This window comes from Panulirus ornatus, chromosome 19 (genome assembly GCF_036320965.1).
Source record: "Panulirus ornatus isolate Po-2019 chromosome 19, ASM3632096v1, whole genome shotgun sequence".
Taxonomy (NCBI): Eukaryota; Metazoa; Arthropoda; class Malacostraca; order Decapoda; family Palinuridae; genus Panulirus; species Panulirus ornatus.
Genome location: NC_092242.1, coordinates 2,109,547 through 2,181,635, shown reverse-complemented (window position 1 = coordinate 2,181,635; position 72,089 = coordinate 2,109,547). Strand labels below are relative to the sequence as shown.

The window sequence follows — 72,089 nt, the reverse complement described above, 5'->3', positions numbered from 1 at the left end:
CCCACTTCACATTTTCTATACCCCATCTAACTCATTCCAAAAACCTATCTAAGAAGAAAAATCTTTTTAAGTCAGTCATTACCTCCACCTCACTCCGTCTAGGTTCGCACCAGTCACGGCCATAACGTCTCCAAACTACGTCCGTCCGTCTCACATGAAAGATAATGATCTATTCATTACGTTACATAGACTTGTGATATTCGAGCGTTTGTTGTCAGTCAACATGGATTATGGTAATGTAGGAACAACTCAGCGAGTTGGAGAGAGAGAGAGAGAGAGAGAGAGAGAGAGAGAGAGAGAGAGAGAGAGAGAGAGAGAGAGAGAGAGAGAGAGAGAGAGAGAGAGAGAGAGCATCATTCGTGTGTAACTCCATCTCTCATGCTTGTATTTACGTATGTACAATGGCTTTACTCAATGGCATGTATGAACACAACAACGTACCCCAGCCTATGTCAGGTACCAGGTTTGTGTGTGTGTGTGTGTGTGTGTGTGTGTGTGTGTGTGTGTACGCGCATAAGTGTATAGATCCTAATGAAGTTTGCAAGAACTCGTTTCATTTTTTTTTGTTAGCAAGCTACGTAGATCTAGAACCTAATGTAATTCATGTCAAACTGTATGTTTTCTGTGCCTTCGTCCACAGCATCGATCCCTTCCTGTACATGTTCCTGGGAGGGCTGATGGAGCTGCCTTCCTACACCCTCATCATCCCCTTCGTCTCCAGGTACGGCAGGAAGGTTCCTCTCGTGTCCTTCTTCGTCCTGTGTGGCTTAGCCATCCTCGTCATCCTACTCGTACCGGACGGTGAGTTCTGCACTTCGGTAATAACTTTAGTCAGCAGGATGTGCCAGTAGTCAGCTGGATATGCCAGTCATGAAATTGCGAACAAGTGAAAAGGAATGTTTGCTGGTATCTATGCTCGCCAAAAGTTAGTTGTCAGTTTAATGTTTTTGTTTAAATGTTTTTGACCTGTTTGGTGTAACTTTACGGGATCCCAATTAAGCTTTGACGTATGTTACCAAATATCCATCAAAATTCATAATTTCTTGCGCAAACTTGTCACTAATGCTAATATATTTAAGGAAATGAATGTAACAATGTGCATTCATAGAACTCTGCTTTATGATCAGAAAACGTTTTATCTATCAACAGAAAATGTAGTTTTCATGAATATATTTTATACTTCAACAAACAGCTGTATTGTATTTGTAATTTGTTTAATTGAGCTTCGAATTGATTTTTTTATTACAATTAAATACACGAACACTGTTTATGATGGAACAAGTTTGTGAGAATACCATCCACATTGATCTTTCCGAGTGTGTGACAGTTTGTCATTTCTTTTTACAATCAAATAAATTACACAAGCCCATCTATTTCTATCTCTATAAAGGCTGTTCCTCTATCCTTCTATCCTCTCTTCACATGCTTTCGTCAGCTGGTAAAGACCTATGACCCAGTTCAGCTTTGCAGTTTGTAGAGCCAAAAAATTACTGCATTTACAGGACTTCAAAGCTGGCTAGGAAAACCTGGCAGGGGGAGAGCTTGGGTTTGAGGTAAGGTACATGAGGGTAAACAACTCGGAACTCTTTCATGCTCTTGGGAATAGGACCAAAAATCTAATTTTTGATCACAGTTTGGAATACATTTCATCCAAACGCTATTCTCGACACTCATTAATTATCATTTATGTCTGCATGGAGTTTGATGTCATCTAGGAGACAAACGGAATAATCATTGTAAGAAAGTTTGTGATGTAGGAATGACCAAGATGGTGATCGTTTGAGATCATCTTAGGAGGATCATGGTGGGTGGATGTAGGTGAACTCATACCTTCAACATAGCTCAAAACTCACGTGCATGTCGTGGAAGCCAGACATGGTGCATTAATGTCCTCAGGAGGGGACGAGAAGCGTCTTTACTCTGAGTCAGCCATGGATATTTCCTCTTAGTCTGTGGCAACCTTCTTTAGCTTAAGGCAATGGGAAGACATGTCAGTGAACAGAATAATGTCCCAGGCCTATGTATATATATATATATATATATATATATATATATATATATATATATATATATATATATATATATATATATATATATATATATATATATATATATTATCCCTGGGGATAGGGGAGAAAGAATACCTCCCACGTATTCCCTGCGTGTCGTAGAAGGCGACTAAAAGGGAAGGGAGCGGGTGGCTGGAAATCCTCCCCTCTCGTTTTTAGTTTTCCTAATGAAGGAACAGAGGAGGAGGCCACGTGAGGATATTCCCTCAAGGGCTCAGTCCTCTGTTCTTAACGCTACCTTGCTGACGCGGGAAATGGCGAATAGTATAAAAAAAAAAAAAAAATGAGTAAATGTGAATAAGGGCAAGGTAATTAGATACAATAGGGTTGAGGGTCAAGTCAATTGGGAGGTAAGTTTGAATGGAGCAAAACTGGAGGAAGTAAAGTGTTTTAGATATCTGGGAGTGGATCTGGCAGCGGATGGAACCATGGAAGCGGAAGTGGATCATAGGGTGGGGGAGGGGGCGAAAATCCTGGGAGCCTTGAAGAATGTGTGGAAGTCGAGAACATTATCTCGGAAAGCAAAAATGGGTATGTTTGAAGGAATAGTGGTTCCAACAATGTTGTATGGTTGCGAGGCGTGGGCTATGGATAGAGTTGTGCGCAGGAGGATGGATGTGCTGGAAATGAGATGTTTGAGGACAATGTGTGGTGTGAGGTGGTTTGATCGAGTAAGTAACGTAAGGGTAAGAGAGATGTGTGGAAATAAAAAGAGCGTGGTTGAGAGAGCAGAAGAGAGTGTTTTGAAATGGTTTGGGCACATGGAGAGAATGAGTGAGGAAAGATTGACCAAGAGGATATATGTGTCGGAGGTGGAGGGAACGAGGAGAAGTGGGAGACCAAATTGGAGGTGGAAAGATGGAGTGAAAAAGATTTTGTGTGATCGGGGCCTGAACATGCAGGAGGGTGAAAGGAGGGCAAGGAATAGAGTGAATTGGATCGATGTGGTATACCGGGGTTGACGTGCTGTCAGTGGATTGAATCAGGGCATGTGAAGCGTCTGGGGTAAACCATGGAAAGCTGTGTAGGTATGTATATTTGCGTGTGTGGGCGTATGTATATACATGTGTATGGGGGTGGGTTGGGCCATTTCTTTCGTCTGTTTCCTTGCGCTACCTCGAAAACGCGGGAGACAGCGACAAAGCAAAAAAAAAAAAAAAAAAATATATATATATATATATATATATATATATATATATATATATATATATATATATATATATATATATATATATATATATATATATATATGTGTGTGTGTGTGTGTGTGTGTGTGTGTGTGTGTGTTTTCATACGTATTTGCCATTTCCCGCCTTAACGAGGTATCATCAAGAACAGAGAACCGAGCCTTTGAGGGAATATCCTCACTTACGCCCCTTCTCTGTTCCTTCTTTTGGAAAAGTAAAATCTGTAGGTGCATCTGTACTTGTAAGTCTGTCGTTTGTTGTATACAAACTCATCTTTTTCTACAGTCACATTAAGTGTATTGCTCGTGCTGCTTGAGGTACAAGAAACTCCCACTGAACTTATCATGCTGAAGGTAAGACGGACATAACTTTACAAGTCTTTTTCACAGGTGGAACGTATATTGATATCTTGCAGTCTCTGTCTATCTCCCAGTACTTGTCTGTATCCCAGTACTTGCCTATCTCCCAGTACTTGTCTGTATCCCAGTACTTGTCTATCTCCCAGTACTTGTCTGTCTCCCAGTCCCTAGATATTTCCTGGTGCCTGTCTATTTCTCAGTTCTTGTCTGTCTCCCAGTACCTGTTTATCTACCAGCACTTGCCTATCTCAATGTATTTGTCTGTCCGTCGGTACTTTCCTCACAAAAATGAAAAATACAACTTCAACAACTTTTAAGATTTTCTTTTATTAATGCTAATGTTTGTCTCTAGTAAAGTCTGTCAGAATAAAGGAAGGCATATGTCTACATATAATTGCATGCTTCCAAACTCGTCTCTTTTTGCTTGTAACTTGTTTTCAACAGACCATTATATTTGTACTTCCCTCACTTGACTCTTATGACATATCTCTCCTTGAAATACGTCCTTGTTGATCTCGTCTGCCACAGGTGACCCGCTACAATAGCCCAGTCTTTAAGAGTTTCAGTCGAGGAACCTTCACCTTCCTGCAGCTCCTTCCTCAGAGTAGCTTGCTTGGTCTTCTCTCCCATCTCTTGAGCTGGAGTCAACCACATCCTCAGATTCTTTCCTTTCCTTTGACTGTTATTTACCCAGTTTTGTCTATCGCATCAGTGATTCTAATTAAGTTATCTTTTATTACCTTTATGCTTCTATTATAATTCTATTTTCCTTTATCGCATATCCTTCATATATCTATGTATTCTTAATGATTTTGATTACAATTACAATAACATCCTCTTATCCTTGACCTGTAGTTAGCTGCTATATTCATATTAATCTTAATCACAATACCATACACATTTCTCGTCTGAACTCTGTTTAACTAGTTAGTTTCTATTTACCATATCCTAAAATTGGTATTTGCCTTCCCCCTCGAGGAGAAGCACCGTGATATCCATATTGTTTGCATATCTGACCATTTCGACCTCAGTTCCTCCACCGTGAAATTGCTGGCGCTCCCTTTGTGGTCGTCTTGTTACCTTCCCTTCGTCCAGAGATTCACAGTTGATATATCCATCAACTGCTTTACTCTAGTGTCCTGTTCCTCCCATCTGTTAGCATGTAACAGCCAGTATTCTCGTCTGTTTATTCCTCAGGACATTCGCATCAGTCCCTACACAATAGCTAGTTCCTTTAGGTTTCATCCCTATTGTTGCCACTGTGTTTCTTTTCGCTCGAGCGTTATAGCTGGGGGAGGGAGGTTTTATTTGCACTCCTCGTTACTGTCCGGCAGACCGCAAGAGGTGGAAAATTATTATATTTACATTTCTCCTGGGATGATTTTGTTCCTATTCACCAAAGTGTCACAGCTGATGACTCCTGTCGTTTGCACTCGGCGGGTGAGTGACCTCCTGATTCCGATCTTGCAGAGAGACAGAGCTGGTGGTTCCTGACCCTGGTGTTGCTGGGGAAGTTCTGCATCACGTCAGCGTACCAGGTCATCTACCTCTACTGCAGTGAGTTGTACCCGACCTGCCTGAGGACCCGCGGCCTGGGCGTCACCTCCATGATGGGCAGGATAGGCGCTATCATATCTCCCTTTATCAACGACATACTGGTAGGTAATGCAGCAACGGGAGGGAGAGGAGAGAGGAGGGGATGGGGGGTAGGGAGAGAGAGAGAGAGAGAGAGAGAGAGAGAGAGAGAGAGAGAGAGAGAGAGAGAGAGAGAGAGAGAGAGAGAGAGAGAGACGAAAATTAAGAGGCAGGAAGAGAGACAGAGATGGACACGGAGACAGAAGAGAGACAAAAAAAGGTAGAGAAAGAGTTTTCACAATATTACTGTATGGAAACTTTCTCCTGACAGCAACACACGCTAGTCCACATCTCTGCTCCTCTCACCCCTTAGGTTAATCAGCCTCCCCGGTCTGTGGGCAGATGTGTCAGTGAACCTGGGAAACGGTGGGCGAGTGTTGGAGGGGAACAGTTGGCCTCACTTGTGCACGTGGTCAGGGAGTCAACAGCCACACACAGTACCTAAACCTGTAGATTGAAATTAGATTTTCACCTGTTGGAGTGTCCTGAATGAAGAAGGATTCCCTTGTTTTCATTTTCTGTGTCGAAATGTTAACTGTTAGCTTTTTCTGACATTTATCAGATTCGAGTCCTCTAGTGCGGGTGTAGTTCAATAATCTCATCTGTTTATTGGATATTAAATGTCCTGTGGTATTATATCGGTAGTGCTGGCACCTCCACACTCAACATCCTCTCCCTACAGCCGAGCAGAAAGAAGAAGTGAGACAGGGAAGGTGCAGACATACAGAAGGGAGCGAAGAGAGAACTTTTTTCTTTTACATATTCTTTTAAGATATTTAAAAAATGGTTAATGGTAAAACTTATGATCCACGTATATGAGAAATTGTTTTTTATATTGGTTTTGTTCTGTGGAAATCTATTGCCTAACATCTTTTCTTAATCCAAGTCTGCTTTCAGTTTTTCGAGACATTTTTAAGTGAAATGGTTATGACAGCTTACACTACAGTCATCAAAGTTGCTTATATTACGACATAAACTTAGTAAGTAGAATCTATGAGTCTTTGTTGTGATGACATACATACAATGACTTGAGCACATCAAGTTACACACACACACACACACACACACACACACACACACACACACACACACACACACACACACCATTTTCCTTTTTCCACACGATGCCCATCCACCATTTCCTTATCTACACCCGCCGCTCTCCCTGCGGAGTACCCTGCTTTACGGGGATCATCAGGTTAGGGAGCATTGAAAGTTAATACACGGTTAACAAGGGGGGCGCACGGCTGACGAGGACAAATTGTAGTTAACGAAGGAGAAAACACTTGGCTAACGAGAGGAACCTACGATAACAAGAGAGGAAACTTGTGTTTAAGACAGATGTTATGTGACTTACTAGGTAAGTTTCTGGTTAACGAAGGAGAGACATATTATCACAGAAAACCTAGAGTTATTCTTGAGCTCAACAGGAAAGGTTCTGATCAACGAGAGAAAAAGTTTTGCAATGGAATTTGTGTTTTGCAATGAATATCTTGTAGATAGCGTTGACTGCCAACGAGAGGATAATGCGTTCATCGAGAGTGTGAAGTAGTCAACGAAGGAAGCATGTGGTCAACGCAGTATCTCTGTAGTCAAAGCGGGAGACTTCTAGTAAACGAGAGAGAACAGCTGTTGATCAGGACACTTGTAGCTAACGAGCAAGAAAAGATTTATTAACAACAGATAATTTGAGAAACGAATAGACCATGTGGTTAATGTAAGGAACCTGTGACTGATCAAGGGGAACTTGTTCAACGAGAATGATTCAATAATAGATAACGAGCTCAGCTATTTGTAACGAAAAATCTGCGGTTAACGGGAAAAATGAGTTAACGAAACTAATATCTGAAAAACAGGGAGAAGTAATACCTACTCAGATCACAAACCACGCGGAAGAAATGTGTTTCAGTGATCTTTCAGATGAAAGTGATAACAGCTCAGTCACTTGGTGACGCACAAGGAGTCAAGAGAATACGGAGGAAAATCTATACTGAAGCGAGAAGGCAAGAAGGAATTTGATGAAAAATAAGTGGAACTGAATGATCTTGAGAAGGTCGAGGTGACCTGTGTAAAGAGGGTGTAAGATGGACTTGGGACGTGACGAGAGAAGATCATATGCTGGGTAAGGAGTGTTCCATCATGCCACATATCATAATAAGTAGAATCATTGTTGTTAACACTTATGTCAGACGCCCATCAAAGATCTTCCTGTGTGGCTCAATAATAGTGTTATCTTCACTTTGCTTGAATGTACTTTCCAGGGGCTTGGCTAACTCGGCTGATCCAGTTTCACTCAAGTGTAACATCAACGTTGGAACTGGAGGTAAAACATTTACATTGAGGGGTAGAGAGCGTAACCACGATCCACAGAATCAGACGCCTCGTTCCCCCATCTCATCTCGCGTGTGAGCCGGGCAACTGTATGCTTCAGTTTGTTCACTTAATCCTCCGAGCTCAGACCTCCACTCTCTCTCTCTCTCTCTCTCTCTCTCTCTCTCTCTCTCTCTCTCTCTCTCTCTCTCTCTCTCTCTCTCTCTCTCTCTCTCTCTCTCTCTCTCTCTCTCTCTCTCTCTCTCTCTCTCTCTCTCTCTCTCTCTCTCTCTCTCTCTCTCTCTCTCTAATCCATACTATCAGAAACAACTACAGTCGAAGACAGTTCTGACATTTTCAAACATCTCTGACGCGCAAGAAAGGATAGATAAAGATTTGGAGAATTTGAAACTTATGTGAATTCTTGCTCCATGTACAACAATATGAAAGGAAAAGGAGAGTGTTACTAGAACTAGAACTCATCCCACTTGGGGAGCGCGGAACTGTTGGTCATACAGGAAAGATGAGTCGCATGTGACATACCCCCTTACCTGGTGAACGAGGTCAGGTGTGTTACTGCACAGCTTTGAAGCATTCAAAGCTTAAGTCACACCTGAAAACAAAGCTTTGAAATAGCTGTAATCATTCTTGTTAGTTGCATCATTTGACTGTGTAAACTCCCACAAGATCTAACATCATCACAACCATGCAAACATGCAGCTTTAACCCAGGAGGAAATGTTGTCTGTTACTTTGATAGTCTTTTCTTTCTTTTCTCTGAATTGTGTTGTCGGGATCACCTCGCCTGACTCAGTGTCAGATGAAGATAACATGCCCACATGACTGAGTATGAATCATGATTCTTTTTAACTACAGTTTCTCGTGTTATTAAGTCATTAGCAGCGTCCATGATTCACGTTATTGAAGCTGTATGTTCCATACAGATGGTGAATTACTGTTATAGGAAATAAAAGTTAAACGAATTTATAATTGCCTTTGTGTGATTAATTAGGAATTACACTTTGCTGCAGTAATGACTTTTAATTAGTAGAAATGTCAGCTAGATTTGTTGAATGTTGTGGTCCAGAGGGCCGTACTGAGCGCGTCCAATCAGGAACGTGTCAAAGGTTATTTTGAGATTTTGCCTTAACGCGCAGACTGTCAACATTACATGTGAATCTGTTTTTGAAAACCAGACGGTTTCTGGCGAGTCTTTCAGGGTGTTTGATTAGTCGAATTATTTCTGTATACTTAGTAGAAGATCCGTCAAGGGTTGTCTGCTGGTATACCTCCTCCTTGAGAAACTGAAATGGCAAGTTGAAGACGGAATGTTAGGAAGTTGGAGAGGAGTTGGGTTTCACAGAAGTAGAGACGAGTTCTGAGACTTGAGCTAGAATGAGCTATATGAATCGAGAGCAACACCTGTTGTTGCTAAGTAACTTTGCCCATCAGTGAAGATATAATCATCATTTTCTTTTTCCAGTGAGGGGAAGAAATAGTCTCATACTGTGCTCTCTCTCTCTCTCTCTCTCTCTCTCTCTCTCTCTCTCTCTCTCTCTCTCTGTTTCCTCCAACAGTGCTACACTCGGACAGCAGCTCCCCTAATGATCCTCAAGTATCTGAGACCCCCATTCTCTTTCCCTTGTCATGTTTATTTGCATGGATCAGCTGAGGGTCAGGTTCCCGGCAGGGCTACGTACCACTGGGCCATCCCCAGCACAATCTTCGGCTTCCTGAGCGTGATGGCGGGGATTCTTACCTGCCTGCTCCCTGAGACCAACCATCAGCCCCTTCCAGACACTGTAGAGGATGTGGAGAAGTGGCGGCTGCCAGACCCCAGGTAAGGAGGAAAGGATGAGAGGAAGAGATTATTAATAAGGTGAAGGAAAGGAGTGAGATAGAAGAGAAAAGAGGGTAAAACTGGGAGAGAAATGAGTTAGTAGGGGAGCGAAGCGTTACAGAAAGAAGCAGGAAAGTATGCTTGATAGAAATGAAGAATACAAATAAAAGTGAGTCATGACAATTGGTACGAGAGAGTAGTGACGGTGAAGATAACGCCACAGGCTGAATATAAAGATGGAGGCAAAGTGGGATGATGCTGAGCAGTCGGAGTTGAGAACGTAATGGTATTTTTGGGAATTTCTGACAAAACTTTGTGAATCGTGAGGGTGATGATGTGAAATGTGTGGCTCTACATCAGGGTGATCGGGATGGGCCATGTATGTATGTATGTATGTATGTATGTATGTCATATTTCCAATCTTCGCAAATGCTTTTATTCCTCACATACAAACATCATCATGGACTGGAACTTTGAGACATATTTCTAAAATATCTTTGTGTGTGTCACATGATGTGTTCCTGTAAGCTGTTGCGGAGGGTACCATGACCAACTTTGTTTACGTAACTGTTCATTGCTGAGGAGAGAACTTAGCTAAAGGTTAGGAAACTTTTAATCATATTATGATTCTTTAGTATGACGTTAGACTTAGTGGAGGAATATTCCATAAAAGTTATCGTCTGACATCTAGTACACAAAAAACTGAGACTCTTAACTTCACTGAGTATCATTCAAATTTATAGTTTCTAATGTTTTTCGGACATATTCCTCAAACATTTTAGAGATTTCAAGATTGATCCCAGTTCAGCCTGTATACTCATGCCTCCGGTTCACCCAGTCTGTTGTCAGTTCATTTATATGCCTGTCTGTGGACAGACTCACATACAGACTGTACGAGCATACGTTCAGAAGGTACCATCCATCTATATACAGAAAACGTTAAAGTTTTCAAGAAGGAAAGTAAAATTTCTCCAACGTCGCTTATGTTTCCAAAAGGAAGGAAATGATGTTCATATGTGGCTGAATTCAGGTCATTTCCAGGAGAGAAGCGCTGTTGATCCAGTGGTGGGCTGGAAAGGCCGGTGTTGATCCAGTGGTGGGCTGGACAGGCCGGTGTTGATATATAGACCCCACCTATTCTACACTGAGATCTCTAATACCCTAGCTTACTCGGTTATCTCTACCACCCGCCCATCCAACTCTATTATCTCTAATTTCTGTCTATCTTAAGGTGTTATCTTTAACTTCTTTCTATCCTGTTCTTTTATTTTTAATCTCAGTCTATCCTTTTTTGTTATCTTCACCTGTTATCTACCCCAGCAAGTTATTATTAATTCGACTTTTATTTACATGAGGTGGATTAGGTGAATACAGCACCTCATCTTACTCATCCTCATATTAAGGTTATTGTTTTACCGTGAACAGAATCATCCTCCATCCTACTCAGTTCACCTCCAGTAAACCCGACTTATACTTAATTCCTTAGAAAAACTAACGTGAAATATTTGCAGATTTCAGCAGTTTATTCTTTGAATCTGTCTCACAGTGTACGTCCTCCCGCTCTGTATACAGTACCTTCAGCCATACTGGCATATAGCTTCACCAACCCATTTCCTATCACGCTTCCTACATATCCATGACATCTTAAGAAACCTTAATTCGTCCGCCTCTCTATTCACATCTTCACATCACATACCTCCCTAATTTGCATTCTTCTGTAAATATCATCATGTCATTAGCATTGCCCTCGATGAAATTCTACGGAAATTTGCTTTCCCTGTCCCAGTATACCATGGTGTGTTCTCATCTTCCGTTCATTATACAGTAATTCTGTGTCTCTCGTCTCCAGAGGGACTTATGCTCCCAAGAAAGTGGTGGTGGAGGGAGCTGACGGAGACCAGCTGGAGGACTCGTACCTGAACGCTTCCTCAACCACGTCAGTTTGAGACCAGCTCCCAACACCAGGAGATCCAAGGGGCCGTAGAGACCTTCAGTATTCCATGTGGTCTGGCCAACATGACTCACTTGGAAAACTATATTTTTCATTGCTTAAGTATCATGTAATTTCACGTGTGTGTGTTGAATGACCAGTTATTTATACGGATGGACAGCCTCATAATCCTTTTAATCAGCATTACATATGACTGTACTGGAAGTCAGTAAACGAAGATGTAATAAACGTTTTTATGTTATGATACTTCTGAAGCTAAAATGTTATATTGCCCCACTCTGTGCACAACGTAGGAGCTGATCCGGTGCAACTTGTATGATGAAATGATCCTCTAACTGTTCAGAAATACATACGTTAGACTGTGACATATGTGTTTCTGAACTGTCATCTCCCCAGCTGTTACCAAGTCATTTCTTCATCATAATTCATAAGAGCTTTGTTAACTATGATTAACTTCAAATATGCTATTTAAACGGTAATATCAAATGTTTAAAAGGTCAGTCCAAAAGTTAACACAGTGTAGTTTAAAGGACAGCATCCAACGCATTCCGTCCCACGTATATTTGTTTGTTCTACGCTAACATTAAGTTCGTTGGGTAAGTTAATGAATGAAGTTTGTCAGAGTAGTACTTCACCTAATGTTTTGGTATGCTTTTGCAGGACCTAATGGATATAAACCTAACCTTGTAACCATTACAATATTCTCAAGTTCCTCTAACATATGGAAAAGATGATTCGTTAAATCTGAAATTTTCAAACAACAAACACCAAGTATATTACAAACTATGTTACTCTGACGCATGCAATGAAACTAGTAAGACTGTCATAATGCCAGACTACGGAGGAATTTGAAAAGATTATATCCAATATAAATCATATCTTTGAAGGAACTGTATACGATAGAACTCTTGAAGGATATACAGTCGACCGGTAAAACCATAGATACTCAAAACTTTGAAGGAACCGTAACCTTTAAAATCGTTTTGAAATCCACAGCCCAGCACTCATATCGGCAGAACATTTCTAACGTAAGACAAATAAAAACTATTATAGCTGAGTAATATACAGATTCTAACTCCTTTCCAAAACTTTAGAGTTGATTCCTTTTATAAGTTTATTCATCCTCAAGCCTTACAAGTTCATCATAGTTGTTGTACTTGCAGGATCAAGAATATGCTACAGACTTTATAAACAGAAGTAGCGTTTTCGCGTTAGTTGTGAATGCCTCAGACTTCTACATACTTTATAGCTCATTCTCGATGTTGGAAGTCCTTGTTCGGAGGTTAAGACTGGAAGATGGGCATTGAAGGATGTACATATGTACTTGTTGGATCGAGTTAGTACTTGTATCACGGTAAAGTCTATTTAAAACAGACGTTTAGCTGTTTAGTGTGTTGGACTTGACTACCAACTGAGGCACCCTAGGATTATCAAGACCTATTTCTGTCATGAGCTATAAACGATAAGTCTCACAACGCATACGAACCATTCTGACTCAGGCAGACGCGATACACACCAAACAACCCTTAATGCAATTACGTCGGCTGGTAATGACTGTGTTGTATGTTAATCATACCTCAGTCCCCATGGAGTCATAATGAACCAAGCCGCCTCGTTATACTCCTACACACTTGACACACTTTGTTTATATCCTCACACAGCAAAGCATCGTTAACTCAAAAGAACTGTGTGACGCTAGGTGTCGATACTAAGGCTTACTGCTTCCACGTCTTATATCTGGAACATCTGGAAGGGACGGCAGAGTAGGTCAAGTTTCAGGATTAAAGTTGAGAAAATGGGCAAAAGTGTCACAGTCGTGTGATCTTATTTCCACTTATAAATCCTCTTTTCCCAGTTTGTTTGTAGTATGGTGACATGGGAAAGTATATCTCATACATTACTGTAACTTCCGTTAGTACTATATAGTATACTATCTACATCCATTATAGCAATGAAATATAAGTTAGTACTATATAGTATACTATCTACATCCATTATAGCAATGAAATATAAGTTAGTACTATATAGTATACTATCTACATCCATTATAGCAATGAAATATAAGTTAGTACTATATAGTATACTATCTACATCCATTATAGCAATGAAATATAAGTTGTGAGAAGTAGTTGATGGAAAAAGGTCACAGGTGATTGAGTACATAAAGTAAAATGGCAAAGATTCCACCAGTGTTTCCCACTATAGTTTTATCTTTTTTTGTAACACTACTCCTGCCTCTGACGGCTCGTCAGGATTTCGCATTTCTGCTTAAAGCAGCAGATCCAGTTTCAATAGTTACGTTACTGTCCTCTGTATGAGGTGGACACTATCAAGATAAAGAATCAGATTCTACAGTTATCAGTTGGGCTTTGATGCCATACGGATTCTTAACTATAAGTATCAAGATCTAGAGGAAAGCGAGGTCGATGATCCTTCAAGTGACTATAAACATATCGAATGGTGAATCAATGACATCTTAAGAACCAAGACAGAGCAGCCATTCCTCCTCTGGCTGTCAAGCTTGAAAAAACGCAGTCGAGCGTAAAACTCCAAGCTACAGGCAACATCATTAAGCCCAGCACGTCTGTCGCTTGGCGAGCCTGACGCCCTGCGGGAAACATTTGTCCCCGTGTAAATGACAAGATAACAAGCAAAAACCTTTTGTGTCAGAGTCCCTAGTGCTGCTTGGGGAAGAGCTTTGACGCACTGCACACCGCTCATGTATTAATGTTTTCATGTGCAAATGTTTGACATTTATGATATGATACTGAACTTATTCATATATAAATATATATATATATATATATATATATATATATATATATATATATATATATATATATATATATATATATATATATATATATTATCCCTGGGGATAGGGGATTAAGAATACTTCCCACGTATTCCCTGCGTGTCGTAGAAGGCGACTAAAAGGGGAGGGAGCGGGGGGCTGGAAATCCTCCCCTCTCGTTTTTTTTTTTTTAAATTTTCCAAAAGAAGGAACAGAGGGGGCCAGTTGAGGATATTCCAAAAAAGGCCCAGTCCTCTGTTCTTAGCGCTACCTCGCTAACGCGGGAAATGGCGAATAGTTTAAAAGAAAAAAGAAGAAAAAAAAAAAAATATATATATATATATATATATATATATATATATATATATATATATATATATATATATATAACAAGTAGTGGTGATGTGAGAAGGAGATGGAATGAGTATTTTGAAGGTTTGTTGAATGTGTCTGATGACAGAGTGGCAGATATAGGGTGTTTGGGTCGAGGTGGTGTGCAAAGTGAGAGGGTTAGGGAAAATGATTTGGTAAACAGAGAAGAGGTAGTAAAAGCTTTGCGGAAGATGAAAGCCGGCAAGGCAGCAGGTTTGGATGGTATTGCAGTGGAATTTATTAAAAAAGGGGGTGACTGTATTGTTGACTGGTTGGTAAGGTTATTTAATGTATGTATGACTCATGGTGAGGTGCCTGAGGATTGGCGGAATGCTTGCATAGTGCCGTTGTACAAAGGCAAAGGGGATAAGAGTGAGTGCTCAAATTACAGAGGTATAAGTTTGTTGAGTATTCCTGGTAAATTATATGGGAGGGTATTGATTGAGAGGGTGAAGGCATGTACAGAGCATCAGATTGGGGAAGAGCAGTGTGGTTTCAGAAGTGGTAGAGGATGTGTGGATCAGGTGTTTGCTTTGAAGAATGTATGTGAGAAATACTTAGAAAAGCAAATGGATTTGTATGTAGCATTTATGGATCTGGAGAAGGCATATGATAGAGTTGATAGAGATGCTCTGTGGAAGGTATTAAGAATATATGGTGTGGGAGGCAAGTTGTTAGAAGCAGTGAAAAGTTTTTATCGAGGATGTAAGGCATGTGTACGTGTAGGAAGAGAGGAAAGTGATTGGTTCTCAGTGAATGTAGGTTTGCGGCAGGGGTGTGTGATGTCTCCATGGTTGTTTAATTTGTTTATGGATGGGGTTGTTAGGGAGGTAAATGCAAGAGTTTTGGAAAGAGGGGCAAGTATGAAGTCTGTTGGGGATGAGAGAGCTTGGGAAGTGAGTCAGTTGTTGTTCGCTGATGATACAGCGCTGGTGGCGGATTCATGTGAGAAACTGCAGAAGCTGGTGACGGAGTTTGGTAAAGTGTGTGGAAGAAGAAAGTTAAGAGTAAATGTCAATAAGAGCAAGGTTATTAGGTACAGTAGGGTTGAGGGTCAAGTCAATTGGGAGGTGAGTTGGAATGGTGAGAGGCTGGAGGAAGTGAAGTGTTTTAGATATCTGGGAGTGGATCTGTCAGCGGATGGAACCATGGAAGCGGAAGTGGATCATAGGGTGGGGGAGGGGGCGAAAATTTTGGGAGCCTTGAAAAATGTGTGGAAGTCGAGAACATTATCCCGGAAAGCAAAAATGGGTATGTTTGAAGGAATAGTAGTTCCAACAATGTTGTATGGTTGCGAGGCGTGGGCTATGGATAGAGTTGTGCGCAGGAGGATGGATGTGCTGGAAATGAGATGTTTGAGGACAATGTGTGGTGTGAGGTGGTTTGATCGAGTAAGTAACGTAAGGGTAAGAGAGATGTGTGGAAATAAAAAGAGCGTGGTTGAGAGAGCAGAAGAGGGTGTTTTGAAATGGTTTGGGCACATGGAGAGAATGAGTGAGGAAAGATTGACCAAGAGGATATATGTGTCGGAGGTGGAGGGAACGAGGAGAAGAGGGAGACCAAATTGGAGGTGGAAAGATGGAGTGAAAAGGATTTTGTGTGATTCGGGGCCTGAACATGCAGGAGGGTGAAAGGAGGGCAAGGAATAGAGTGAATTGGAGCGATGTGGTATACAGGGGTTGACGTGCTGTCAGTGGATTGAATCAAGGCATGTGAAGCGTCTGGGGTAAACCATGGAAGGCTGTGTAGGTATGTATATTTGCGTGTGTGGACGTGTGTATGTACATGTGTATGGGGGGGGTTGGGCCATTTCTTTCGTCTGTTTCCTTGCGCTACCTCGCAAACGCGGGAGACAGCGACAAAGTATAAAAAAAAAAAAAAAAAAAAAAAAAAAAATATATATATATATATATATATATATATATATATATATATATATATATATATATATACATGTATATATATGATTAATACTTAGGTAGTTAAGACTGAGACATTGATAAAGGTTATCAAAGGTCAAGGAAGGGTTGGTAAACCATTCCTCAGCCCAGACCTATGTTCACGTGGGTGTGGAATTTAATGGTCACCTGGATGGCAAGTGTGACACCTTGTGATGCACTATGGTCAACTGAATGACCCCCTGGTGTTATTCTGGGGTCACCTGGATGATACGTATGACCCCCTGCTGGTGGACTACGGTCACCAGGGTGATATATATGAGCCTTGATAATGTGCAGCTGTTTCTGAAACACACATACACACCAACGCGCGTATACACAACCCTACATACAAACAAGTACGTACAAATACACAAACTGGGAACTATTACGACCAATCAAACAAATGAAGTGTCTTGCAAGGTTAATCTGTAAATCAAATATTATCACACGGGTCCAGTGATCACGGCATTCACATATATATCATCATTTGTAAGATATAATGATGCAGTCTACATCCGGTACATATATATGACTTATATCTCGCAACATCTATTTACATGGACGGTGAACCCTCGACAAAACTCCTGACATCTATGTTAAAGATTTATTGATTGCTTGTACACATGCCTTACACCCTTGAACAGAACTTCTCACTGCTTACCTTTCACTCCGTATATTCTTATAATTTTCCACAATGGATCTCCATCAACTATATGGTATACTTTTTTCATATCCACAAATGCCACATGCAAATCCACCTGTTTTACTAACTATTTTTCATACACATTCTTCAGAGCAAACACTTGATCCACACATCCTCTACCACTTCTGAAACCTTACTGCTCCTCCCCAGTCAGATTTTCTGTACATGCCTTCACCCTCTCAATCAATACCTCCTCCTCATACAACTTAACAGGTATACTCAAGAAATTCATACCGCTGTAGTTTGAACACTCATCTTTATCCCTTTACATTTATGCAATGATACTGTACGTGCATTTCGCCATTTCTCGGGGACTTCATCATGATCCATACATGCACTGAAAAGCCTAACTAACGAGTCAACAACTCAGCCACCCTCTTTGTTAACAAACTGCAATACCTTCTACTCCACGCACCATGAGACATTACATCTTGAGTAAGGCTTTCACACCGTCTCTTCATTATACTACTCTCCTGGCTCTCACGTCGCATACCACCTCGACCTGGTATACCACTCTGTCATCAGACACATTCAAGAGTCCTTCAGAAAGGTCACTCCATCTCCTCCTCGCTTTATTACTGCCTGTTACCACTTCCTCCTTTGCCCCCTTCACTGATGTACCTATTTGCTCTCGTTTTTCGCACATTATCAACTTTCTTCCTAAACGTCTTATTTTCCCTAAAGTTTACCGATACTCACTCACCCCAACTTTCATGTGCCCTCTTTTTCAACTACTGTACCTTCCTCTTGACCTTCTGCCACTTTCTCTTATGCACTTTTTTATTGTAAGTACCGCCGAAACGCCTCTTTCTTCTCTTTCGCTAGCAACTTTGTCTCACCATTCACTACCATCTCTAATCTGCCCACCTTTCGCATGCTACATACATCTCTCGCACATGCCAGCACTTCCCTAAAAATCTTCCATTCTTCACCCACTCCCCTTGCTTCATCTAACATCACCTTTTGCCATTCTACACTCCATGTTTCCCCATATTTCTTCACACAAGTCCTTTTACAAGCTATCTTACTCTCACCACTCTCTTCACACCGATATTGTTTCGTCTTTTCCAAGAAACCTCTACCAATCTTAACCCCCGTCTCCACAAGATAGTGATCCGACATCCTACCATTTGTCCTCTCAACATATTCTATGTTTTTCTGCAAATGTTTTTTGTGATGACATGGTTAACGCACTAAATTACAACGCTATAATTTTAAACAGCTTCTGAACAAAAACTTTTATTGTATCTGCTCAATTTTACTCGCCCTGTGGTTAACGAGGCAATTACATGTAAGCCCTACAATTTTCAGGTTTGGGGATTTCATTGACTAGTTAGGTACAAAATGTTGGAATCGAAAACACAGTTTTGTAGTTTCAGGGAGAAATCCTTGTGTGAGAGAAGAGGTTGTGTATAGATAGGTTCCTACAGGACCGTTTCTTCTTAATAAAATATTTATCAAATGGTTGTGTCTCCTACACCCTCTGAGTCTCCTACACCCTCCGAGTCTCCTACACCCTCCGAGTCTCCTACACAGACTCAAGGTCCAAACGAGGTGGTCTGACGTTCACATTAATTTTAAAAAATTGGTTCCCTTAAAAACTGTTGAAGAAAAGGATAGCAAAGCAGAGGCTCTCTGCCCACCCTCCACTCCCTCCGGCAACAACACGGCGGAAGTAAAACACGTAGAAGAAAAAGATTACCTTGCAGGATTAGATTGCCTGAAGGAGATTTCATTGGAAAGTCATAAGCTGGAAAGAAGATGAATATGTTATGCATTTCATCACCAGCGACACGCATCCCTTCACTTTTTGTTATAAAAACAATGATAAGGATGAACTTGATCTCCAGCCTCTCGACACTCCATGTCTATATTATTCCTAATGTTGAAGACTGAGAATGTTTTTCATAGACCCAAGACCGTGGTTATGAAAGCCATAATAGATTTTCATTTGGAAAGAAAGATGGAAGCAAAATATCTTCAAATCTTTTCATTAAGAATATATCTTACTTGGAATGAGGAGTGACTGTCAGTAAGAGTGTATGATAATGAGGAAGGAAATACCTTAAGTGGTATCTGTCTGACGCGTCCGGGATACTGGTGTCAACTTTTAAGGAGAATGGCATCTAAATTCATGTTGTAGAGAGAAACAAAGTTGAAAAAATCTTCAGTTACCAAAGTTATAAGCTCTTGAAAATCTTATATATTTTCTGTCTGTCTGTCTGTCTGTCTCTCTCTCTCTCTCTCTCTCTCTCTCTCTCTCTCTCTCTCTCTCTCTCTCTCTCTCTCTCTCTCTCTCTCTCTCTCTCTCTCTCTCTCTCTCTCTCTCTATCTATCTATCTATCTATCTTTATCTCTCTCTCTCTCTCTCTCTCTCTCTCCCTAAGTACACCATAAACTTCTGACTCTGTTTTCCTCAGTGGGACATACCCATCTGCAGACAAACTTCAAAGGCCAGTTTAATTTTCTCATTGATATTTATGACGTTGGCTTAGAGTGGAGGCTTCAGTAACTTAATTAAACTTTCTTGAGGCAGCAAAAAGCAATATGCAGATGGGAGCGCCAGACGTTTTGGAAAATTAATATGGAGAAAAATAACAGATAAAAGAGAGCAAAAATCATTCATGGGAAATATTTACTTTCTTATATCTATCACCCTATCTACCTGTCTATTCATCCATCTCCCTATCCCATTAACTATGTCCATCTCTATCCATCAATCTCTCACTTTATATATATATATATATATATATATATATATATATATATATATATATATATATATATATATATATATATATATATATATATATATATTTTTTTTTTTTTTTTTTCAAACTATTCGCCATTTCCCGCATTAGCGAGGTAGCGTTAAGAACAGATGACTGGGCCTTTGAGGGACTACCCTCACCTGGCCCAATTCTCTGTTCCTTCTTTTGGAAAAAAAAAAAAACAAAAAAAAAAAACGAGAGGGGAGGATTTCCAGCCCCCCGCTCCCTCCCCTTTTAGTCGCCTTCTACGACACGCAGGGAATACGTGGGAAGTATTCTTGCTCCCCTATCCCCAGGGATAATTTATATATATATATATATATATATATATATATATATATATATATATATATATATATATATATATATATATATATATATATATATATATATATATATATATCCTAGCCTGCGCCAGGCACCCTATTCATCGACCAGCCAGTTGGGGGATAAACAGCTGGGTTGACTGCGGAATGTCGGCCAGTATTTGATCCTATGTGTGCTCAATGCTCTGGAGTCCATAGATCCGGTGTCTATAGTAATTCCTGACCTCATGACTCTAAAGCCCATTGTTCTGGAGCTCTTGGTTCTAGAGGTAACAATTCCAGGATCTCACGGTCCAGGAGCTGATGGTCCAGGAGCTGATGGTCCAGGAGCTGATGGTCCAATAGCTGATGGTCCAGGATCTCACGGTCCAGGAGCTGATGGTCCAGGAGCTGATGGTCCAGGAGCTGATGGTTCTTGTATCTATAATTCACAACTAATTGTCTGAGAGTTCTGGTTTCATTAGCGCCTCCTGTATCATATCATTCATTCAATACATTCTTTTGACCTCGTCATGAAAGAGCAATTTTGACAGAGTATATTGTAAGTCACCGGTTCAGCTGCGGATCATACTGGAATTACTGTGGCTTTACATATCAATTAACTGCTGTTTGAGATATAATTGGCAAGCAACAAATTGTATCAAATATTAACCACTGAAAATAAGTTGGGGTAAGAAAATTTTCACGTGTTATATATAATATATATATATATATATATATATATATATATATATATATATATATATATATATATATATATATATATATATATATATCCCTGGGGATAGGGGATTAAGAATACTTCCCACGTATTCCCTGCGTGTCGTAGAAGGCGACTAAAAGGGGGGGGGGGGGGAGCGGGGGGCTGGAAATCCTCCCCTCTCGTTTTTTTTTAATTTTCCAAAAGAAGGAACAGAGGGGGCCAGGTGAGGATATTCCAAAAAAGGCCCAGTCCTCTGTTCTTAACGCTACCTCGCTAACGCGGGAAATGGCGAATAGTTTAAAAGAAAGAAAAATATATATATATATTACTGGCCTCTTTATCACATCCAGTGAGCACTGATTCAGATGCACATGGGAACAGCTTGCAATCTCTCCAGGACCAACCTGTTAACGATATACATGAGATGTGGAAAGACGTATTCCTCAGTGTGAGTGTGGTCCTTGATGTGTGTGGAGGTTGCAGGCGGGACACGTCCTCCGCCGTGTGCCAGGCGTCGCTGACTCAGGCCCACCTTAGTGTCAACAGTCTCCCTGCAGGAGGGGGAGACATTATTTCAAAATGGGATTAACTGATGAACACTAACTTTTACAGGAAGACTGAACGCTGATGAGATGATGAGGACCTACGTGCCTTGATATGGTAGGACGGAAGATGATGATTTCATCGTTTTCTTGATGTCTGGTAGGGTGTATCTAACCAGGTAACTTACACTTCCTGTTAGATGTTTTATGTTGTATAATAAAGAACTTCTGTGAGTCTGCCAAGAGGCAGGTCTAGCAGTACGATATAGCATCATGAAGAACAAGTCGTGTGGGTTACGTGATGTCAAGTCTCCATCCCACACTACAGCTTCCACATGACGGTAAACCTCGTTTTTATGGAAGATCGTTTCCTCCCATTGGTTGATGTGGTGTCATCACCGTCCAGCATTTCCGCTGTTCTTGGGTTTGGGGTCTTAGATATGAGGCGAAATCTACCTGTTATCTCTGTGGTATTTCTAAGGATCAGGTCTCAATGCTTTCTGCAAGCAGGCTAAGGACTTCAAGCCTGCAAGTCTCCAGTACCATGAATACTGAGATGACTACATAGAAAATCTTAAGTGCTTGATAGTACCCAAACTTTGTCTTATACCCTCCTCAGTGTTCCATCACTGCTTACAGTAATCTTCAAAACCCTTTAAAATTGTACTCCTTCCATACTACCCTATTCTATAACCCTATGAAGCATCTTTACAGTGTTTGAACTTACCGTAACAAGCACCGATGTGTGCCACTTCGAACAGTCATTAGTGGCAGCCTTGTTAGCCTGGTCATGAGTCTGTGTGGCTAATAAAGCGGGCACGTTATATGTAGATGAAGACGTTTAAATAAACCTATCACGGATTAAGAAAATGGGAAACTCATAGAAAACGTGTGTTGTGACTGATCTAACCAGGACAGACACAAACTTTTTTAGTTTAATAATTTTGGCGCAAATCAGTAGCAAAATATTTTCTATCATCATACAGATAATCGAATGAAATCTGTTCAGTTACAGAAATGTTTTGAAGACATGTCGAGAGCCAGCGAGCAAGGGTGCGGCATGACGCAAGATTAGATAAACAAGTAGGACGAAGAGCCAGATACTGTCATTATTGCAACACGTAACTGACAAATGGATTACCTTGATGACCAGTTGGCCACCTACACTAATAATCCAATCTTTATGTCACTGACGCAATCTGTTTATTACATGTAGTGGGAGATCAGATGAGAGCTCGTCGTGTTAAGCATGTTAAGACAAACGTATTATTGAGGAATGGCAACTCTTCCTATCCCCACTGGACCGTCGCTCTTCAGCCTTCAGTTGGCTAGTGTGTTGTGTGTGTGTGTGAATGTGTGACCAGCTTACGTCAGATAAACACGCAACATACTCCAGCTACTTGGTATGTTACAGAGAACAGTATACATATATTATATATATATATTGGTGTCATATTTGCAAGGCTGATTTGATAGTTTTAATGTTTTGCTCAGGCTCTGGCTACGGCCTGTGCAACAGTAGGAAAGATCCGCCACGTAGGGCGGCATCTGTCATGAGCTCTGGGAATATTCGGGATTTATTTGCACCGGTGTTTTGATAGTCAACACACGAGACATTCGACCAGGTCAGTGAACGTATGGAATTCCGTCGCTGTGGTGCAATCGTGAACTTGTGTGCGTCCTCAAGCAGTGAGCCCGCTGGTAAACAGATAGGGTATTTGCTTAGGTGCAGAACACTGCGGCACCTTGGATTATCACCCTGAAGCCTTAGTCGATGTACGTCACATGTTCGCTTATCTGACACTTCTGATGACACTGGGGAGAATGACTTGAGCCCCAGCCAAAGTTTCCATGTATCAGATGCAGTGTGTCCTGTCATGTGCCAGGATCGTTCTTTTAAGGTAGGCAGATTTTGTTGACTTCTGCCACTGCAGATGTATCAGGACGCTACTGTCCGGTTATGACATTGCTCATTCTTTACTCCTCATCTGTTGTGGAAGAATTACACCGTTTGTTTAACCTTCCCACAGCATACATGAAGAAAAAAAATAGGAAAAATGATGGAAAAAAGAATCTGATTCAGCCAAATCAAGAAAAGGATCCAGTGTATAGCAGCAAACTATAAAGAAAACACAATGGTAGCGTTTCTTGCTATGAACATCGACAACACAATACCAGAACAAATCCTGACACTCCGGCGTGATGATATTATGGTGGTCACTTCTGGTCTCCAAGCTTCCGTGAGGACGAAGGAAGACGGTAACAAGTACGAAGGAAGACTACAAAGTTAACATGAGATGTAAGGAACTCAGAGAGAGGCTCGCAAGATTAAATTTCTTACGAGAATTCTTAGGAAACACAGATTGCGTGGAAATTTATGTTTTCAAATTTCAAATTAAATTCGAAAATGTCAATCATGGAATATAAGGCAATGCAATTACTGGAACAAATGCAATAAGGTTTAAAGCTAAGATATATATTACTAACGGAAGAAAGGTTCTCTCCAAGTAGAATCGCTGAACACTAGAAAAATTACCATCAAACGGATATAGAAAAATAAGCATTAAATATTTAACCTCAAAAACAGTAAGAACATTACTTCAGATATTCACTGAAAGAAATGACGGTGACAAAAACAAACACTCTTCCAGGATCTGGATGAGATTTTCCTATTGTGAAAATGTCAAGGTGTAATATAGGGAGGTGAAGACTTATGTATCATAGATATGTCAGATAGTAGCCAATAAATATTCCATTTAATTCTCTCCTGTACAATCCCATGGCTGCAATACTCCAGCAGTACAGGGCTTTTCTTCCATCCTTTTTCTGGTGGCTGTTCTTGCCTGAGGGAAGCGAGGGAGACGCTTATTCTCAATCTACCCTGACCTTATTTATCGAGAAGAGATATATTTATTTATGTACCATAATAAGAATTCTCAGAGGAACTCGTTACAGGTTCTCTGTGAACAGTAGAGATGGAGCCTCATGAGTGTAGAGCTCCATCCTCACAGCATACATAGATGAGGATGCACAAACACTCATACAAAGCCACATACAATCAGTCGAACGGGAAAAAATGCAAAAACACAAACGCTCATATATACGCATACACATACCCACACCACACAATAGAATATATACCAACAACCTTATTGAGAGAGAGAGAGAGAGAGAGAGAGAGAGAGAGAGAGAGAGAGAGAGAGAGAGAGAGAGAGAGAGAGAGAGAGAGAGAGAGAGACCTTGGGAGGGCACCTGTAAATACTCACCACGCAGCCATATCTGGAGTGTTGGGAGCCTCAATGTCGTTGATGCTGTCAGTCGTGCTCGCTCATATTTATATTTACAGCCCGGTGATTATACACATTTTAGAGAACAGGTGTTTTATTAGATTTTGTTTAACATGACGAACAGATTAAGGAAAACAAACTGTCTCGACGAGACAGAAAAGCACTCAGTCCCTTAACAGAAGTACGAAGGTGTTCACTATAAGATTTTTTTTTCGTTTTGTAAGATAAATTGGCAAGTACAAATTTCTTCATTTCGCCAACAAGATCATCAGTTATTTCATTTCTTACGGTAGTCCAGCTGAGTGAAGCGGAGGCCTCTGCTCACTGACAGTAATTGCAGGGTTCCAGTCAGGAGACAAAGTCAAGTCATCCCCCTAATGTACGTATGTGGAGATTATCCAGCCCAGAGGGACGAACCCCGTCCACGAGTCAACCCAGACGTCACAAAGCTCACTGTATCCTGCCTTCTAAATCTGTTTGGCAATTGAGCGACTCTCTTCCTCTCCCCTGTTGTTTGTAAGGACAATTGTAAGGTAGATTGTCCGTGTGTGTTTTGAACCACAAGAGAAGCAGCGTCTTTTTTTTTCACTCATTCTAAACGAGTGTTTGTTTTGTTGCAAGTTTACCCGACCAAGAACTTTCTTGTTTCAATGCCTTACAGTATTGAAGGGCGTCCTCATCATAGTCGAGCTGTAGAATGTCGTAATCTCGTATTATCACAACACTGAAGATATCTTTGAGAACTGACGTGATAGGAGGAGGAACCATGGACTTAAGAGATCCAGCAAGCCAGACTCCTTCACATTCAGGAGAGCAGAACTGCGCGAACACTCGATAACACAGGCGACGAAGATAAATAGTCACTGTGTGGGACGCGATCAAGATCAAGGATAAAGTTATTGCTTCCTTCAGGAGGCCAACACCGACATCCTACCTTACCTAGCTCTGCAACGCTTCCTGTTGTCTGAACATGTTACAACTGTTGTAGGACTGGGTGAACTGCAGATGTGTAGAGAGATGATACCTTAGCTACAGAACAAAGATAATCAGAAAAGGATAGTGAAACATTATGAGATATCACTTATTTATTCCTCTAATAAAGACTTCCAGCTAACCTCCTGTTATTTATATATTGAGCCACCCTCTGATTTACCTCATTATTCTTGCATTTCACATTTACCTCATTTGTTGTTACTGTGCTCTAACTGAGAGGATTAAAAGGAACGATTAAAAGCTCTGTGAAGTATCTATCTCTATAAACGGATCATCTCGTTAACGTCGAGTTTTAGCGGTGTTCATAAATTAGAACCTTCACTAATCATGGTTAGTCAGTCCTTAAACACTAACTCGTGGCTGGACTAAGACTTGAGATAACGTCGAGGGCTGTTAGTGATTACTGGCAATATTTGGAAGTCAGACCATCAAAGTGGTGCTTACATGTTTGAAGGCCAAATCCTAACATCAGACGCATGCAGCGTTTACTGGAAAGACATTTTCAAAACGTAGATGGAACATGTGCTTCTTTCCGTACATGTTATTGGAGATTATTGAGCGTGACACAGTTTAGTTTCAGTGTGTATGTGTTATTTATCATGTGTTTTATGAGTATTATCGACGACTCAGTAGCTTTTAGCATGACGCTTGTTGGTTGTAATTTTCTTTATTCTTGTGTCATCCTTAACAGATCATCACTATGCCAGTCGTGGGGATGGACAGCGAAGGTTTCCCGCTTTTGACGGTGGATGCCAGACTCGTCCCTGATACGGAACTATACGACTGCCTCCTCACTGCTGATGACCTTCCGAGGAGTGAAGACCAGGAGTCAGGCGAGTCGACGGGCCGAAAGGTTATGGTTATCAGAAGACCTCCAAAAGAGGGTTTTCCGGAGCCAGGACAGCAGCTGCTCCGTCGCAGCGTGAGAACGTCCCAACTTCAGCTACTGCAACACTCACTCAGCCACAGGATGCTTCAACTGCATTTGAATTTCCCGTCGTATAGTTACAGGGCTTATCAAGAGTTACCGAGTTTTCCACTTGATATCAGCCATGACTTCGACCTTTCAGAACTATCCTCCCAGTCTTCAGGGTCGCAGTATGAGATAGAGCTGGAGAGGATGGCTATAAGGAAGCCCTTCAGGGTCCCTCCACTCCACTGTGAAAGGAAACCACACAAAAAAGAGGAGGTCACCATCAGCATATGTAGAGAGTTTTGTCGAGGAGAAATGGTCTACGATGACACTGCGGTAGAGTGGGAAGAACTGAGGAAAACTTGCAGATTCTGGACTCCTCTACAAACCATCCTTGGAGACCTGACGAAGTTCATACCATGTTGTCTGCTGTGGCTTCTACGATTCGTTTTGACAGTGCTCAATGTGTGTGTCCCTGCAGTAGGAATCCAGATCGTATACTATCACCACCTCTATGTTCACATGAAAATCCATCAGGTTGGGATAGAGAGAGGCTTGGATCCGGTGTTCACTGGCCCTGTTTACCAAGGACCTATGATATACAGTGTGAGACATTTTAGTTGTCCCTACTGTAGGTGCAAGAGGGAATCTAAGATTTTGCTCAAGTACTTCCAGAGCTTATCTCAAGAGAGGAGGGACATGGCAGTTAGGTAAAGGAGAAGCAGCTCTGGTACTGTGCGAAATGAAACGTGGCGAGGAAAGTCACACATTAGGAGAACTACCGAGAATTGCAATGAGATGCATTAGCGACACAGTTGAAACGTGTAACACGTTAGCTGGACATATTCCGGGAGTGGCTGGAATTGCATTTATCTCTTTTCTTAATATATATATATATATATATATATATATATATATATATATATATATATATATATATATATATATATATATATATATATATATATATATATATATATATATATTTCAAATTCCTGTGGAAGTCAGCTTGAATGAAGAGGTAAAAATTGACTGGAAATCAATCCAATACTCTTCATATCACAGCTTTAGCATTTCTCTGAACACGTTAGGGTCAGAATCTTTACATCGGATCATCCACTGGTTTAGTAACGACAGGAAAATGTGGAGATCAAACGTATGTATATACATAGTTTATATTAGTATGCAAATAGTTTATATGAGTTTCGAGAATTCGGAAGACTATTGGCGGGCAATCATAAGGTTTGTGTCTCTGTGATAATTGTATCTTTGTTTTGTCACATTATGGTATGGGGTAACCGTCCGTACTCAGGCCCACTCCTAGATTGGCGTGAGGGCTTTCATTTCCTCATCATTTCTTTCATTTATCCATAGCATAATTCATCTACATCAAACATCGGCTGCTATAAAGATGATTCTGATTACTGGTAGGGTAATTGGCTCGTTGTATGTATGTCGACAGTATTTTTATCAATATCAGTCACTGCTTATGGTAATGCTTTGCTAAGATTCTTATACATCTTTAGTTAGACGATGAAAACACATCAGCCATTTAACACAGTTTTGGCGAGACACGAAGAGATTAGTGGTCTGTCTGTGGTCTTGGTCAAGACCATCAGCCCTAGACCAGACCATATGAACAATACTGATGTTCTATGACCTGTGTTCTGCCCGAAACTAGAGATGTAGCGCAATGCTTGTGACCCCAAGATCTGTGTGTTGAATTAGGGCAGACTTTCATTACAGTACAGATGATTCCTTGTTCTTTATGAGGCTTCAGAGTAGACCGATGGTCCCCAGGTCTGTGTGTTGGTCTTACATCAGACCATTACATCATGACCATAGTGTCAGTAAAGGATCCACTAACGAGAAGAAACTAATTCGTTTTCTGAGGAGCGAGACATCCACAAGGCTTTTACAACACATTTTCTTGTCAGTTCAGTTTCCAAGATGTTGTGTTGAAATATGAAAATTTTCATAAAATAATTCTGTTTTGTGATGTAAGATACAGGTCAATATTTACTGTAATGTTTTTCCGTCGTATAGACATTAATTACTACAGTTGTATACGAAATACAGATTGAGATTCATGTTGTGTTTTATTCACACCAAAGTTAGAAGTCGTGATGATTGATATTTGTGTCATAGAGCTTGTGAAAAGTCGACTCCATGTGATGAATGAGACGATGTGTGGACATTCCCCTGACGTAGACACGAAACATAACTCTTGAGGCACTTCTTCTGATACAGGCGTGAAGCAGAACTCCTAGAATATCTTTACAACCCCTAAAGCCTTCTGTCTTACCAGTCTTACCATTCTCTCTCTTTATATTGATTATGAATTGCAATGTCATTGCTGTTCTCCAGCAGATAAACCCGACACAGACCATCAGGTTTTCTGTTGGCTTTCCCCTGTACTCCTGTCGAATTTCCTTTGACGCGAGCGTGAAGCTGGCCTCTTGGAACACATCTACAACATCCTCTGACGCAAGTTTGGTCGAAGACTCTTGAGGTTCTTCGGAAACTTGTTCTAACGGAGAACCTAAAGACGGGCTTCCAGAGCATTTCCACCACCTACCCTGACGACCAGTCTGGAGGAAGTGTTTTAAGGGACTTCCACAACCCCCTCTGACGTAGGTTTGAGACAGGGCACCTGGGACACTTCCAGTACCTCCTCTCCATGCCACACACACACACACACACACACACACACACACACACACACACACACACACACACACACATGGAGGTGCATATGCTATCCTTTCGTGTTCCATTTTCTCGGGAGAGAATAGATTGGGACAGACGGTTCGTAAAGTACTACCGAGATTTTCTACCGAACCAGTTCACTTACCAACACTTCTATATCTATTTCTCATAACTAGTATTGTAACATGTTAACACGGAGAAAAATTGTAAGACAAGATTCGAACAGAAATCGAATAGAGTGTGGACGTCCTGTAGTGAACTGTTTGTCCTGTGCAGTGAGTAGGGCGGAAGGAGCCGCGCTGCGTTGCGCTGAGTTTTTTCTTGTTAACGCAAGATGGTTCTCTCTCTCTCTCTCTCTCTCTCTCTCTCTCTCTCTCTCTCTCTCTCTCTCTCTCTCTCTCTCTCTCTCTCTCTCTCTCTGTAGTGTCACACAAAACAGACCACAATCAGCACCAAACTTGAAATTCTATACGGGATTTGGTTGTCGTCACTATGTGCTGCTGGTTGGTGCGCCGAGTGGACCTGGGTAAGACCTGGGTTACGACGCACAACACCCGTCTGTCTGCATGACGGACGTTCTGCCCTGCATGACCACACGGAAGCAGGTCCTTCATGGGGTCTTGTTGCCACGTGCGTGGCGTCATGCTCCTCCCTTACATGAGCTGTTGCCTGACGTTGTAGCTGCTGCCACTGCTGCAAGCTGTCGTCTGGGTCCTCTGGTGCTGCTCCTTAGAGCTGAAGCGAACAGAACTGGAATTGCGTTGAGTGACTGACGATACATGCAAGAGATACACACACACACACACACACACACACACACACACACACACACACACACACACACACACACACGCACGGATGCATACAATACATGCATACATGTAAAATGTGAGGTAAACACTACCAACAGTGTGGTTGAAACCAATAGTTTATTACAGGAACAAAAAGTAAATAAAGAGAAGAAAAACAAGATACTCTATTGAAGAGAGAAGTTGATGGTTAACACAATGAAAGAAAATGACGATCAACAAAAGCAAATTGCTAAAAGATAAAACATTTGAAAAGAAAGAGGTCACTTTGACAATACAGGAACCGCTTGAGAAAAAGGAATCACTTTAAGAAGAAACTTGAAAAACACAAGACCACTTGAAATACAGTGGCCACTTAAATACAGTGGCAACATGAAATACAGACGTTACATCGAAAAAACGAAATATTTGCTAAGAATCTAAAGATTTACAGTGAGAAAATATCGACGAAAAGTAATGAGGTCAGGAAATGTTTATATAACGAGTGAAACAGCAACACAGATGGCACGTCATATTTGAACGTTTGTGAATATTGCCAATATTTTCAATGCTACATGGCGCTGAATATGTTTTTCCTATGCTCATTTCCCTATTCGCAGCCTTTCATGGCAAATATGTATATATATATATATATATATATATATATATATATATATATATATATATATATATATATATATATATATTTCTTTCTTTCTTTCAAACTGTTCGCCATTTCCCGCATTAGCGAGGTAGCGTTAAGAACAGAGGACTGGGCCTTTGAGGGAATACCCTCACCTGGCCCAATTCTCTGTTCCTTCTTTTGGAAAATTAAAAAAAAAAAAACGAGAGGGGATGATTTCCAGCCCCCCGCTCCCTCCCCTTTTAGTCGCCTTTTACGACACGCAGGGAATACGTGGGAAGTATTCTTTGTCCCCTATCCCCAGGGATATATATATATATATATATATATATATATATATATATATATATATATATATATATATATATATATATATATATATATATATATGGCGCATCCTATTATCAATCAAATAATTATGAATGATCAAGAATCGATAACATAAGAAAAACAGTCTAACACACATCTTTTTATCTTTTCCATTTGCTTTCTGAATCTTAATTTGAAACTAATGTAAAACGATACATTTCCCAAGTGTGTTACCAGTCTTATATTACAGTGTCTTTCTGACGTTTACTCTGTATATAGAGGCAATATTCTGAATGGTTGTTGATCACTGAAACTGTGGCGACGAGTCTCCTGGCCACACTCTCTAGCAAGCCTCAGGTTACTGTGGTGTTTCGAGATCATTAACGGAGGATGACACAACATTACCATGTCCTTAATCACTTCAGCACGACGGTACGACCCCCGGTACGAAACCTAATCTTCAAGGGGTTGTATTGTTATGATCCATGGTTGTAATGACGTGCTCAGGGGTCGTACCATCGTCCTTAAGTAGTGATAGTCTGTGCTTGCTCAAAGCTCGTGTTGCTGTGCCCTGTTGCATCACTTTCATTAATGTCTGATCATTTTCCTGTCTGAAGCGTCAGGAAAGCAGTGTTGCTTCAAGAAAAACTTGACATTACGCCCAAGGGAAGGTCAGTGTTGATGTTACTAATATCTGATTTTACCAGCGGCAGTATATTGTTAGTCTAGTTAGTAAAGTTAAGTTGTAGCTACGGCTGGTTGGCTGGTTAGTTTTTAATTCTACCAGCTGTCAAGGTCATTATGGTTGTGTGTCAAGCTATGTATATATATATATATATATACATATATATATATATATATATATATATATATATATATATATATATATATATATAAACTGAAAAAACACCTTCTTCAGGTGTTGAGGGTCATTCTATGGCTTCTTACACTTCCTGCGTGTGGCCTGTGCTGTACTGTTGCCCGGAGCTGTGCTGTATCTTGCAACTCCTGGCAATGCCAGGTTTAAATCAAGGTTGCCGTATCTCGCTGGTCAGGGTCATATATGCAGTGGAAGTGTGTAACATCGAACTAACTTCAGCAACAGAAGAAGGTCATCGAGAATTTTCGTTTACTGGTTACCACTCGACGTTGACGGCCTTAATGAGCCTGGCAGTTGATAGCCCTTAAAGTACAAATAACCAACCCACAACGTGTAGAACGGAAGTGTTATTAAAGCCATGTCGTCAGCCTTCATAAGAGTTTTATCTAATGTTAACTGGTGTTATTTCTCCCGCTGTTCTGGTGGTTGGGTATTGAAGACTCATAGTCACACAATGATGAAAACAGATCAGAGATATACATGCACATAACTGTTATGTGTGGCAGCGTTAACAGCCATAAAAAAGAATCACAAACAAGATGATTGCGTCACATGTCAACTCCCTCTGTCTTCGCTGAGGACAATTGTTGGCCACCAGCCCACCGCCACACACGCTTGAACTTGATCTTGGATCGTCACCTGACGCTGTGGCAGCTAGGTTGGGCTACACCACCCCCAAGTCCCAGGAAAGTAGAATTGTTACGTCACGGGAGCAGAATTCCCCCGAGTACCTAAGCTCGTCACGCCTGGCTGCTCACCACCACTGCCTCAGGCGTCATATGGGCTGACATGTCATCTTGATCTGGCTGTCCACCTCTACAGTGGTGGCTCACATCATGACAGTTCTTGCATCAGGAAGCTAAGTCGTGCGGTCCCTTGTTGAAGAATGATGGAAATTGTAACATTTGGTGATCGGGATGTTGTCATCCCTCACATCTGTCGTCAGGAGAAGGTATCAGTCGTCAGCGTACATGGTTCGGGAAAGTGTAAGTTGTCAGAACTGACGTTGGGATATACGGTCAGCCGACGGTTCTGTTATCGGAGGAAGCTATCAAACGTCAGCTCTGATATGAGAGGAGGGCTATCGGTCGTCAGCTTCGATAACCGGGGGAAATTATCATTTGTCAGCGGCTCCTCGCTGGTGACGAACGCCTCAGGGTCAACTTTTTCACATCGCTGCCAAGGTTATCTTTTCCAGTGTTGGTGTTGTCGCGTTGGGACGAATCCCGACAACACTGGGAAAAGAAAAACTTTAGTTGGCAAGTGTAGCGCAATGCTGGGAGGCAGGAACACTTATAATGGCCACAGATAGACGGTAATCACCGGTGATAAGATAGTTAGGCACTATGGATCTCTTTTTTTCCTTCTTATTCTGAATATGAGGTGCAATTTTCTCTGTAAATATTAGAACTGAGTACATCGGAGGCTCCCTCAGTTTGACATGAGAAGAGTCTTGGGTATTTTGTTACAGTATGTCTTGTGTGTGTGTGTGTTGTGTGTGTGTGTGTGTGTGTGTGTGTGTGTTTAGACCGAATCATTCCAGCGGCTGATAAGCAACACGTATATCTCAATACCATGTTAGACCTACCGAAACTCTACAGTCTTTCCAGAGACTAAACTTAATTTACTCGGGTCACGAGCGTGGTTACATCAGTAAACAAATATATTTACAGCCAGTAGTGTAAACAGACGCGTCTCCTCATGTACGTAAACGTGTTTACGAGAGAAATGAAGAAAAGACATACATTCAGTGTAAATATACTGTTCCTGCTGCGAGCCTGGCCATGTAATGATGCTTGCACTTCTCAAGGTCAGAGAAGCAGCAGTGTTTGGTGGTTAGGCTTCAAGCGCTGCCCTTCAGATAACGCTTTTGTCAACCTCTCATGTGAAATACACTGTCACAGTTAATTAATGGTCAGTAAATTCAGGACCCTAAGTTCTCCTGTGTTTGACCTCCAACCGAGGATCGTCCGATAACATAGTGAACATCGGCCGTATCGGAGACCAGCCAGACACATACGCAGGAGTCTCATGGGAATTTGTGGGTTTAAGACACACTAACGCAGTGGGCAGGCCGCTGCCTCTCTCACTTTTCAAAGTGGGATGAGGAACAATAGGGTATAATTACTGAGTCGTAAGCTATATTATTATTATTATCATTATCATTTATCATTATCATTATTATTATTATTATAATAATATTATTATTATCATTATTGTTATTATCATCATCATACAATCTCCTGTACTTTTTTATGGGGCTTCTGCAGCTTCGAGTCTGAACTCCACGTAAGACCAGGATAAAGATTAACTCCTGTGGAGTACGGTAACGTCTGTCATCGTGGACTCATAGGAATATATATATATATATATATATATATATATATATATATATATATATATATAGCAAATGAACGCGCTCTTCCATAGAACATACAAACCTCCAACGGCCCGGATCGAACCCAGTATTCCCGTGTGGCAGGCAGATGCGCTACTGTTAGGTTACGATCGACCCTATTCGGGTAGTAACTATTCGAATACTATGTTATCGAATACCCGTCGTCTCACGTTGGTAAACAACGGGGTCTGACCGGTCAAATCCCATCAGGCTTACACTACCAGCAGATAGCATTTCGCAGAACCTAACTGTACAACACCGGAAGTTTTATGAATAGGGATGTAATACATATGAACGTGCACTTTCAAAGAACATACAAATCTCCAACAGCCAGGGTTAAACCCGGAATCGACCTAGCGTGGCAGGCAGATTAGTGTTCAGATGGTTTATTCAAGCTTTACAGTACACTTTATGTTTCACGGAGATAGTCGGCCTCATCAGGTTTAAGCAATTCGTAAAGTTTCAAACAATAACACCAACACAAAGGCTTGGACATCCTGTTACAGCCATGCCGGAAGACACAGTTTCTACTTTGTTTCAGTTTGTCCTCTGTCATGACGGTAACAGGATGTACGTACCTTCTTGCTGGTGGTGAGATTTGAAACATGATGAATTGTTAGCACCTGATGAGGTGGATTGTCTCCGTGAAACATACAGTGTATCAGAAAGTTTGAACAAATCATCTGAACATCGTCTGATTTGCGATTTAATCTTCATAAATGTATCTCAAACTAGCGCGATCGTCAAATTATCAATCCGTATACGTATCTATCTACTTATATATATATATATATATATATATATATATATATATATATATATATATATATATATATATATATATATATATATAAGATTGTGTGTGTGTGTGTGTGTGTGTATGTGTTTATCGTCAGATAACCTCACACCCTACCGTCTGTCTCTCTTCCATGTCAAATATGTCGCATACCAAACATTTTATAACATTTCGATGGAAGTAACGATGGAATATGATTATGAGTCTAAGTTGTTGGAGTGGTAGGTTAATGTACTACAGCTGCAACAAGTTCAACACTGCACAGGCTAAGGAGAGGTCATAGTAACTGTACATTCCCTTCAGAAAAATCTGCTTCGAATTTGCTCCTTACTCAATTCTAAGCTACTAATGATTTTCTACAGATATGAAATTGAAATCAGAACGATAACATACTTCCACAACGATAACAAATTTGTTATGTAAATGTTTATAAAGTTAGACGCTCTCTCAGTTCACTCGCTGACTCAATTTACTTATTACAGATCATCAGACGTCTGACCACCAGGAGGATGGATGAGGAGGGATTTCCCTTACTCTCCGTGAGTTCCAGCATCGCCACAGGTCTGGACGCGACACATAGAGATGATCCTTCCTTCCCTCCTGCTGGCTTACCAGTGAGTCAGGACCAGGAGTCAGGCGAGGCGACGGCTCAGCAAGTTATGATCATCAGACGACCCCCTCAAGTGAATCAGAGTGAGATGTACCCTACACATGATGGCTGCCACCGCACAGACTGCATGCGTCCTTCTCAGAGAGACAGTCGACAGGTACCAGACGAACACACACACCACCGACTTTCCAGATACATATGAACTTTATGTGTTTGTGTTCGTCACAAGACCACGTGCTGAGGGCACCTATCAGAAACATCTCTAAAAGTTCACATTCCTCTCCTCCTCCACAAAAGACACCAGAGGACATAAGAACCCGACAAAAGGAAAGGAAGAATCGCTTTCGAATTCCTTCTGGATCATCCCAGACATCAAGACCCAAGAAGGAAAGTGCAATAATCATCAGTATCTGGAAAGAAATACTCCTCGGTGCATCTGTTTTCGACTACGGTTCACTGGAGTGGGAGGAGATTATGAAGAGATTCAAATATCCTTTTTGGCTCAGGAAGCCTTTCGACACAGTGACTCGTCATCTTCCACAGGGATATCTTAAACTTATTCATCTTCTCATGTTTGCTCTTCGTCTGCTACTGCGAGATATCTGCATCATAGGACTCTATTACAAGACTTTCGACACTCACCTAAGAATCCACCAGATAGGTCAAGAAAGAGGGATCCAGCCTGTGTTTACCGGCAAGGTCTACCATGGACCCATCACTTATAGTGTTCGAGCTCAATGTACCTACTGCAAGGTTCAGGACCAGTCGAAGGCGTCGCTCAGGTACTTCCAGAGTTTGAGGGAGGAGAGGCAACATGATCCAGTTAGGTGAATCTCGACAAAAGGATCTGCGGCATAGCAAACCACGTTCTATGACTTGTCTGTTCGTTAGATCACAAGAAAGTCAGAGAACCTCGAACCCAGCGCGAGAATAAACTACTAGACAGCGGTAGATGAAACTTCTGGACTGAAACTAAAAGATCGATGTCATTTGAAACTTTTGACCGTCCTGTCTAGATTTCTGGGGAATCTTATACCATGTCTCCATCTATTGCTTTTACTTATTCTGTAAATATATAGTGATCAGGATAAGATACATATGATTTTATGATAAATCTTTTACTATAGTAACTTAAGAATTAGAATGATAATACGACTCTAGGCGAAGATAAATGAATATTTTCTTATCAGATTAACCTAGGATTATACTAAAAGATCACGAAAAGACTAAACTCTTTGTGCTTGACAATGCAACCCTTGGTATGATGATATTGTCTTCATCTTGACCCCAATGGGTCAGTGGTCAAGTTATCACACTCATAGGTCGCACTATCGTACACAAGGGTCATACCATAATGCTCGAGCCGTAACAACAGATGTATTAAGTTTTACTCATTATAAAAAACTGTTGTTAAAGAGTAAGCGGGAGCAGGATCCCAGCCACCCTGTACCCCATCCAGACACCACGCAAGGAATCGCTTATCGCTTGTGTTTGTTATGGTGATCAGAGGTTGTGGACGTGATGGGGCACAGGAGAAGATTGTTAGACTTGTACTCGTGATAAATCATCGTTGCTAATATGGTCACAGCAAAATCCAAGGTCTACACGGGACCAGAGAGAGTGTTACATCCTGCTCCACTCTGCTCCAGTTCTCCAGCTTTACCTGTTGAATTCATCTTATCTTTCTTATTTCGTGTCAAGTGTTGATGCGTTCTTTATAATGCATTTGTAAAACCCACTATGAGCATTTCTCTTGCTCACCAAATCCATGATATATTTATGCTCATTGAGTTAAATGCTCTGTTTAGGGTTTTCATATCTGTTTTTGGAATATTTTATAAAGTAAACTTTAGAATTGATATATAACTCCTTAAAAAATTTATCATTAACCTCTTGAACCTGTCAACAATGAGCAAAATTTGAGTGCAGAAATATGCCTGAATCCTTTCCATACATTTTACAATTACTGTTCCGCGGAGCACCTGTACCTTGATCTGACATCTTCCAATTTTATTCAGTAGTATTTAGTAATGTATCTCTATCATTTACATAAATTTGTTTGAACATAAAGTTTTTTCATTTATTATTCGAGGAATATGAAGAAAATGAGGTGAGCACAGTTCAGAAGTGTGGTCTGCTGATATATCTTTCTGTACAAGAACCTGCCTATTACCACGTCACACAGGACACTAGTACACCACTTAGCGTCAGGGTTAACACTGTTACCCCGTCACATAGGACACTGCCCTTCGCCTAAAGGCTGCCTCACTTTACTATGCTACCTTGCCCTTATAAGGAATCAGCACCTTTTTGGAGCCTGTAAATCACTTCACGATACATCAAGGATGAGACTAAAAAGTAAAACACATTTTTTTTCCCCGAATTTGAAGGGCAAACACTAGACAAAGAGAGATATTCATAATGAAATCTTCACAAGATACAATGATTTCTATGGAATGTAAACGAAGTCAGTGTACATGAAGATAGATATATAAATATAATGAACTTGAGCTGTAAAGTGCATCAAAATATAAATCTTATTGCAAATCAGACATAATAAATGTATTCTATTTCACTGACTCAATACCGTTTCTTGGCTCTTTCACGTGACATTGTGACACAGTTTAATACTCTGTTGTGTTGCCTCTTACTGGCTTCCTTATGATCATCGTTTACTCCCAAGACTCTGCCTAAAACTAGGCCTTCTTTTAATGAAAGTCATCTTCCTGTGTGGATGTGTATAGAACCCTAATCATGTCTTCATTCAACAGCTGAACGATTCTCTATATACACCCAGAGTGACTGATGATTCTCTATATATACCCAGAGTGACTGATGATTAGCTATAGCAAGTATCTCTTAAGTTCTCTCTCATCATGTGGTTCTGTGAAGTCAACACTCTCATTTTCCCTGATAGGATTTTTTCAGATGTGTTCAGTATTACCCTCCTGCCTTGGTTATTACCCCCTGCCTCGGTTATTCTAGCTTTTTTGCAAGGAAAAATTGAAATTGAATGTCATGGCCTTTATTTTACTGTCTTTTCAATCCGTGATCTTTAAGTCAATTTCCATTTGCAGTTGATCAAGTAGGCCTCAAAGTTTACCCTGACACATTCTCAACTATCATCCTCTCCTACAGTCTAATTCTAGGAACACAATAAAGCTATCAATAATTATCAACTTCATTTGTGAGAACCATGAGCATGTGCCCAGATGCGAACATGAATGAATGTGTCACAGGGAAGACCTGTAAAGGGAAGAATTGAGTTTTCTAACAAAAGAACTGTACCGAAATATTCCGGCATCGCATCATTTCTAAGATCTGTGTCTTCATCATACTAACAACCATAGATGTTCCTTAATTCTTCTGCAGATGATAATGGGACTCAGCAACCTCACCTTTGCAACTAAGAATTGAGCAAGTTTCCCACTAACCAGTGAACAGTTTAATCATTCAGAGAAACTGATGTGGGGGACTATGGTATTTACAAACTCTTCGCTTCATCTATCATTCACATATTTCTTCGTACCCGTAACGATGTATTCTCTATACTAACGAGATTTTGACTGGTATATCAACATGAAAAGGACAATGTACTTCAGTCATTCCAACGGACAAAAATTTGCCTGTTGATTCAAACCGAATGAGAATCAAACCCGGGTAAAGATAAGTAATGAGAAGCCGACCAAAGTAATTACTCATTTTTTGAAAGTAAACAAGATATGAAATGACTCTCTGGTTCTTGCTCGTCAGGGAGATAATAATAAAGGTAAATTTGGTATGAATATAAGCCTATTTGTCCGTTATCTCCACTTGTATAAACTCATTCTAAGTCAAGATATCGAGGAAGGTATTTCTACTTGCCTATTAACTTTATATATATATATATATTTTTTTTTTTTTTTGCTTTGTCGCTGTCTCCCGCGTTTGCGAGGTAGCGCAAGGAAACAGACGAAAGAAATGGCCCAACCCACCCCCATACTCATGTATATACATACGTCCACACACGCAAATATACATACCTACACAGCTTTCCATGGTTTACCCCAGACGCTTCACATGCCCCGATTCAATCCACTGACAGCACGTCAACCCCGGTATACCACATCGCTCCAATTCACTCTATTCCTTGCCCTCCTTTCACCCTCCTGCATGTTCAGGCCCCGATCACACAAAGTCTTTTTCACTCCATCTTTCCACCTCCAATTTGGTCTCCCTCTTCTCCTCGTTCCCTCCACCTCCGACACATATATCCTCTTGGTCAATCTTTCCTCACTCATTCTCTCCATGTGCCCAAACCATTTCAAAACACCCTCTTCTGCTCTCTCAACCACGCTCTTTTTATTTCCACACATCTCTCTTACCCTTACATTACTTACTCGATCAAACCACCTCACACCACACATTGTCCTCAAACATCTCATTTCCAGCACATCCATCCTCCTGCGCACAACTCTATCCATAGCCCACGCCTCGCAACCATACAACATTGTTGGAACCACTATTCCTTCAAACATACCCATTTTTGCTTTCCGAGATAATGTTCTCGACTTCCACACATTCTTCAAGGCTCCCAGAATTTTCGCCCCCTCCCCCACCCTATGATCCACTTCCGCTTCCATGGTTCCATCCGCTGCCAGATCCACTCCCAGATATCTAAAACACTTCACTTCCTCCAGTTTTTCTCCATTCAAACTCACCTCCCAATTGACTTGACCCTCAACCCTACTGTACCTAATAACCTTGCTCTTATTCACATTTACTCTTAACTTTCTTCTTTCACACACTTTACCAAACTCAGTCACCAGCTTCTGCAGTTTCTCACATGAATCAGCCACCAGTGCTGTATCATCAGCGAACAACAACTGACTCACTTCCCAAGCTCTCTCATCCCCAACAGACTTCATACTTGCCCCTCTTTCCAAAACTCTTGCATTCACCTCCCTAACAACCCCATCCATAAACAAATTAAACAACCATGGAGACATCACACACCCCTGCCGCAAACCTACATTCACTGAGAACCAATCACTTTCCTCTCTTCCTACACGTACACATGCCTTACATCCTCGATAAAAACTTTTCACTGCTTCTAACAACTTGCCTCCCACACCATATATTCTTAATACCTTCCACAGAGCATCTCTATCAACTCTATCATATCATATCATATCTATCATATATATATATATATATATATATATATATATATATATATATATATATATATATATATATATATATATATATATATATATATATATATATATATATATATATATATATATGTGTGTGTGTGTGTGTGTGTGAAGGTGACATCGCACTTCAGTAGCTCATACAATTTATCTAACATGCAATTTCCTATACATGTGACACATGTTTCGTGGAGACAAGCCACCTCGTCAGGTGCCAGTACTTGAAAAAGTTATCTAAATCCCAACATCACTCCTGAGTCCCACCGTTCAGCACCAATCAATACAGACCAACCACTACCCGCTTTGTCTGGTAGTAACCGTTATAAGGGAGAGCGATTAAGGGGGGGTCACTTGGCGTTGGTTAACTTGGGTAGCTGGGTGTGTCTTGAACAATCTTTTTTTTTGCTTTCGTGTTTTGTCAATTCTCTCATAATGTTTTAGTTAATATATATATATATATATACACACACACACACACACACACACATATATATATATATATATATATATATATATATATATATATATATATATATATATATATATATATATATATATATATATATATGGGTAAACAAATGGGTGAAGAACCTTAATAAAAGAAGATAGGTATTGACCAGGAGGGTGGAGTTATTTTTCGATGATTAAAACGTTTTTTACTCTTACCTTCTGTGTGTGTGTGTATGTGTGTGTGTGTGTGTGTGTGTGTGTGTGTGTGTGCAACTTTATTTGTTTCTAAATATGTACGGTAAAAGCATCACATGTAACCATGAGAACCCTGTGATCAATTTCATTCGTACTAATCTTTGCCTTTTGCAAGTGTATCTATTAAGAACCTACAGCGAACGACAGGTCGTCAACTCCCCAGACACGTATCCTCGGTCAACATTGCCATGAACCCCTCCAGAAACTCCTTAACTAAGACTTCACATCCCCATACCCGCCCCTGCAGTCAACACACTCAGGAATCTTGCAACAAAGCCATCCTAAGATCCTTGACTCCTACAGCCTGTCCTTCCAGTCAACAAAGAAGCAAGATATTCCTAGTAATATCTCCACTTGGACCTTACAATATGAACCACAGAAAAACATGGCACCTCTGTTTAGCCCGAGGTCCTGTAACGCTCCTACAGATCTTTTGTTTGATATTTGAAACCTTTATCTTGATCACGACACTTCCAAGAACCTCCAATAAATACCTCGAAAACTCTTCAGTTGCCAAAACACACCACTCCAGTTATCTGTCTAGACACCTATTCCTAGCCATCTACGCTGGGTTGGTGTAACCCACTGTGGTTTCTCTTCCTGCTCTTCATTTTTCCAAGAATTAAGATTTACCGTTTTTATTGTGCGCTTCGTCCCAGCGTTTGCCTTTCTGGGTGAACTGTTTACAGTGCAAATGTCAGCTGACGGAATACGTAATGTAACCAATGATGTCATTGTCAGTTATAGAAATATGTTGTTTACTGTGAATTACGTTTTTCTTTTCTTTCTTTTTTCTACGGGGTCTACAGAGTCTGAGATGATGTTGGTTTCTTCCAGGAAGAAACTATTTACCAGTAAATCCATGGCAGATGTGCTGTGATGGGTCCTTGTCTTGTGAAACTTTATATCTTCTCCGAAATGTTTGGGTTCAAAGACTTCATCTTAACCTCGTGACCACATATATGTTTATGATGAACTACAGCAAAACCTTCCTCTTCAACTGTTTCTGGAAGAACCGAAGGCATTCATCCCGTTCTTATCTAGTGAACCAATACTTCATCAAGCGGTAACAGAGGAGGAGGAGGAGGAGGCAAGAGCTGAAGACCAAGTCACGAGAGGAGCGTGAACACGATCACTGATGATGCTGCCAACCACGATGCTTGTGTTGATGGGAAAGTGGGAGTATCTTCACAAGAAAAGATATATATATATATATATATATATATATATATATATATATATATATATATATATATATATATATATATATATATATATATATATATATATATATATATATATATATATATATATATATATATATATATATATATATATATAGTGAAGGATTTCATAAGTTCGATTAAAACGAAACTAAGTGTGAAAAGATAATGAGAGTATCTTGTATACTCTTACAGTGTTGCTGCTCATGACATAAGGTGAGTTAGCATGGCAGATATGGAGTATCAGATTACTTCCACCGCGTCATGATTACCCCGTCTGCAAGAGCTGCTTGATTTAGACACTGATCCTAGTGTCCCGTGTGTACGAGTGGAAGGTCACGGTGTTGACCTTACACCATGGTGACCCTCTCATGCACGACTGGCAGGCCATGGCGCTACTCCTGAGTCGTGTTGTGTCCTTGAGAGGTGGACGGTGTCAGGGCGTGTAAAGTGGTTCTCCCCTGTGTGACGACTGTGAGTCTAGCGGTGGTGTTGGGATTCTGGTCATGAGTTCCTGGACGAGCCAGTGACGTCAGCTGACCTAGATACCCCGCCCCACACCTGAGCAGCCGGGTGACCTCCCGGGGGCTTTGGTTGTAGGTCAGTGTTACAAGAATGTGTGGACACCGGGGTCAAAGGTCGTGCGCGAATCTTTGTTTTGACATGTTTTGCTGCGAGGTTTCATAATAGGTGAATACACACACACACACATACACACACACACACACACACACACACAAAGCCTTCTCGTGTTTGCAGTTACATTGCCAGTGAAACATCATCTTCGACGAGGCTGTGTCGTCGGCAGTTGACGAAAATGAGTGTGGTAAATGAATGCACATGTATCGTTGTTCCCTGAGAGCAGCACAATGTTCTCATCCACTTGGCATCTGAGAAACTTCCTAGCCAGGACCCAGTCCAGAATCTGATCCAGAACATCGGCTTCACCTTCTCTTGGCAACATTCTCACATGGATTGCTTTGGTTCAGAGTGTTATGATAAGTTATGATAAGTTATCTGAATGATCATTCTTTTGAATGAGACGTGACCTACCCTAGTTCATGATACTATTGATATGATAAATGCTATAACCCAAGTCCTACCTCAGCCCGTGTCTCTCACACACGTCTGACCGTCAGTGGTTCCAATACTGAACGAAATGACGCCCTACGTTCCCTCGCAGGATTCCGGGGAATCACAATCTTGCAAATGGATCCGTCATCGCCCCTCGACCTTTGATAGCCACTCAGGTAGCCGTCCACCCTCAGGCCGTGTGCTCCTCTCCTTGGCTGATTGGTCTCCTTGGTGAGCGTTGGTGTGTGGCGGCTGTAGCTCTGGGTCGGGTGTGTGCGTGTGACTGGCTAGCAGGGCGAAAACACAACGGGTCCCTCACACCTAAAGCTATAACCAAGGCAAACGTCGCTACTTCACCGAATTGCTTCAGTAGGTTTCATTCTTAGTCTTGCTGGCTGATCATCTGGCGATTGGATGCTAACCCCTGGAACACGAAGGTGCGATCCTTGAGTGCGATGGTGAGACCCTTGAGAACAACGGTACGATCTGAGTACGACGGATACGATCCACGAACACATAGGCACAATCGTTGCACAACAAAGGTGCAATCCATGAGCATGACGGTCCAGTCCTTTAGCGCAACGACCTAACCCTCTGGTATGATTACTTGACCTTTGGCCAAGGGTCAGGTCAAAGGCCACACCATCATACCTAGGAGTGGTACACTGGGACTGAAGGGTTATACCGTATTCCTCACAGGGCTTACCATCCTGCTCAAGGATCATACCGTCGTGTTCAAGGTGCGTACTGTCTTGCTCAACAAATGGCTAAAGATATTTCGGTGTGTGCACATACCGACTTGAGCCTTTCTTCTCCAGAGGTGCAATCTTGATATAATCCTCTTATCATATGTTTAATCTCTCTGTACCTTTTGTACACACCCACACACCCACCCACCCACACACCCACACACACACACACACACACACACACACACACACGCCCACCCACCCACCCACACACCCACACACACCCACACACACACACACACACACACACGCCCACCCACCCACCCACCCACACACACCCACACACACCCACACACACACACACCCGCACACACACCCACCCACTCACACACCCACACAAACACACACACACACACACACACACACACACACACACACACGCACACACCCGCCCACTCACACACCCACACACACACACACACACACACACACACACACACACACACCCACCCACACATCCACACACATTCAAGGTCTGTATGCCATACCTTGCCAAATGCGTCATTGCAACATCTTTTAATACCTTACTTATCTGGTGTTTTTTGCTTTTGCATCTGTCATGGTTCCTGTTGTGTTTACGATAGTGTGGGTTCCACTCGTTCTAGAGAATCTGCAACTGAATTTCGTTTAGTTTGTTTTAGGTAATCTTTATACATCGTACTCATTACCCTTTTTATTCCTAAGAGAGAGAAAGTTTTGTAATAACTAATTTGTTCTGACTATTCGCAGAGTACAGACATTCAGAGGATTTTTGTTCTTTTAAAAGTCATCAAAAAGTATTTAGCTGTAAAGGATGGTGCTGTGGGATGGTGCTGTGGGATGGTGCTGTGGGATGGTGCTGTGGGATGGTGCTCTGGGATGGTGCTCTGGGATGGTGCTCTGGGATGATGCTTTAGAAAAAGAATATTTGATTCATACATTTTGCTTTACTAAGGATTCCTGAATCGTTTTCTAGGAATTTTCTTAAATCTTTCAGAAATTTCACCTCTAGTTTTATCTGTTATTCTGTGGGAATCTTTCTATTTACGAGTGATTTTTACAACTTTATACCCATAAAAAGGAAGACTAAAAATCTCAAAAGCAAACAGGTAGACGTATATGGAAAACAAAATATCTGTGGGAACAGTAAATGTACAGGAACTCACCAGGGAAAAACAGTAAAGAAAAAAAATGAGCCATTATGAATCATTGGATAGATCGATATGTGAAGCATTCGGACACAACCAGACAAATACATGTTCAATTTAACATAATCGTACAATGTAGAGAGAAACCTGGAGTAAATGAGGAAGTAATGATAAGAGGAAAAGAAGAATTGGTGAAGAATTAAGAATGATCTTGGTACGAATTTTGATCTAGAAAAGCCCAAGCGATTCTGAACTGTAATAAATAAAATTAGTGAATAGGAATACTCAAAAATTACTGTACATAACAGATGAAAGTGCGAGTAGGTTATACTAAGTTAGAGAGATAATTAATGAAGAAGTTAATAGCTTTTTTCACAGTCTGCTGAAAATGTTGAATTCCAAGAAGCAGAGAAAACTGGATCAACAAACTGGACAATCAACATAATCTAGTCTTCTTAGTAACCCAAAACCTTGAGCACATTGATCCTTTTCTCAGTCCTTCGGTTGTTCAAATGAGTTGGGTGTGATGACTACGTAGTTACAAGTTTAATGATATATGCAGACGGACCTGTAATATTTCCTAAATCTTGACAGATTCATTACATCGCACGTTGGTATTATTCATGTGTTTATCTGATTCAGTTCAAATAAACATCTACTAGGGTCCACCACCACATATATTCGTTTTCTTCTAAGTTAAACTTGAAGAAAAGAAACATAGGGATGACTATAAAATCGGATCCAAACCTACTCGTGTTACAGAAAAGAGGGAATACATGGAAGAGAATGGACCTATGAGATAGCTTAGCTAACCAGGTCTGATAGCAAGATTATTCAACGAGCTTTCTCTTCCTAAGGAACAATACAATGTTCTCGTGGACTCTGTATCCTTACGCCCATTTTTGTAACCATGAAAATCGAAAACAAACTAATGATAAACAGTGGACAATGAACCCAATTATGATGCAAGTTATTCCACAAAGTGTACTAATACGTTTTTGATGACAGGATGTAGTAGAGTGTAGATGAAGTATGTATATACGTAAGTGTTGGTTCAGTCGTCAATGTTACCAGTGACCAAGATGATAGACTCTTCTTAGGTCGTTGGGTCACAGAACTGGATTTAGCATCAAGTCAGAATAGATTCATAAATGTCTGTTAGTATATACGCATCATCACGGATGATTTATGATTAATGAAGGCAATGAAATGACATTCAAAATTTCACCAGAATCATTGAAGTGCCTTGGTTACAGCAAGGCATAGAGGGCCTTATGATGTAGGCTAACAAGAGATTGAACAGGATGCAGCAGACAGATTTCGCCCTAATGAGGCTTCGTGGTTTATATCACCATGATCGTTAACATATAACATGGCTGTAAGTAATACATATTAGAACATAAGTATTTTGCCTCGGGTCCACGACTGATATTATTTGCGGATTCGTAGATATAAAGTTCACAAATGTTACTGTTTGGTATTTCAGTCTTTCAACACAAAGTCTGGAAAGGATTCAATGGTCTGTCTCTGTATGCCTGTCTATGTAAGTGTGGAATTATTATCTGTAACTCTGTGCAATTATTTTATCAATTCAGTGATGCTGAGGAATCCATCGATCTAGGCCCATGTCAATCTCAGCCCATTATAAACAGTCAATTATCATCTCATCATCACTCAACTTGATATTTATGATAGAGGTGAGCTTAATGTAACATTATTGTAGTCTGCATTTGCTGTTAAGAAAACAATTGTTCATGACATCCACTGAGAAAATAAGGAAAGGAGTATAGTGTAAACAGCTGTCATACTGATATTCATCAATAAGATTCAAATATCTGATGAAATACCATTTTTTCATCAGTCTGCAGCTGCGCCTGGAACACTTCGTCACCCAGTGGTATTTTTGGGTCGTGCTTTCCTATGAATTCGACTCATTGTTCTCATTCATACCGAATGCGAATAAAATCATGACCACCTTGAGAGCCGGTCTATAATCACTTCCGTAACGACTTTCCTCACGAAATATAACTGCAGAAGTTGATGTAAGTATGAATAAAGTTCTCAGGTTTATGTTATGGATTTCAAGAAACTCTCTTGAGGACGGAACCGTCCAAATAACGGATTCCTTTGTGTGCCCAGCTTTGGACGGGGAGTGACGAAGCCACTTCTGTCTCCCTCGATAACTTTCGTTGCATTATATATTCATGAGTCAGCCTCGCCAGCGTTTTGTGGCTCACGATGATTATTGCCGAGGCCTGGCATCTCAGGCTGCGCTGCTCACAGGAACCTTCGTGTTCGAGGCAAATTCTAGTCATCTTCTCCCTCATTCACACTGAGAAATGCGCCTTGCTCTTTTGTTTGCCCAGCCACGGTCATTCTGGAACCCTTCCGCAGTCTGTTATTAAGATTTGTGTGCAGCCATGCTCAGAATTTTTTCCTTATTACTTTTTCTTTTAACAGTGAACTGTGAGCGAGTGTTCAAACTTGTTATTTTCTGTTTCATCAACCAGTGGTCTTCCACAAGGACTTCAATTTTGAGTAAAGTTATCATACTGGAATTCTTGATGAAGAAGGATGTCGGGAAATATGAATATCTATGATATTCAGTCACCAGGAAGATCAAGATAGGGAGTATCTGAGGGAAGATGGTCCAGAGAAAGTAATTAAGGAATGGAACCCCAGGGCTGCTCATAAATGCCCTTGTTAACGACGGGTTCTCTGCACCACGACCAAGTTAAACATATACAAAAGAAAGGAACCCTAACTACGTCATCTCAGCTTACATGATGAACACCTCATCTTCCGGAATTAGAGGGGAGGGACAGTATGGAGGGAAGGACACTATGGTGGCAGGATGGCTGGAGCAGGAGGAGTCCAGGTGGTGACCCCTGGGACCGCGCTGTGGCCTCCTTTAACTCCTCCCCCTGGGCGAGTGACGTGCACCCACCACTCCTTCTCTTCCCCACCCACTCCTCGCCAGCACCCTAATGTCTTTCGCGTGGTGGAGTATCTATGCTTCTCATAAATCACTACAGTAATAGATGGAAGACTATGCCATCTCGTCTCTAGGAATATGAATACCTGATCATACTCAACATTGTGGACATTTTTCTATGTCAGAGCTTTTAAAAGAAAAGTCTTGCAGATTTAGACTAGTAAAGTTACACGAAGTTCTAGAGTGCAAATAGTGGATCCTTTGAGGGTTCTTACCACAGGAGTTAAAGTATATATTCAGGATTCACACTCATAGACTTCTCATGGCACGGTAGTAACCTATGTTCCCCTTGTGCACAGAAGCGATAATTACGAGATTATAGATTTCCTGCCAACGGGCAGTTATGTAACAGGCTCGTCCGCCGTCACATAACGGAAACAACGCTACGTCAACCGTTACGACCTCCAACCACCCCTCTGGTTCACCTCTCATCACAGTTGTGTAACACGGGTCTCTAGATACTGGTCGCGCAACGGTGTGTTGTCCTTCTATGTTTTTACATGATGGAAGAAATTTCAGAATGATTGGCACTAATCTTTTCTTTTAGAAAATTACTGAAAGACACTGTATTATTTATCTTATGTAACTTATGTATTAGAAAAGTTTCTGATTCCAAACTGTGGTACACGTGGAAGGTGCAGAACAGAGGACAAGATGTGGCAGGCCAGGCGACTCCATCAGATCATGTCAATTAGATCATGTCACTAGAACATTTATGTGTAGAGTAATGTTCCCCTTAGCAACAAATACGCATGAATTAGATATCGCGCACTAAAATGGCGTTTTTATTATCACTCTCCATTTGAACACATGAAGAGCAATGTAAAGCCTTACTTCTCATCCCAGCGACTGTAGGTACATCAAGACACAAAATGACAGATCAAGATGCTATAGTAGATCGTTTACATTTCCTGACAGAAGGCTGTGATGTCTATACTTCCTGACATGGGGCTATGATAATCAACATTTCCCCCCTCACACTACATCATAAGTATGGTACTCCCTAACGTTTGTCTCCCTCACACTACAACTTAAGTGTGGTACTCCCAGCTGCTTGACTCCCTCACAGTACAACATAAGTATGATTCTCCCTACTGTTTTTCTTCCTTACGGTGCAACATATGTATGGTACTCCCTACTGTTTTTCTACCTTACAGTACAAAATTAGTCACTCTGTTCTCTCAGTGAAGTCTGACATGCCTCAACAACTTGTTGGTCTATTCACTGCATGAGTTACGTTACCCTGATCCTGCAACCCAATATATTACGATAACTTCCTCGTTAGTTATCTTATCTCTTATAGGGAGCAGCAGATAACATGATAACCCTGTACGTCCCTCAGTCATAATTCTTATTGTTTACGACATAAATCATGCTTGAATACATTATTTGATTTATATCATTACTTTTGTCCCTCATAGACTAACTGCACCGTCTTGTCTTCCTCCTACAGATTTACGGTACCATTTTATCTGGCCCCTACAGACTAGTTTTGCCATCCCATAAGCCTCCAGCAGACGACATGCAACGTCCAATGTGCCTTCAACAGACCAGGTATACATTGTAACTGCCTCTAACAGAGTAGATCTACCGTGTTATCTGTCTTTAAAAGACCAGCTGTAATGTTCTGTGTACCTAGTGACGACCAGATGTACCGTCCTATCTGCCTCTGTGGACAAGGTGCACCTTCCTACATGTCGCCTGTCGTCTCTACCAAGAAGGACATGCCCCTGCAGGTAGGTGATCTCCTCCTGGTTGGTCCTGCTGGTCATGTTGCTGGTCATGGGAGATAATGAGGCGCAGGTGTTGGTGGAACAAACTGTCTCACTTTCCTCCGCAGAAAAATGAAGAACTGCTTTTGGTTTCATTCTTGCCAGTCATCTAATTTCAGAAATTTGCATATTTCTAACATGAAACCTGGATAGAGGTTCCTTGATAACTATAGTCTTTTTTTTACTTCACTTCATGAGGGTATGACAAGATTTATTCCTTCATTATCTATGTAAAAACTTTCAGTGTATGGAGCAGTGTACGACAACGAATGTCAGGGGATAATTCTCTAGATTAATAAAAGTAACTTCTTTATCTTTATCACAAGGTACTCACGGTAACGTTTGGCTTTAAGCAGGTGAGACGAAACAGTCATGCAAGGATGCAAATCGCGAAGTTCAGCATCACTGTCAAATCTTGGAAGAAAAAGGTTTGGTCAGCGAAAGAAGGAGTCTTCAGGAATCTATACGGTCCTCTACTGGCCCGATTCAACTCTGGTCTGGTCCAATCCTGGTTCGGTCCAATGGTGGCTTGGCCTCACCCATTGCTGTACGAAGACACCGTTGCCTCCTTTGCCTAGTGTGTTATGTCAGTCTTTTGTTTCGCCTTTATCTGCCCAATTATTTCTTCTCTCGCTATCCTTTCCTCCTTTTCTTACCTCTCCATTCTTCCTCAGCCTCATCCTTCTCCTCCTTCTCTACACGCTCCACCCTCCACCCCATCACAGACCATAACATACCCTTTCGCAGATTAAGATGAATTGTGACCAATAAACACCAGCAGCAACATTGTGACCAATAAACACCAGCAGCAACATTGTGACCAATAAACACCAGCAGCAACATTGTGACCAATAAACACCAGCAGCAACATTGTGACCAATAAACACCAGCAGCAACATTGTGACCAATAAACACCAGCAGCAACATTGTGACCAATAAACACCAGCAGCAACATTGCTTGAGGGATCTTCCTCAGCTCTGCGCCCTGAGATGCATCATTGGTGCCCAGTCTTCTGAAGACGAATTTGCCTGAGATTTATTTAACTGATGTCGTGTTCTTGACCACGAGGAGATTATTTGTCCAATGTTTGAAAATAAAAGCGTTCAAGAAGCATTCCAGAGATGGTGGTATCAGCCAGCCTGGTGGGCAGGTGGAGAGACACAGGCAATATAGATGATCAACTAAACTATATTTTCCTGATCGTGCCCGCTCGCACGGACACATCTGGAGCCAGCATGGCAACGAATGTTGATCCTATGATTGGCCTTAACCACTTGCTCCTCAAGTACGTTGGCTGACTACATTACATAGTGCCGTTGAACATGTGTTGTGTGAGTTGAGCACAAACCACTCCATCTTTTATCTGTTCATCGATAAGTCGGCAAAAGTCTCTACATACTGCTATACTTGTGAGCGAAGCTACAGAAAGTTATATGAACAGAGTGTTCGAGCGAGTGAGGAGGCGTGATAGTGAGGGCTGGTTTCTTCCCTTGATCATACTGACGTGGTGAAGATGAAGGTGTTCACAGTGGTGTTAATGAGGGAGGCAGTGAGTCCAGCTGGGCAGAGAAAACCAAACCTCTCGTGATCGACCCCCATGATATTATACGTCTCACCACGCTTCTTCCCTTGACGTCCTACCATCATGACCTTCAGGATGATTGCATTATAACACACACACACACACACACACACACACACACACACACACACACATACAGATTATGTACACCTACGAGACCTAACTAAATTCTCTTTCCGTGATCGAGACCACATGCTGCATGTCAAGTTTCCCTTGACTTTGTGATTATCTGTCATTAGCTGTTCTTTCTCTCAGGGGATCTGAGAATCAACCTCCGGTAGCAACCAGCTACAGTTTCTCGCAGGTCTTTATCCACATATACATTTACACATGATCCATCCATCCATCCATACAGTACACTCATGTATAAACAAGATTCCTCTTACGATGTGTTGTCCTCGCAAATATATCATGATATCTTGATATATAATCGATGAATGTATAATATCCTCATATGATAACCTTTACATAGTCTTGATATTTCGTCACGTGCCTTGGTATTGTTTTCACGCATTATTCCTACGAACTAAACCTCACACACTTTTGCCACATGAATTTGGTTGTGTACAAGGAACTGTGAGCACTTCTCCCAGCTGAACCCCCGCACCGCCACGTGTAGGGAGAGTGAGAGTTGGACGTATTCAGACTCCGCCAGTACTACGTCACTGAATGGTACATAAAGTAACGTATTCGATCGTAATCAAACATCCGTTCCTCCCGCTAGGTGTCGTGAATGTGCGATGGACGATCAAGCTAGTTCTGACGGCACTAAATGGTCTGGTGGTAATTTGCCTTCTCTCATCATACTGTCGGCGGTTCGAGTCTCACTAGTGTTGGTGTGAATTGAATGTGCGAGTTTGGGCGCTTAATGACATAGCTGCTGAGCCTCGTCCAGTAAATGGCGCTGACAAAGTGACGTCAGAGGAAGCGTTTCCCGGACGGGCGTCGTGGGTCTATTGACCTTAGTTAACTGTTTAATGTAAACAACCAAAATGGCGGACGATCAGAGAGTGAAAGTAAACCTCGTCTTTGGATCATCAGTTTTGTTTTCTCATATGGTAATTATTCTTCCTGTGATGATATTCATCGTATTGAACTCTTCAATGAAAGACTTAGAATCGCATAAAACTACAGAACAATCATATGTAATGTAATAATCTGGGCAATCCTGGTTCAGAACATTATGTGGCACCAGAGACCGTATCCCATTTTCTTGACAGCGTATAATAACTTAACACATACATAAGAATGATTTGAAAGCTGTTTATTATCTAAGAACAGTCAGGATGAACGTTTGGGTGACTTAATGAGAACCACCGAATGCAACTTAGAAACTCTTACGGAATTTATCTGTTCCTTTGTATTAATCATAGAATTTGAGAAAATTAGAATTCCACGGTCGAAAAATGTCTGCAACACAAACTGCCTCAGTAAGAATTCCCAGCTACACGATATGTTTCTAAAGGTTAACTCTTGTTTATCACCCTAATCATTTCCCTATATTACCACACTACATCCTCCTGTAGATATTACTACAGTGTATCCCCCTGTAGACATTACTAGTGTATACCCCTGTAGACATGACTACAGTGTATCCCCCTGTAGACATGACTACAGTGTATCCCCCTGTAGACATGACTACAGTGTATCCCCCTGTAGACATTACGACAGTGTATCCCCCTGAAGACATGACTAAAGTGTATCCCCCTGTAGACATTACTACAGTGTATCCCCCTGTAGACATTACTACAGTGGATACCTTATACATATTACTGAAGTATATCCTCCTATAGATACTGCTACATTATATCCCTCTATAGATATTATTGAAATATATCCCACATTGATATTTGTATAGCACATCTCCCTATAGATATTACTACACTATATCCTATGGATGTTACCTCAGTTTATCCCTCCATAGATATTACTATACTATAACTTCTGTAGTTATCAACATCAAAAATCATTTCTAGAAGGTTCATATGTTAGTTCACATTACAGCTTCCGTTGCCACCAGACGCCTAACGTACATCACTGAACGCCTAATGTACGTCACTGGACGCTTAACACCAGTCCCTATGCGTCTCACGTAAGCCCCAGAACACCTCTACAATCACCGTGACGCTTCACATCTACTCCCGGACGCCTCTCATTTGCTGCCGGACGGCCAACATAGATTGTCCTCACTGAAGTCCTCAAAGGTTCTATGAAAGTCTCTGGACGCTTCATGAAAGGCTTCAGATGTCTCACATCAAATTTCCAGACATCTCAAGAAAGTCTTGAGGAAAACAAGTAAGTAAAGGAGGTAAACATCCGTGTATATATAAGGATCAGACGGCTCCTGTTTGCCAGCCTACCATTGTACACTCGTCCGATCTTGCAGTAACAGAATACTAGTGATGGAACAGCCAAACCCACCCCTTCCGTATACGTCAACCTGTGTACTGGGGTCAGAGAACGTGAACAACCAGCTTGAGGGTCGAGGGATGTGTACCATCAGTGTGAAAGACGTGAACCGGAGTGTAAGTATCGTGAATAACCAGTGTGAACACTGTGAACATCCAGTGCGCAGACCGTAAACCACCAGAGTGAGGTATGGGAACGGCCTGTGTGAGGGATGTGAACGAACTGTCTCAGTTCTATGTATCCATTTCGGGCGATTAGTATAATCAGGAGGGCGGTACGGAGAGGGTGTAGTACACTCGCGGGGCTCCGTCTCTTAAGCTTTCTCTATCACATAGCTTTTTAAACCTCAAAACTATCTCATAACTCAGTTCACTACCCATTTGCTACAAAAGTACTTCTACACCCCGCTCTCGCAAGTCTCTTTTTTGGTTTCATGTTATGGCTGCCGGTTGTTCTGTCCCTATATACGTCATCTAGTTGATTTACAATATGAAAGTTGTAATTAGGTCAACTCTCACTCTTATCTCCTTCATGGTAGGCCAATGTAAGACCTTTAGCCTTTCCTTGTTGCTCAGCTCGCTTAATTCCGATATCATTTTGTTACTCTTCTCTCTCTTCTGGACCTTCTCCATCAGTGCATGTTCTGGTTTTGGCTTAATGTAAGAGGTGACCAGCTTGCTGAGTATTTCCTTATCCATATACTTGAATGTTATTTTCATATTTGCCAGCAGACAGTTTGTCTCTTTTATTACTCGCCTAACGAGGAACTCTGGTAACAGGTTAGGGATGACGTCAATTCCCAAATCACACACAGATTCCTGCACTTTATTTCCTGCTGAATGATATTCATATCGAGGCTTTCGTCCGCTGTGTGTCATCCTCTTTACATTCTCTCGGGTTGAATTTCATCGACCAGGTATCATACCAATATTGGAATTTGTCTCGGTTTGCCTTGTAGGTGGTTGTGATTTTCTTCGCTTTTCAATCTCCTCATAACCTTGGCATCATCCTCAAACTTAACCATGTTGGAATGCAGTCCTTCTGGCAAGTCCTTCACATAATGAATTAAGCAGAGCAATGGTCCCAGGACAGACCCCTGTAGCACACCACGGTGACCTCAACCCACACAAAGAAGGCTCCTCCGACATGTTCTTGGATTCTTTCCACTAAGATAATCTAATCATCGAAGCATTGTTTGTTTGTTTTTGCATGACTGTCTGGATGTATGAGTTCGCATGTCTACATAGGTGTTTGTGTGTAAGCGTTTGTGTGTGTACCTACGTTTAGATATAGCAGGTTTTCTCATGAATGTACTATTAAGCAGATCACAATAGTTCCCATACATAATCACAAACAGTGGGTATCCCATGTTCTATGAAAGTCTCGTGTCGCTCCTCTTTTACTCATTTTTTTCATCAACAATAGGAATATAATTCAGCTTGTTCATTATTACCAATATGCAGGACGCGACACTTGGTGAAGGTGACTTTGGAGAGGGAACGCACCTCCTGATGAACGTGACGGAGCACATGTGCACCGGGACAGGACTGGTGGAAAGTAACCCACATCAGGAGGATATCCCGCGACCCCGTCCTTGTGACCATTTCTCAGGTGGGCTGCGGTGGGGAGGGACGGATGCCCAATCATCTACGGTCCAACCTCACCCACCTCTGGCTCACTATTGGTCCAAGGCTCGTCACAGCCCTTCCACCATCCAGTCTATACACCCTTACTCCTCGTCACAACGCAATCCGTTGCCACTCATACTTACTCCTTCTGCATCATCCCTTGCCACACTCACTAGTTTCAACATCATCCTTGAAGTCCCGCTGAATTTCCCGACTTACCCACCCCACCAACGTGAAACCCGCCCCCCTCCAGCACCCTTCCTTTCCTTGTTACTTTCTCCCCCTGGCTGACCGTGAGGAGTTCCGTCCCGATCTGGCTTATGTGTACCCAGACACGAGTCCCCGTGGGACCGTCTTCCTGCCTGGTACTCCTTGTCATTAACCACTGCCCCCTGGCTCCCCTGGCCACTGAGCTCTTACCTAAATTTCCATCTGTAAAGTTTACACTTTTCCAGGCTCACGATGAGGCGAAGACACACTAATCATGCATTCGCCTTATAGAAACGTTCGCTGGCGAATTGGCTATAATCAGTATATTGTTATAGGATGTTGGTTTCATTTTCGACTTTTATTGTCATTCAGGAGACTGATCACATACCCCATCCTCTCTTACGTTCCAGAAATATTTGACAAAACGCTATACTTGTATCTGTTCATCCTTGTTTTGGTTTAAACATCTACCAGATCAAAGAGACAGAAAACCAGTGAGAGCAAGGTATAGAAAAGTTTTGCTTTCATAAATACCAAATCACTGTTAGATATTTTTTATGTATGACCATCATTTGGGACACCTATTGAACTGTTAGTGTGTTGGGAGGATAGTATGAAGTGTACTTAGAGATGTACCTTGATGACAAAAGTGTGAAATTAGAAATTGATTGATGTTTACATACAAGATAATCAACGGAGAAAAATGTTTGCGTAACAGGTAATAAAAGTGTGCATGTATGTTGAACATGTGTAAACATGGATCAAGCACGAAATCAAACCACAAAATCAAACAACCACGAAATACCAATAAATATATATATATATATATATATATATATATATATATATATATATACATATATATATATATATATATATATATATATATATATATATATATATATATATATATATATATATATATATATATATATGTATATATATATATATATATATATATATATATATATATATAGATAGATAGATAGATAGATAGATAGAGAGAGAGAGAGAGAGAGAGAGAGAGAGAGAGAGAGAGAGAGAGAGAGAGAGAGAGAGAGAGAGAGAGAGAGAGAGAGAGAGAGAGAGAGAGAGAGAGAGTGTGTGTGTGTGTGTGTGTGTAAGGCGACAAGGAAGAGAAACTTCCTTAAGCACATGATGGAGTTAAGGTCATTTTCTTCAGCCGCCATAGGTCATCAAGTGGAGAGGTCACGGCCAAGGCCTCTCCTCGCTGAGCCAGGGTTGAGGTCATCCTGGTGATAGTGATGGCGTAGTATTCTTGTCTTGCACAATCAGCCTCTATCCTCCCTCACCATCTGGCTAACACACCATCATCGTGGCTCAACCTTCAAGAACAAACGTGATGTAACTACTAGTTCTATCCTTGAGTTGCATCAGGAGTTGTGAATATTACACAATGTAATTGTGCATGTTGCAGTGCAGAATCATGTGTGAGTGATTACTTATTTGTACAGTACAGGGAGAGAGTTTTACACTGGTGAACCTTCTTGGCTTGAACTGATCGTGCCATCAAGCAGCTTTCTAAACCTTCGTATGCTGCAAGCTTCCACAACTTCCCTTGTTCACGGTGCAAAGCATCCACGAGCCTGACACAGCAACGGTACGTGTGTACGTTGTGTCGTAGCCTGACATCATGACGTCTGGTTACTCTGGTGCTGTATCTTGGGAGGAACGTTTCCTCTTGTCTTCGTCGACCAAATGATTTATGACACAGGAAGGCTGTAATCAGGTCACCCCTTTTTATTCTGGTCAGCTGATAATTGATCATTACTACGAAGCTCTGACCAACTGAATGTGATGCTAACTGTCCTCATGTTTTCACTTTTGGTTTTATTTTTCATATGTAGTTATTGTCGTTATCATTATTCTTATTATCATTATTATCATTATTGTTATTATCATTATCATTATTATTCTTATTATTATAATCATTACTATCATAATTATTATTTTAATTATGATGATTATTATTATCACTATTATTATCATAATCATTAGTACTATTATTATTATTACTATTATTATTATTATCATTATTATTATTATTATTATTATTATTATTATTATTATTATTATTATTATTATTATTATTATTATTATCATTATTATCATTATTATTATTTTTATTACTATTACTACTACTACTATTAGTTTTATCATTATCATTAATATTATGATTAATATCATTATTATTATGATTATTATTATTTTTTTTTTTTTTTTTTTTTTGTACTTTGTCGCTGTCTCCCGCGTTTGCGAGGTAGCGCAAGGAAACAGACGAAAGAAATGGCCCAACCCACCCCCCCCCATACACATGTACATACACACGTCCACACACGCAAATATACATACCTACACAGCTTTCCATGGTTTACCCCAGACGCTTCACATGCCCCGACTCAATCTACTGACAGCACGTCAACCCCTGTATACCACATCGCTCCAATTCACTCTATTCCTTGCCCTCCTTTCACCCTCCTGCATGTTCAGGCCCCGATCACACAAAATCTTTTTCACTCCATCTTTCCACCTCCAATTTGGTCTCCCTCTTCTCCTCGTTCCCTCCACCTCCGACACATATATCCTCTTGGTCAATCTTTCCTCACTCATTCTCTCCATGTGCCCAAACCATTTCAAAACACCCTCTTCTGCTCTCTCAACCACGCTCTTTTTATTTCCACACATCTCTCTTACCCTTACGTTACTTACTCGATCAAACCACCTCACACCACACATTTTCCTCAAACATCTCATTTCCAGCACGTCCATCCTCCTGCGCACAACTCTATCCATAGCCCACGCCTCGCAACCATACAACATTGTTGGAACCACTATTCCTTCAAACATACCCATTTTTGCTTTCCGAGATAATGTTCTCGACTTCCACACATTTTTCAAGGCTCCCAAAATTTTCGCCCCCTCCCCCACCCTATGATCCACTTCCGCTTCCATGGTTCCATCCGCTGACAGATCCACTCCCAGATATCTAAAACACTTCACTTCCTCCAGTTTTTCTCCATTCAAACTCACCTCCCAATTGACTTGACCCTCAACCCTACTGTACCTAATAACCTTGCTCTTATTCACATTTACGCTTAACTTTCTTCTTCCACACACTTTACCAAACTCAGTCACCAGCTTCTGCAGTTTCTCACATGAATCAGCCACCAGCGCTGTATCATCAGCGAACAACAACTGACTCACTTCCCAAGCTCTCTCATCCCCAACAGACTTCATACTTGCCCCTCTTTCCAGGACTCTTGCATTTACCTCCCTAACAACCCCATCCATAAACAAATTAAACAACCATGGAGACATCACACACCCCTGCCGCAAACCTACATTCACTGAGAACCAATCACTTTCCTCTCTTCCTACACGTACACATGATTATTATTATTACTCTTATTATCATTATTAAAGATTGTTCTTGAACCCATCGAGGATCATGTGAGATGTCAGGTAATATCTTCACTACCCCGCCATATTAACTCCATCCTTATCCTCACTGTATCCTTGCTTCATTAACCTAGGATTAAGGCTGGTCTAAGCTTGGATCATTCTGTGTTCTCTGTGCTGTTCTCCGTTACATCATCTTCATAATACATGAAACTCTACTGAGCTAGGGACAAGGTCGGCCTCAAGCCTACTTCACTATTATTTACCTCCTAGTGCTTACCTACATATGCTCTTATCTTCACTATGGCAGGTTCACTCATCTCTCCTTTACCACACCCTCATCTTCACTGCAAAGGCTATCATTAACACACCCCAGTGTTAAGGTCATAGTTATATCACTGCACGCTCAGTATCACTAACCTATGACCTAACCATCACAGCAGAGGTCAAATGCTAACTTTTTACGAAGATGGAAGAGACAAGTTACCACTGTTGATATATAGATTATCATCATTATCATTATTATTGTTACTATTATTATTATTGTTATTATTATTACTATTATCATTATTATTATTATTATCATTTTTATTATTATTATTATTATTATTATTACTATTACTATTATTATTATTTTTATTATTATTATTATTATTATTATTATTATTATTATTATTATTATTATTATTATTATTATTATTATTATTATTATTATCATTATTATTATTATTATTATTATCATTATCATTATCATTATTATCATTATTATTACTATCATTATTATTATTATTATTATTGTTATCATTATCATTACTGTTATTATCATCTTTATATCATAATGAAGAGCAGCAGTAGTAATATAATAGTAGTAGTAGTGATAATGTTATAATTATGATCTTTATCGTTATTACTTAGTGTGATTATTGGTGTCTTAGTTATCATTTATCTGATATTTCAACAGGATTCTTAACAAAGGTTATGACTAATTTGATTCTTAGAATAATTATGATAATTTTGGAAGGATTGAACATGTGATTGATAGTTTCTGCGTCCCCAGAAGAGGGAGTCATCTATTTAGAGATGTATTCATGACTTTATGGCTTCCTAGCCTATCTCTCTACCAGATGACAAACAATGTAACATCTTTAACAAGATCTGAGAATATAAGATTACTCCATTACTCTCTCTCTCTCTCTCTCTCTCTCTCTCTCTCTCTCTCTCTCTCTCTCTCTCTCTCTCTCTCTCTCTCTCTCTCTCTCTCTCTCTCTCTGCATATAGAATGAGTCTAATTACCTTTTTCTTCACAAGCCAACAGTTTACATGTACGTGCATCAGTCAGTCTGCTTCCGTATCTTCGTGTGTTCATGTAATCACCAGACTATTCGTATCTACGTATCCTGCATATCCTCTCAGCATCTCGGTTCACCTCGATGTTCAACCCAAATCTCCAGCGTCCAGTTCATGCAGCGAACGTTCACATCAGGTCCTTCCTAGAAACGCTTGATAATGTTTACGCAAGTCGGTATTATCACTGGGCTGACATCATGCACAGTAGGAAGGTATGGTAATGTGGGATAAGGTCGGCCCTCTGAACACGGTTCCTGACTCGCTATGCTGTGTGGTTGCGCATGATGGTGTGGTTAGGTGGTGTGTCGGAGTGGTGTGGTTAGGCAGTGTGGTTAGTTGTATAACTAGGATATGGTACGCTATGCACACCTAATTAATAAAACTGGTCATTATTATTATTATTATTATTATTATCATTATTATTATTATTATCATCATTATCACTATTGATAGTTAGTTACTATAATTATCATTATCATTATCATTACTATCACTGTTATTATTACTATAAATGTTTTTATCATCATCATCATCATTGTTATTTTTCTTTATACTTGATCGCCATTTCCTGCGTTAGCAGGGGGTCCCTGGTACAGATAAAGAAATGCCACATCCGTTCACACTCAGTCTCTAGCTGTCATGTGTAATGCACCGAAACCACAGCTCCCTTTCCACATCCAGGCCCCACAGACCTTTCCATCGTTTACCCCTGACACTTCACATACCCTGGTTCAATCCATTGACAGCACGTTGACCCCGATATACCAGATTATTATTATTATCATTATTATTGCTATCATAATCAATACTATCATCATTATTATTATTATCATTATTATTATATCATTATTACTATTATTATTGTTATTTGTAGTAGTAGTAGTAATGGTACTAGTATTAGTAATAGTAGTGATGTTAACAGTTAAAGCTGATTATTTTTGGTACATGATTACGTCCTGTAGGTCGCTGGTGTCTCCATGAACTGAGGAGAGGATCAGTCACTCTCGCTTACATCAGATTCCTCTTATAATTGTTGACTTATTTTAGCTTAACTTTCACCATGTATAGTTTTGTGACGTCATGCAACAGCACATGCACAGCTGCTGCAATGTGTGTCTGTGTTTGTCTGTGTGTATGTGTATGTGTGTGTGTGTGTGTGTGTGTGTGTGTGTGTGTGTGTGTGTGTGTGTGTGTGTGTGTGTGTGTGTGTGTGTGTGTGTGTGTGTTTGTCTGTGTGTATGTGTATGTGTGTGTGTGTGTGTGTGTGTGTGTGTGTGTGTGTGTGTGTGTGTGTGTGTGTGTGTGTGTGTGTGTGTGTGTGTGTGTGTGATTACCCATTTGTATTGTTTGGAAAGGAAGTCCAATGCTCATGAGGCCCCATTTCATGAACCTTGTATACTGTCATACATTCATTTAAAATCTTATATACTGTCAGCATTCACGATTTCATTACTTCCTTCCTCCCAATCATCCAATACTCGCACATGATGAAGCTACTTCTCAACATCTTTCTTAATAAGTTTCTTGTTTAACTTCATGTTAAGGTACCTGGTTGCTCTACCTTTGAATCAAACGGATTTAGCAACTTAACGGATGTTATCAAGCCACCCCTTACTCATCTCTCTTCTGTGGTGAGCAAGTCCATGGCCTGTATAGCCTTTCCTGCAACTTGTCTTTCTTGATTCTGGTATCATCTTTGCTGGCCTCATTCTGACTTTCTCTAATAGTTCTTTGTGCTTCTTTAAATGCAGTGGCCAAACTTGAGGACCATAATCTAGTGTTGGCCAAACATGCGCTGTCAATTCATTTATACTTAATGCCATTCTAACATTTGCCAGCAGATAGTTCGCGTCTTTTTTCATTTCTGCAAGGATGGTGCTTTGGTGAGAGGTTAGGTACAATACTGATTCTTAAGTCCACCTTACAAGCAAGGTCCTGCAACCTATTTCCTGCTAGATGATGTTTGTGATGACGCATTCTGTTACGGACTCCCATCTTCATTACTTTACGTACATCTGCTTCCCTCAGGACCATAGCATAATCCATAGATATATTCCGGTATGACTGATTCCAGTCCTTTTGGTAAGCCATCACAAAGATGAGAAGAACAATGGAACGAGAACTGCGGGAAGCTACTGGTAACCTAACCCGTTCTAAGAAGGTGTCTCTGCCTTGCATCCTTTATTCCCTTGCACTAATGCAATCTTATGTCCGTGGAACGAGTTGTCCGTTGCTCTGCCTGATGATCCAACTTTTCCTCCACCAATTCATGTGATGCGGTGCCAAATGCTTTGTGGAACTCCAGGAACAAACACTCTACCCTTCCTTCTCTGTCCTTTACAACAGAACTTATCCTTGATTACCTGTTATTTGTTCCTCTGGTAGTTTTTGCCCAACAAGCAGTCATCCCTTTACCCTCGCATAACAATCGTTTCCAGTGTTTTACAGTCCAAACTCGTCATGGAGAACGGTCTATACTTTAGGTCAATTTCCCAGTTTGTATTGTTAAAGACAGATATGACATTTGTTCTCCACTCCCTTGGCCCAATACCTTCCTTCTGCGACATACTCGACAAGATTTCCGGTGTCCTGTCCAGTGTTTCTTCATACTTCAGCACAGTTGGAGAAACTTCATCAGGAAACAGTGAAGCTGTGAAACTGTTGGCCTTGCGTTAATCTTGTCAAACGTCACTGCATGTCATCACCTGTATTGCGTCACACATTTCGCCACTCTAACTCATTACTCGTTACTTATACCTCTCTCTCTCTCTCTCTCTCTCTCTCTCTCTCTCTCTCTCTCTCTCTCTCTCTCTCTCTCTCTCTCTCTCTCTCTCTCTCTCTCTCTCTCTCTCTCTCTCTCTCTCTCTCCTTAATTCATCTTAACACTCATAACTCACATCACGTCACCAAACACTCACTAGATCACGAGTCACACATCTGGTACAGTTGAAGTAATGCTCGGGAATAAGTAACAAGTTTATACGACTATAACACAGAGTGACAGTAACCAGGATGGTGGAACCCCTCGGTGAAGACACTTTCAGAGCTAAATGTGGCACTGGCATCAGTATTCTATCGTCATTACATCATCAACTCGACAGCCATTAGTCGTAGTTGAATCATTCGTGTTCACCAAGCTGGACACTTTTCATTCGTGCAGTTCAATTTGCTACGACGCATCGTATTTCATCACCAAAATACTACCTGCAGCCTGTTACCGAAGACAAAATATGAACAAAAGAGGCCTTTAAAGGGCACACCACTCGAGTATACTAAAGTATACCTGAACACAAACATACTTTCTAGTTCTCCAAATGATATGAGCATATCACTCTATAATGAGTATACTGCAAGCCTATCATCTTTTCATTCATGTACTACGATCTTATCGCCCAGTCATTAAAACGCTAGGAGTATATTAGTTTCTCATCCAAGCGCTACGGTTATACCATATTCTCGTTCAGGAACTACGAGAGGAAACAAACCAATCATCCAAACACCACGAATATACCATCCTGTCATGCACATACTACTACCACACCATCCTGTCATGCACATACTACCACCACACCATCCTGTCATGCACATACTACCACCACACCATCCTGTCATGCGCATACTACCACCACACCATCCTGTCATGCACATACTACCACCACACCATCCTGTCATGCACATACTACCACCACACCATCCTGTCATGCGCATACTACCACCACACCATCCTGTCATGCACATACTACCACCACACCATCCTGTCATGCACATACTACCACCACACCATCCTGTCATCCACGTTCTACCAGCATACCATCCTATCATCTATATAGCCCTCTCATCCACATAAGCCAGCAGAACCGTTACATATGATCTTCGTTCCTCCACTGAGAGAAAAAAATTCCTTTTCACTCCACATTTTCCTCCTTTACTGCCTCTGTCGTCAGACAAACCTGTGCTCAAGATTCCTGATGTATTTTGAAGATAACTTTGCTCTAAGAACCTGGGGGCTGGCGAGATCCGACAACTGTTCTATACATCAAAGGGTAGGCAGCATAGCCTTCGAAAAGTATTATGTTGCAAAATTAGCAGAATTATGCTAGCCAGGCTGCAGTCATCATGCCTTGACTCTTGAACACAACGGTGCGACTCTTGGACACGATGATACACGACCTTTGGCCATCATGGCATGACCTTTCACCTGACCTTTAAGCGTCAGTATAAAAGTCAGGCCATCAGACCGCAGGATCATGTCTTCGTGCTCGGGGATCATACGGTTTGTGGCGTCGTGGTCACGGGTCGTACCGTCCTGGTCAAGTGTCGTACCCGTCCTGGTCACGGGTCCCTGGTCACGGGTCGTACCGTCCTGGTCACGGGTCGTACCATCCTGGTCACGGGTCGTACCGTCCTGGTCACGGGTCGTACCATTGTGATCAGTAGGAGAGATAGATCATAAGGGTTACAGAACTTCCCTATCTTGGTAACGCCGCGATCACAACTTTTATCTTTTTGAGATTCAATTCTAACTGAAAGTTTTAGTTTGTTGTTGTTACTCTCTAGTATAACTCTCCCACGACAAACTATCTCCTTCCTGGCATCTATGAACAAAGAGACTCTGGCTAAGACGTTTTGAGGGAATCCCAAGATGGATAAATCCCACTAGGACTCTCTTGCTTCCCCCGGGACACGAGGAAAGGTAGGCCAAGCTGCGCCGCCCTTGACTTGCCTCTGTGTTGACTGATATTGTGGGTAGTGAGGCCAACACCAGACACTCTCACGGCAGCTGGTGTGGGAGGTGAGGCCAACACCAGACACTCTCACGAAGGTTGGTATATATATATATATATATATATATATATATATATATATATATATATATATATATATATATATATATATATATATATATCTTTTTTCTTTCGTACTATTCGCCATTTCCCACGTCAGCGAGGTAGCGTTAAGAACAGAGGAATGGGCCTTTGAGGGAACATCCTCACCTGGCCCCCTTCTCTGTTCCTTCTTTTGGAAAATTGAAAAAAACGAGAGGGGAGGATTTCCAGCCACCCGCTCCCTCCCCTTTTAGTCGCCTTCTACGACACGCAGGGAATACGTGGGAAGTATTCTTTCTCCCCTATCCCCCAGGGATATATATATATATATATATATATATATATATATATATATATATATATATATATATATATATATATATATATATATATATATATATATATATTATATATGTGTGTGTGTGTGTGTATTCTTATTTACTACTGCTAGTACTACAGTTTTTATTATTATTATTATTATCATAATTATTATTATTATTATTATTATTATCATTATTATCATTATAGCTATTCAGGCCGGTCATTATACAAGTCTGATACTATAGTGAGACGAAAGTGTAGTTTGGCACAACACAGTTCTGACACTACACTACTGAACCTTCACACGGGGATATCCCACATTAGGGCCAGCCAGAGGCTTTGTACTCGGCGTGTGGTGCCTCTTCATGTGTGGGGACGCCTCTTCTACGGTGGTGACGGTGCGTTCTTATGAGACTCTGCAAGACTGATTGTCTACACTGTTGACAACCTACAATACCAAGACATCGAGGAGGGAAAGAGGTAACAGTTGGATTGGGTAAACATCTCAATATGGTATAGTTATGGTCACTTCTAAAACGTCATCATTTACCTGTGGGCTGACTTGACAAAAACAACAGGTAGATAAAGTCTAGATTTTTTCTGTAGTTTATTCTGACCTTGATACAGATTACATCGTGATCGTTTCCTGTCGCACCAGGACCGAAAGTCTGAGTTTCTGGCATTACCAAGATTGATACAATGCTCTTAGATGGTCATTCTTATCTTGTCGGCAGATATCTAAGTACAAAGCTGTACGTACTGAGGAACTCACGCAACTGTTCCTCATCTGCAACGGTGCTCACCAGTCCGTTGGTCCGAGCGGAGGCCTCGGTCTTGGAGGGAATGTGAGCTTCAGGCCCAACATATGACTTGCAGGAAAACTGAGAAACCGATGGTAAATTAGAAAGCCAGATGATGATGCATGGTTGGCTGTCATGAGGCCATGTTCCTTGACTCTTCCCGAGCTTCTGTTGCAGGATGTTGTGTCTGTGCCATACTAGGAGGAAAGGCAAGGAAGAAAGTCGTACAGTGTTAGTCTGTCGTCGAGGTGTCCAGAGCAAGATCGGGCAGACGAGGCCCCCACCAGGAGGTAAGAGGAGCAGCTGCCCCACTCACCATCCACTTACCCCCATCCCTGCCACCTGATACCGACTGATACTGACTCTCCTTTCTACACACACACTCACACACACACACACACACACACACACACACACACACACACACACACACACACACACACACACACACACACACAGCCAAACGAATATTCAAGCAATAATGTTTTATTACTTTATTGTTTAGAACTTGTTGAATATTTTTGGAATTTTCATCTCAGCGCAACGTTCTTCTCTGGAAACTGTGCATCATTCTAAAATATTTTGCAATATCTATGACAATATTTTTTCTCTGATATTTGCATTTTATGAAATTGTTATTGTGAGATCATAGATCTTCACAGCATTTCTTTGAAGTAAATCCCAAGGAAGTAAATACTCCTGTGTGCATCATGGATAGCTTGTCTCTTGCTCTACATACCATACAGAGCCACGCCTGGTGATGGAGTTCCCCACATACCATACAGAGCCACACCTGGTGATGGAGTTCCCCACATCATAATGTGGTCTGTGGTCAGGACTGGTCCTGACCTTGCCTGTATGGGCACTACTCGTCGTCGTAACAAGTACTACCGCATATCTGTGACCAGTACTTCCCAACTGGTGGTACGTTGGACCAGGTCTGAAGCTGCATTATAAGTAGAATGGAATGTTATTATATTTTCATCTCAAGGTATGTTGGAAAATACTCTTCACACATACTTCTTCAAGTTAGGTAATGCTATAAACGTAATTTCATTCAAGTTCAAAGTCCTTTATTCTATGGAGACATCTTATGATTAATGTGATACACAAAATGGAAGAAAACGGCTTACTGCTACTTTACTTAAAGATATTGGGAAGCGCTACTTTACATGCTGCTCTGCACCTGTATAGCATTGGTGAGGTAGCCATCCCAAGACCTGCCACACACCTCCCAGGTCACGACAGTCTGTCCCACACAAGCGGGCGTTTAAAACCATAGAGAACTGCACGTGCGTGTGGCTCACGGATGTGTGCGTCGTGTCTTCATGCTTTACCCACGAGAAACATCACGAACTATGAAAAATAACATTTTGATATACGAGGAGTAAATGAAGTGACATACTATGTTGGCCGATGTCTTGTTTTACCAATGAGAGAGAGAGAGAGAGAGAGAGAGAGAGAGAGAGAGAGAGAGAGAGAGAGAGAGAGAGAGAGAGAGAGAGAGAGAGAGAGAGAGAGAGAGAGAGAGAGAGAGAGAGAGAGAGAGAGAGAGAGAGTCACCTTTTCAAAAGATGATAATTTTCGTTTTAATCCACCAAACGCTGGTATTTCCGCCGATGCGATGCATGGACTTGAAAACAAGACAATGTACTTACTTTCCACTTTTCTTTCCTGCACGACCGCATGATGCTCAGCTTTTCCCACTACCGTCACCTGATTTGGTAAGTCAAAGAAGCGATGCTGAAATCAAACATCGCTTCAGCATAATCTCACGACCATGATTGGGAAGAGAATCCGTCAGAATTCGGCTGGAAATCATAGACACACTAAATACATACAGGTAATGGAGGACAAAACGTGTCACATACCGCTGAGGACACTCCGCTGAAGAGCGACACTGATGACATCACCACTCACGCCTCAACTTTCCACGAACTCAGCCTTGCCTCTGACCCGAAGCTTGACCCTACAACTCAGCCTTGCCTCTGACCCGAAGCTTGACCCTGGTGCTCGGCCTTGCTTCTGACCCAAGGCTTGACCCCTGTGTGAGTTCTGTCGTCTGGAAGACGATGGGGCATCCCGTTCTCTACCTTCACTGTTCTGCTCTCGTCATAAACTCGTTTACTTGTACAGGTTTACGAGTCTTCTGGCATGAGTGATGACCTGACGGAATGATGGAGTGCTGGAGGCTTCTCAACACGCACCTCCGTAAAGGTTGTGTGTGTATGTGTGTGTGTGTGTGTGTGTGTGTGTGTGTGGTGTGTGTGTGTGTGTGTGTGTGTATTATAACATTTGGAGTGACTAGTGTGCGGACGGCGCGGCTGTGTGGAGGGGGTTTCGCTGAGACGTCTCCAACCTTTGCACTTATAACTCGGGGTACCCTTCACCTTTCTTATTTTTACGTATTTCGCATCACGAATCTCTTATACACACCGAAGATGGCAGGAAAGACGCCAGACCCAAGCGCTTGTATGTTGGCACAGGCTTCACACACTCTGAGGGGTTCGTACCTTCCTCATGACGAACAGTAAGTTCACTGGCCAACATCTTTATGAAATATTCATTAAGAGTAAGTCGATGGTAAACTGAAGTTGAGATAGCATGATATGTTCCCATGTTCGCAGGTAAGAAGTTGAGAAATTTAGTAAAATCGGATAAATATAAAGCTCTTCTCCTTTTCTCACTGAGAGCCAAGATGTGTAGTCCAGTACAGCGCTGTAGTCAAGATAAGAGTTCAGAGAACAATTCTCAGACACCTGCCGATTGCATGTTTTATTCTATCATCGCTACCTTCATAAACCTGATCAGTGTAGAAGCAATACATCAGACACGTATATATACTTCACCTTTCATAATATGATCTTGCTGGCTCATTTTTTTTAATAGTTTTCAATTCACTGTGAATATAGGTGGACCAGTGTGAGAGCAAGGTAACTACCTAGCCCTTCAGAGCCCATAAACTTCATGACACATCACTATAAAGTCATCACAGATGAGCATTGATATGTGCACATATACATACATAAATATATATGTGCATCTGTCTTTATGTCTTCCCGTCTGTGTGTGTGTGTGTGTGTGTGTGTGTGTGTCAATGGGAGTGTCATGTGTATGTGTATGTATGTGTGTGTCATGGGAGTCGCTTGTGTGTGTGTGTGTGTGTGTGTGTGTGTGTGTGTGTGTGTGTGTATGAGTGTGTCTCTCTGTATGTTCAGATGTATGGGTATGTGTGTATGCGTATTAAGCTCAATGACACACCAACATTTCTTGAACACTGGCTTAGCTAAACGTTCACTCCAGCAACATTCCTGTGCATGAATACTACCTGCCCAAGTGCTAGCTAGCTGCTTCATCATACTTTTTTTCCTCGAAACAAGTTTCCCCCCCCCCCACACACACACACCCTCATCCCCCCCCCTCTCTCTCTCTCTCTGATGAGGTTACATAATCTGGGACGTGTGAGTTACTCTTAACACATATAAAAGTTTGAGTATCGGTTACAGGGTTTGGCGGGCTTCTAACTGGCAGTCTCTCTATAGTTGATGCTTCGAAGTAATTCTTCGAACAATATAATTCGACCTGACCTATGTTAACCTGGCCTATGTTAACCTGGCCTATGTTAACCTGGCCAAATCTAACCGAACATGACAATGAATAACTAATGTAACTTCACAAATTCGAGCCAGTCATATGGAAACTTATCCTAACCCGAAAACCTGCTAAATAACAAGCTAAAAGTAACATCGAATTCCTGACCTATGGAGGAGATGATATACTGTGAGCACTCAGTGAGACGCAAGTGGTCCTGTGAGCAATGTTTGTACCTAGAGCGTTGTTTTGAGCACTGGACCACCCATTGGTACTATTGTGAGGAGAATAAGTTATGTTTGTTGTGAGTATAAGTTGGCTGTGTGCTGGTGAGTAAGTTTAAAGTAAGTCTTTTGTAAGGTTATTATTGGTTTAATGTGTTGGAGAATATGTCTGAACTACGTTTCGTGTGAGTCTAACTTGTGCTTCAGCAGCGGGATGCAACAATGCCACTGTGACAAACGAGGACAGAGCCAGGCGTCACACGATGAAAGTATACGAAACTGATCTAAAATTATTTTCACGTCTTTACGTCAGTAGCAATAACATTCATTTCAAAAGCAGTGAGGTGTGCATGAAGGATAAATGAATATGAAATGTTTGGTCAGAAAAAAGTGTTAGATATAAGGAAACAGAGCCATGCAAAGAGAGAAGAAAAGGTGAAAGACAAAGTAACATGCGAGTAACGGGAAGTATGGAATCACCAGGTGATTCCTAAGACGTGGAGGGACGGTCAAGCCTTGATTAAGGAAGGTTCGTCTCAAGCCTTTCCGACACAGACTATGAGGTATGCAGGCAACTCACCGTATCTTGGAAGGAGTGCCGTTTTCCCTCTGAAATTCTGAACAAGTATCTGGGGTTGACAAGAAAAGGTTTGGGTTTAGAATCTCGTTGTACCAAGGTCTCAGTAGAATCTCAGTGTATCAGGTGTCAGTCCACGCATTCGTGATAGTGGTTGTCATCCAGTGAATGACCAGAGGAAACCTCTTCTCCTTCTGTCTCATTACCTTCTTTCCAAAGCTCTTTGCAAAGGGGTCCATCCTGAATGACGTAAGACGAGGATAAAGTTGACCGCTGAATCATCGAACCATCATCACCAGAGACTAACAGAGGCTTTACAGTACTGGAGATAACGAGGACTTGGTGAGGGTCTCTTGTTTTGCTTGGTTTCCCCTCGTGGAGAGAGAGAGAGAGAGAGAGAGAGAGAGAGAGAGAGAGAGAGAAAGAGAGAGAGAGAGAGAGAGAGAGAGAGAGAGAGAGAGAGAGAGAGAGAGAGAGAGAGAGAGA

General features: G+C 41.2%; 1 protein-coding gene and 1 pseudogene across 3 annotated transcripts in view; both read left to right on the top strand.

The window, feature by feature from the left end:
• LOC139755311 (organic cation transporter protein-like) overlaps window positions 1-18,622 on the top strand; it is a 59,635-nt gene extending 41,013 nt beyond the window's left edge. For 2 of the 3 annotated variants that reach the window (XR_011714073.1, XR_011714074.1), the window contains exons 10-13: window positions 641-801; window positions 5,086-5,273; window positions 9,228-9,399; window positions 11,249-18,622. Coding sequence is in view for 1 of the 3 variants with exons in the window: in XM_071673435.1 (XP_071529536.1) it covers window positions 641-801; window positions 5,086-5,273; window positions 9,233-9,399; window positions 11,249-11,345 (613 nt within the window). In the remaining 2 variants the exon portion in view is untranslated. The remainder of the gene's footprint in view (window positions 1-640; window positions 802-5,085; window positions 5,274-9,227; window positions 9,400-11,248) is intronic. The other variant, XM_071673435.1, reaches the window with a different exon arrangement.
• Window positions 18,623-22,787: 4,165 nt separating this feature from the next.
• Window positions 22,788-37,897, top strand: LOC139755310 (uncharacterized; annotated as a pseudogene).
• Window positions 37,898-72,089: the final 34,192 nt, after the last annotated feature.